The sequence below is a fragment of the Manis pentadactyla genome, chromosome 7 (genome assembly GCF_030020395.1).
Source record: "Manis pentadactyla isolate mManPen7 chromosome 7, mManPen7.hap1, whole genome shotgun sequence".
In the NCBI taxonomy this organism is placed as follows: Eukaryota; Metazoa; Chordata; class Mammalia; order Pholidota; family Manidae; genus Manis; species Manis pentadactyla.
The window spans coordinates 127,910,988-127,983,076 of record NC_080025.1 but is presented as its reverse complement, the minus strand read 5'-3'; the positions used below and the strand labels follow the sequence as shown (position 1 = coordinate 127,983,076).

The 72,089-nt window shown below is 38.9% G+C and overlaps 1 protein-coding gene across 5 annotated transcripts; it reads left to right on the top strand.

Moving 5' to 3' along the window:
• The first annotated feature begins 23,384 nt into the window (after positions 1–23,384).
• Positions 23,385–67,477, top strand: CEP41 (centrosomal protein 41). 5 transcript variants are annotated; one of them, XM_057504764.1, is made up of 13 exons: positions 23,385–23,526; positions 24,432–24,580; positions 34,877–34,940; positions 48,937–48,984; positions 51,038–51,235; positions 53,183–53,244; positions 54,394–54,463; positions 59,929–60,073; positions 61,825–61,976; positions 62,379–62,446; positions 63,493–63,607; positions 64,080–64,295; positions 64,976–67,477. In XM_057504764.1, the coding sequence occupies exons 5-13, from the start codon at positions 51,190–51,192 to the stop codon at positions 65,122–65,124; spliced, it is 1,023 nt and encodes a 340-aa protein (XP_057360747.1). In that variant the 5' UTR covers positions 23,385–23,526; positions 24,432–24,580; positions 34,877–34,940; positions 48,937–48,984; positions 51,038–51,189; the 3' UTR covers positions 65,125–67,477. The 5 variants fall into 5 exon arrangements, with proteins under 5 accessions (XP_057360747.1, XP_036764915.1, XP_036764914.1 ...); XM_036909020.2 differs by lacking the exon at positions 51,038–51,235; XM_036909019.2 differs by lacking the exons at positions 24,432–24,580; positions 51,038–51,235 and having other exon boundaries at positions 23,389–23,526.
• Positions 67,478–72,089: the final 4,612 nt, after the last annotated feature.

Genomic DNA, 72,089 nt, shown 5'->3' with positions numbered 1-72,089 from the left:
TTCTTCAGCATTGTACTTGAACTCCTAGCTAATGCAATAATGCAAGAAAAGGAAATAAAAGGTATATAGAATAGAAAGGAAAAAATAAAACTGTCTTCAGTCACAGGCAACCTGGTTGTGATTGTAGAAAAGCCCCCATAAAAATATCTCCTAGAACCAATACATGAGTTTAGCAATGTTACAAGATACAAAGTTAACGTATAGAAGTCAACTGCATTCCTACAGATAAGCAATGAACAACCAAAATTAAAACAAAACAAACCAATACCATTGACAATAGCACCACCCCCAAAAAAGACATCTAACAAAGTATGTACAAGGTCTATATGTAGAAAACTAAAACAACTGATGAAAGAAGATCTAAATAAATAGAGAGTTATACCTTGCTCATGGACTGGAACACTCAATACTGTTAAGATGTTCATTCTACCAGATATGGCCTATAGATTCAATGCAGTCCTAGTCAAAATCCAGCCAACTTTTAGATAGATTTTCATAAGCTTTTTCTAAAATTCACATGGAAAGGCAAAGAAATTAGAATAGCCAAACAATTTTGAAAAAGAACACAAAACCTGATTTTAAGTTTTACTGTTAACATGAAAATACAGTAATAACAACAGTAAATTAACCAGCATGTTGGAGGAATACCAGGATGGAATGTAAACTGTGACAAATAAATCTAACTGTATTACAAACATATGACATAACCACACTTGAGAGTGTGGAGAGAAAAGGAGCTGATCTAAGTAACTTTGGAAACTGCATTTTGACTGGAAGTTTAAAGGCTAAAGACAAAAGAAAGTATACATTAAAACTGCATTCTAATGGTAAATTTGTTTCTCATTGGAGTACAGGTTAACAATTCTGAAATTGCTTTACATGTATATAGGGGATGAACAATTAAATATCAATATGAACTTATGTATGTATTATATATATGAACTCATATCTGTGTCATATATAAAACACAGACATGAGTCCATATATATGAATATATATATATGTGTGTGTATGACATACACACACAGGTGTAGAAACAATTATAGATGTATTTATAAATTAGTATACAAATATGTATTACCTAGCTTTGCTGAGAAGGCCTAAAAGCAATGACATTCCAGTAGTAATGAACAACCCAGTGGCCAGATTTTCATTTCTATATACCATTTTCAAATTAAAATAAAACAGGCATCTTGAAGAAATGTCTGATTCTAGGACTGGGAGGAAAACACAAAATAACTTCTTGTAATACCAGACGTAAGAAAATGCTCAAGAAACGAAAGGTCAGAGACATGTCAAAGGAACATAGGAACCAACCTGAAAGAGGTCCCAACTATCAAAATCTGGAACAACATAAGCAATAAAATAAATAACAGTATTGAATTATAACCCAAAAAACGAAGTAAATATGCATGAGTCCATAGTGATATAAATGACTGATGGACTGAATAAATGAATAAATAAATAAAAAGTGAAGGGACAAGTCTTTTCTAGATAAGAATTCTTTTTTTTTTTTCCCAGAAGATAGAATTTAATTCCTTCCTCCCTTGACTTAGTGACTCATTTTAAAGAATAAAGTATGGAAAGGGAGAAATACTAACTATACCCTGGAGAAACCTGACAAATACCACCTTCACCAAATGATCGAGGCTACCATCGCCAGTGGTATCATGCGGACTCCGTGTATCTCCTAATAGGAGGTGATGAGAAGTGCATTTCACCACTGTGGTCTTCCTTCCAAAAACCCTTTAACTCCAATCTAGCTATGAGAAAAACATATGAAAAGCCTAAATCAAAGAACACGTATAAAGTACCTGAACAGTACTCTTCAAAACTGTTTCCAAAATTATGGAAACAAGGAAAGACCAAGAAACTATCACAAATCAGAGGAGACTAAGGATGTATGATCACCAAGTACAATGTGGTACCCTGGATAGGAGCTTGGAACAGAAACAGGACATTAATGGAAAAAGTTCTGCAGTTCAGTTATTAGAAATGTGCCATTGTTGGTTTCTTAGTTTTGACAAATGTACCATGGTAAAGTAAGATGTTAACAGTTGAAGATATGGTGAGGGGCTTATGAGAATTCTGTGTTATCTTTGCAACTCTTCTGTAAATCTTAATTTATTCCCAAAAAAAAAAGCGTTTTTTTAATGAAGGTGAAGTAGACAAACACAAAACTGAAATTATCTCCAACACTACTATACTACAAGATATAGTAATGAAAGTTTTCAATCTGAAGGAAAATGGTTCCTTTTTGAAGGAAAGAACCTCAGATCTACACAAACACACACCCACACCAGCATCAGAAATAGCAAGTAGGTGAGTTAAAAAAAATTAATTTTCTCATTTTTATATTTTAACATATACTTGGCTGTTTAAACTAAAATATTAACAATGTACTGTGGGATTTATATATGTAGACATAAAATGTATGATAACAGCACAAATGATAGGGGAGGGTATATTGAAGTTTACAGTTGCATACTTAATGTTAAATATAATATTATTTGGAGGTATAGTATAATAAGTTAAAGATGGATGTTATAAGACAGAACCACCACAGAAAAATAAAACAAAGAGCCATAACTAGAGGAAATAGAATGAAACAAAAAAATACACAATTAAAGCAGAAGGCAGAAAATTTGAAAAAAAGAACAAAAATCATCTGGAACAAGTAGGAAACTAATAGCAAGATGGTAGACAAAAGTCAGACAATATATGTAATTAAATTAAATGTAAATAAATAAAAACACTCAATTATAAGGCAGAGACTGTCAGAATGAATAACACAACACGCCCCAGCTCTATGATGACTACAAGAAAGACACTTGGTATAAAAAGAAACAGACTACAGCAACAATAGAAAAATAATAATAATAGTATAACATTTTTAAAAAAGAAACTGACTAAAATTAAGAGATGTAACATGAAAACACTAATCATAAGAGATCTGGAGTGCCTATAAAAATATCAGAGAAAGGAGACTTTAAAATAAGGAATATTGCTTGAGATAATGAAGGATGGTATTGGTTTCTTGTTGCTGTGTAACAAATTACCACAAACCTGGCAGCTTAAAACAACATCCATGTATTCACATTCTGCACATTAGAAGTCCATCATGGCATGACTGTGTTCTCCAGTCAGGGTATCATAGGGCTGAAATTAAGGTATCAGCCAGGTTAAATTTTCATCTAGAAACTCTGAGAAAAAAAATTTGCTTTCGCGTTCACTCCTGTTAGAAGAATTCAGTTCCTTGTGGTTGCATAAATGAACTCCCTGTTCCTTCGCTTGCTGTTGGCCAGAGGTCACTCTTGGTTCCTATAGGTCACCCTCATTCCTTGACACATGGTACCCTCCACCTTCAAGCCAGCAACAGGGCATTGAATGCTCCTTATGCTTCAAATTTCTGACTCCTCTTCTGTAACCAGCTGGAGAGAACTCTGCTTTCATGTGATTAGGTTGGGCCTACCCACATAATCCCCCCAGCTTAATGTCAATAGTACCAATATAACATTACCTAACTGTGGGAGTAAAAGCCATCACATTAACAGCCCTGGAAGTTATTCAGGTCATTTATACCGGAGGAGAAAGAAATTTTGTGGGTAATCTTAGAATTCTTCCTAACCCCAGGACATTTCATAATGATAAAATAATTCATCAAGACATAGCAAAATGAAATCTTTTTGCATCTAAAAACAGAACTTCAAGATATATGAGGCAAAAACTATGGAACTAAAAGAAGAATTGTACAAATTTACAATTACAGTTGAAGATTTCAGCCTTCCTTTCTGGGTAATTGATAGGACAAATGGACAAAATTAGTTAAGGTACAAAATATTTGAACTACACTATTAACCAAATTGACCTATATGACATTTGTAGAGCACTAGTCTCAGTGATTTTTGAATGGCCATTCTTTTCAAGTGCACATAGTACAGTCACTACTAGATAACAAAAGCAAACAAACAAGCAAGATGATATAGATTATAAACTAGTACAGAAAAAGTTTCAACAAATATGAAAGGATGGAAATCATACAGAGTGTATTCTCTGACTACACAGGCATTAATTTAGAACTTTATGAAACCCTGTTATAGTAGCTCCACTATGAGATGGAGACACTCCAACTTTATGCTTGAAGGTCAAATGACAGTAATTCTTGGTATGACCAAGAAGTATTAATTACTCAGATAGAGTGAAAGGAGATCACCAGGTGAGTAGAGAAGAGGATTTCTCTCTCAGGGAGAAAGTCCAAAATAGAGTGAATAGTGAGTGTGCAACATTTTATTAAGAGGAAGTCCTACCAATATAAGATTTGAAAGAGCTTCCAACCAGCATGAAACCTCAAAGCAGCAGCAGGAGGGCACATATGCCTGTGGGGCCCGAGGGTGGGTGGACGAGGTTTATCAAGATGCTATAGGAGGTCACAAACCTTGGGCAAGCAATAAGGCTTAGAAGTGTCTGGCACTAAGTCAAATGTCAATGGGAGTTCAAGTTTCTTTCATACAGACATCATAACCCCAAATAAAAGGAAATTAAACAACAAATTTATAAATAATCTGGGTTAAAGATGAAATTACAAGGGAAATTAGTAAATATTTTGAACTATATGACAATGAAAATCGATATATTAAAATTTCTGGGATGCAGCTAATTCAGGTATAAGGAAAATTTACACCTTATCAAAAAGAGAAAGATCTAAATGACCTAACCTCTATGAAACTGGGATAAGAGCAAAGTAAGGACATAATCCATAAAAGGAAAGAATAAAAGTAGAAATTAACAAAGAAAAAGATAAATAACAGAAAATTTAACAAAGTAAAAAAGTGTTTCTTTGAAAGGATCAACAAGACTGACAAACTTTTTGCTGGACTGATCCAGAAATAAAGAACACAAACCGCCAGTATCAGGAATGAAAAGGTGTCTATAGATATTAAAAGGACAATAAAATAATTATCTGAAAAATTTTATACCAATAAATTTGAGAACCTCAATGAAATGGAGAAAATCCTTGAAAAATACAACTTAATACTAAGTTACCTCAAAAAAAAAAACAAGTATTCACAACATACAAGAAACTTGTATCCAGAATATAGAGTTCTTATAACTCATTAATAAAAAACAAACCACCCAATTTAAAAATGGGCAAAGGATTTGAAGAGATCTTCACAAAAGAAGATATATAATTAGTCAATCAGCACAAGAAAAGATATACAATATAATTAGTCATAAGGAAAATGCACACTGAAACTACAGTAATTTACCATAGCACCCATTAGAATGATTACAATTTTAAGAAGTGACAATTCTACAATTCTAAGTGTTGGAGAATATGTGGAAAATTTGGAACTTTCATGTACGCTTGGTGGGTATATAAAATGGTACAATTTTCGAAAACAGTTTGGTAATTCCTTACAAAGTTAAACATACCCTTACCATACAATTCAGCAGTTCCCAAGAGAAATAAAAACATATGTCCATGCAAAGGTTTGTACACGAATATTCATAGCAGCTTTATTCATAATAGCTAAGATATGAAAACAACCCAAATGTCAATAAACAGGTGAAGGGGTATACAAATTGCGATATACCCATACTCAGCAGTAAAAGAGAACTAAACACTGATATCTACAGCAACACGGATAAATCTAAAAAAAAAGAAAAACAGTATAATGAACACTGAGAACACCATGCCATGTGATTCTACTTAAATGAAATTCTAGAAAATGGAAATTCAATGGATAGTGTCTGAAAGCAAATCAGTGGTAGCCTGGGACCAAGGGAAGGTGTATTACCTGGACTGGGGCATAGGAGAACTTTTAAGGGTGATAGAATTAATTGCAAGTATGGTTACATGGATATGCATTTGTCAAAATTCACTGAACTGTATGCTTAAAATTGGTGCATTTTATTGCATGTAAATTATAACTCAATAAATCTGAGTGTAAAAAATCTTCCCACAAGAATTCTAGGCCCAGATGGTTTCACTGGTTTTTATTGAACATTTAAGGAAGAAATCATACCGATCTTACACAAATGCTTTCCGAAAATAGAGAAGGGAGCACTTTTCAACTCATTTTATGAAACTAGCAATATCCTGATATGGAAACCAAACACATTACAGGAAAATAGAACTCCAGGCTAATATCTCTCTTAAACATAGATACATAAACATCCGTAAAATATTAATAAATTGAATGTAGCAATATATAAAAGTGATAATACATCATGACCAAGGGGAGTTTATCCCAAAGAAGACTGGCTTATTTGAAAATCAGTTGATGTAATTCAATATATTAACTGAATAAAAGAGCAAAAAACATAAATGAGGCAATTTTGTAGATACTCTAAGAATACCTTCCAAACAACTCTCCCTGCAGCTGAATCCTGTCCAGTATGGGTTAATATTACGTGAGTGGTTTGATCCCACCTGCCAATTTGCCCAGTTCTTTTCTGAAAGAGCTTTGCATCATCAACAGCCCCAGGCCCATGCTTGCACAATTATTGTGAGGGTCAGAACAGGCATTCAGACAATGACATCACCCTTGCTTCCTGATTAGTTTGTTGAAATATTTATTTTGTAGAAAGGGTTTACATTGCTCCGGCAATTGCACTGGAGTCTGGGATTTGTTATAGTTTACTTTTCCAGTAAACAACATCCAGATATGTGCCCTGTCCAAGGGAGGGCAAGGAGGCCAATGAGAATTCCTGTCCAGTGCTCTTCTCCAAAAACCTACAAAGCTAGTAAAAGGCACTGCCGGCCCTCAAACCAGAGATATTCAAAGGACGCTCTTCGCCAAAGCCAGATTTTGCATTTAACAGCCACTCTGAATGCTAGGAACCTTCTCTCACTAATCTCTAGGCAGCAGGACTCAGCTACTGTGCTTCCAAACTCAATCACTTACCTAGGTCCTTGCAGCCTCTGGGAGTCTCTTTCCCTGAACTTCCAAAGAAGCTTTAGTCAAGCCACTGACATCAGGAAGACCATTGTAGTGGATTTCCTTTACGAGATAATTCAGCACCACAAATCCCAAGCCACATCCTGGCTCAAGGAGCTCAGACAGGGACTAACTACCATGTGGCTGTTCTCACCAGCAATAAATGGGAAATGTCTGCAAGAGCCTGGAGGTGGGCCTGAAATTCCCCTGCTAGCGAAAGCAGGTGGGAGAAGGCTCTTGATTACTTTGTAGTAGTAACTCAAGAGGAATCTGTTTGAACTAAGAAAGGGGTTCAAGAGATACCTGAGAAACTGTGGAGGAAACCTCTCTGCCTTTGTTGGGGAGCCATGCTCAGGCCTTTAACTGTTCATCCCCAGGTCCGTTCTTGGTGCCATACTGGCCCCCCATGTTTTAGCAGTCCCTGAGTCATCTTCCAGCTTCCTCACCTCCTGCTGCTGTCAAAAATTAGGGAAGCTATAAAATTTATCATCCAAACTGGGATACCTCTGAGAGTCTAAAGTGGGTGCTCTTATTACACTGTGACAACTGGGATTGTCCTAGGAAAACCAGGACATACGATCACTCTAGCAATGAACGCTCCACCCCAGAGTTCTGTTACTCAAAACTCACTGGAGAGTCATGGTTACCATTACATTCTCTTTGCTGCCCCCCACCTAAATGCAGGTAGACTTTTCATTTTAAAGGCTTTATTTCTATTTATTAGAGGTAAATTGATGATAACTGAAACAACCAATAAAGGAAAGTTAAAAGAATATAAAGTTCCTAACTTACATTCCCTGGTCTGAATAACCAAATTCATTGAGATGGCAACTGAAATTTCAGGGACTTTAGATTTAGATTTTATTTCTTTGTAAATGGCCAGTTATTATTACAGACATTTCACATGTGTATTGTGGAAAATTAGAAAACGTATACGAACCAAAACTACATAATGACACTACATGTCCATTACCAAGACCTTACTGCTGCTGAGTGATGTTAGCAAAACTAGTGGACTAAGAAGTTCAAAATCCTTTCCTCCATAAAAGCAATGGCAAAAATTATCAGAATCAAGTTTTTCAGAACTCTGGAAATTAAACAAAGGCTTATGGCCATCCAAAGAGCATTTATTAAAAAAATAAAACAGCTGAATATCAGTAAGAACTATGAATTTCACGATAATTTAACTTGTTCTATTCCTGTGTACCTCTCTCCAGCTCCCTGGTAGCCTTGATGATCAATAGTCCACAATCACAGGGAAAACCAGAAGCCTGGCAGTCATCAGGAGGGCAGAATGGAGTTGGAGCTCCTTCAGATCCTCATTCATAAAGAATTGTCACTATTCAACCTATCTGGTGGTTCCCTGGGAGTCTCATTTGCATGGCTGGCTTTGTTTGACTAACTCAGGGTTCATCCAGTATAAAAAACCTTTTCCCCAGGACATTTGTCAAAAACCACCAGAGATAATTGTTTAACTTCACAGCTGCCTAAGTCATTGGATAATCGCTGGGGTAAATAATAGACTAATGAAAAAGCTTAAAGAGGAAAATCTGGGCATAAGTGTCCATGGGGGCTGCAAAAAGATCACCATATTCCTGAGAATCTAGAAGACCACAAGCATATGTGGGGCTATGCTTATGCCTAGGTCCATGCACATGATCAGCAAAGACTAAGAGCTCACTTTGATTGACCCTGATGCTCTGCACAAGTAGGAAGTGAAGGCAAAGGAAGACTTTTTAACTGCCTGGCTGAGTGTTGAAAGTGTGCCCCAACATACACACTGAGGTCCTCTGCAAAGACGAGGAGACCTATAGGTTCCAAGGAAATCTCACTCCTATTGTTAGCTGACCACTAAGCTAACAGAGCAGAGATTTCAGTGGTCATATACAACATGGAATACAGACTTGACAGAATTTGTTCAGAAAATTCACTGGCCAAGCAATAACAAACAACAAGAGCAATGATGAACTCTGAGGAGAGGAGAGAATCTGGTTTACAGATTATATTGCAGATTGCCAATCTGAATTCCAGATATTATATTATGTTATTTTAAATGTTCAGTTTTCAGTAAAAATATATGAGACATGAAAATAAATAAGAACATATGATCAATACACAGGGGGGAAATGCAGTCAATAGAAACTCCCAGAGGAAGCCTAGATATTGGACTGGAAAGTCAAAGACTTTAACCAACTATTGTAAATATTTTCAAAGAATGAAGGGAGAACATGTCTAAAAAAATTAGGGAAGTATAAGAACAGTGTCTCATCAAACAAAATATCAAATGTTAATATAAATAGGTAGACATATTTTTTAAAAATGAGCCAAATAAAAATTTTGTATTTGAAAAGTACCATAATGGAAACACAAAATTTCACTAGACAGGCTCTGAAATAGATTTAAGCGGGCAACAGGAAGAAATTGCAAATCTGAAAATAATTCAGTTGAGCTTCTCCAGTCTGAGGAATAAAAAGATAAAAGAACCAAGAAAATTGAAAAGAATCTCAGACACCTGTGGGACACCATCAACAATTCAACAAAAGTTGGAAACTTCAATAATGGGTAAAACAACTATACAGATAAGCAAGGGAATAGCAGGCTTACCACCATTAACCAACTAAATCTGACATCTATAGAACACTCCATCCAACAATATCAGAATACACATCCTTCTCGAATGCATGTGTAACATTCTCCAGGATAGACCATATGTTAGACTGTAAAACAAATCTTAATAAATTTGGAAGAATTGAAATGATACAAGGTATGTTCCCTGACCAAAATGCACTGACATTAGAAATCACCAACAGAAGGAAATTTGAGGAATTCACCAATATTTGGAAATTAAATAACACATTCCTAAATAACCACCGGGTCAAATAAAATGTCACAAGGGAAATTAGAAAATACTTTGAGATGTATGAAAATGAAACACAACATACCAAACCTTATGGGATGCAGTGGAAACAGTGTATAGCTGTAAACAACTATATTTAAAAAGAAGAAAGTTCTGACATCAATAATCTAACCTCCCACGTTAAGAAAGTAGCAAAGAAGAGCAACCAAAGCAAACAAAGACAGAAATAATAAAAATTAGAGCAGAAATAAATGAAATCAAGGATAGAAAAGCAATAGAAAAAAATCGAAACCAAAAGTTTCTTTGAACAGATTTAACCAAATTGACAAAGACTGAAGACTCAAAGTACTAAAATCAAGAATAAAAGAGAGGACAATACTAGCGACCTTATAGAGATGAAAAGGATTATAAGGAAATTCTATGAACAGTTCCATGCCAACAAATCAGATAGCTCAACAAACTATAAATAGAAGGGGTCCTCCTTAACCTGATAAAGGGCATCTACAAAAAACCCACAGCTGACATCTTCCTTAATGGTGGAAGCCCAAAAGCTTTTCTTTCTGAGATCAGGAAGGAGACAAGGGTGTCTTGATACTTCTACTCAACACTGTGCTGGAGGTTCTAGCCTGGGCAGTTAAGCAAGAAAAGAAATAAAGACATCCAAATTGTAAAGGAAAAAGTAAAAAAATCTCTCTTCGTAGATGGCATGATTTCGCTTATAGCCAGTCCTAAAGAACACATACATGTACACACAAATCAGCGCTAATAAATGAAATGAGTTCAGCAGAATTACAGGATATAAGATTAAAAGATCAGTTGTATTTCTATACAGTAACATGAATATTCAGAAACAAAATTAAGGAAACAGTCCCATTTACAATAGCATCAAAAAATACTTAGGAATGAATTTAACAGGGAGATCTAAATAAATGAAAAGGCATCATGTCTTCACGGGCTGGAAGGTTTGTTATTATTGTTAAAATGTTAATACTCCCCAGATTGGTCTACAGATTCGGTACAATCGCTTTGAAAATCCTAAGTGCCTTTTTTGTACAAATTGACAAGATGATTCCAAAATTCAAATGGAAATGGGACCCAAAAGATCCAAATACCCTTGGGAGAGAAGAACAAAGTTGGAAGACTCACATTTCCCAATTTCAAAACTTAGTACAGTTACAGTATTCAAGGCTGTGTGTGGTTCTGCCATTAATGGCAGACATAATAATGAGTAAAATTGAATTGAAAGTTCAAAAAATAAACCCATGAAAATTATGATCAGTTGAATTTTGACAAGGGTGCAAAGAGAATTCAGTGGGGGAAGAATAGTTCTTTCAACAAATGTTTCCAGAGAAACTGGATACCCATAAGCAAAAGAATGAAGTTGGACTACCTCATACAATATACAGAAATTCATTCAAAATGGATAAAAAATCTAAATGTAAGAGCTAAAACTATAAAAATCATAGGAGAAAAATGTACAGGTAAATCTTCATGAATTTAGATTAAGATTTTTAAGATATGGCACCAGAGGCATAAGCAACAAAAGAAAAAATAGATAAGTTGGACTTCACAGAAATTAAAAAAATTTCGTGCTTCAAAGCACACCATTAAGAAAGTGAAAAAACACCCACAGAAAGGGAGAAAATATTTGCAAATCTTATGTATGATAAGGGTCTAGTGTCCAGAATATATAAAAGAACTCCTACAGCTCAACAACAGAGACAAAAAGCCTGATTTTTAAATTGGCAAAAAGCTTGATGACACATTTCTACCAAGAAGATATACAAAACAGCCAATAAGCACATGAAAAGATGCCAGTATCATTATCCGTCAGGAAAAATGCAAATCAAAATCACAATGAGATACCATTTCACACACAGTAGGATGGCTCTAATAAAAAATATGGACAATAGCTAGTGGTGGCAAGGATGTGAGGAAATTGGAACCCTGATACATTGTGTATGGGGATGTAAAATGGAACATCCCCTTTGGAAAGCAATTTGGCATTTCCTCAAAAAGTTAAACATAGTTACCATATGACCAACAATCCTACTCCTAAATATAGAGTCAAAAGAATTGGAACCATGTTTACACAAAAACTTGTACACAAATGTTCAGAGCAGCATTATGCCCAATAGTCAAAAGTTTAAAATCCCAGTGTCCATCAACTGATGAATGGGTAAACAAAAGGTGGTATACCCATACAATGGAATATTATTTAGCCATAAAAAGCAATGAAGGGCTGATACATGCTACAATATGGATGAACTTTGAAAACTTTATGCTAAGTGTTGCAGACAGACAGAAAAGGCCACACATATTGCATGATTCCTTGTATATGTAGTATTCATAATAGGCAAATCCATAGAGACAGAAAATAGATTATTGCTTGCTAGAGGTACAATATGGGGATGATTGCCAGTGGGTATGGGGTTCTTTTTCGGTTGATGAAAATGTTTTAGAACTATATAGTTATGATAGTGGCACAACCTTATGAATACAGTAAAATCCTCTGAACTGTACACTCTAAAAGGATGAATTTTATGGCATATGAATTACATCTCAATGAAAGAGATATGCTACTGCTAATACCCACATCAGTATCTTTTTGGATCTTTGTCTATGATTATATGTAATAATATTACATGATATTTTGACCAAAATGACGTTACTAAGTGTACTTTGAAACATTCTTTTTCAATCACCTTGCCATTTCTGTACGTTTCATTTCTTCTAATACTCAATCCATTTTCAAATTTTCCCATTTGTTTAAAAAATGTTCTTTACAACTGGTTTGTCCAAATTAGTATCCAATCCAGAACCAGACATTACATCTTGTTGTGACATCCCTTGATTCTCTTTGAATATAGGACAGTCCCTTTTCCATGACACTGGCTACTGAAGAGGCCAGGTCAGCTGTCTTGCAGAATAGCCTTCCCTCTGGATTTCACTGGTTGCCTCCTCACAGTTTTCTTCATCTTGTTCCTCCATCTCTTGTTTTTCATATAAAAGTTATTTCTAAACTATATATGCAATCAAGTTAAGTATATTTGGCAAGAACATATCATAGGTTACATCGTATGCTCTGTGTTTAGTCACATCAGACATCACTATCTGGATGTCTTTCTGGTAACACTAGGATTGATCCCAGGATCTAGAGGAAATGACAGCCTGGCTCCTTCATAGGTTTTGTCCCCGGGGCTGCTGGAAAGCTTTCTTTGATGTGCTGCTTGGGCATTAAACAATTAAGCAGCATTAAACAATTATCAGCTACCCAACAACCCCTCACCAAATAGTTTCTTAACACCAACTGAAATGCCTTGCATGAATCAATATGTTCATGAGAGTTTCCAAAATATTGTTTTCCTTGTTGTATAATTCATTCTACATTTACTTGCTGGTTTATTCTTCTGGCAGAGCCTTTCCTCATCAGCGAGGTCTACTTTTTTACCCTGAAATACAGTTCCTACCAGAAAGGAAGGCGAAATGCTTGATTCCTTTCATGTAATTACAAATTTTCAAGATTTCTTTTTTTTCTTAAAATAGGATTTGCCAACCCCATGTTCCTTCCCCTACTTTTTGTGGATCTCCCTTTCAGCCTGAAAATGTATTCCAGGTTTCACTCCAGCCCAGCATTCACCCATTTGGCATTTCCTCTCATCAGTCTCATGAACTTGGCCTCTAATTTTTCCTAGAGCTCAGATCATCCCATGGAGACACAGCACCCCGCAGAATACACAAAGGACTACCACAGTCATTAGCTGAGGCCTTAGGGCCTGCAGAAATTGTTCAGGCACCCATTTTAACAAAACTAATTCCACGAGGTTGAGGCTGGTTTCCTTCTCCTAACGTTCTAATTGTCCCTGAGCCCTTGACAGGGTAAGCCCTTGCCAGACTCATTTAAACTCTAACCATATCCTCTGAAAGTATTTTTTCTAATCCCTGGCCTTTGGAAATGATTACTAAGGTAAATAAACACATTGGCAAGGAATCATGGTATGGGAAGATGAGCACTGTATCATCAGCCGAGGCCAGATTTCTGAAGAGGAGAGAAGGGCTGAGGAAAGAGGCTGCACAACAGCTACAACTGTGGGTCCAAAGCCTTTACCAAGAAGACATAAATCCAAAGCAAGATGGTCTCGAACCTGACGGAGCTGTGGCAGACTGTCCTACCTTGTCCTCAGCCCATGCTGAGTGAGGGTGCAAACAAAGGAGAACAGGCCCTCGCTGGGAGAGTGAGCCCTCTGCAGCCCCTGCGGTACATGAGCTGACTGATGGAGAAACCAGAACACCAACGTGTTCGGATACAAAGAGGATGCTCCTTGCCAAACGGACCAGATGTTCACATTGACTGGTCAGCGCATTCTCTCCTGTTGGAAAATCTACACGCAAAGCCAAATTATAATCCAGAGGTTGTCTGTGAGCATGAAATCAGAACAAAGGGAGGGGATGAGATGAGCTCTGTGGCATCCATAGGGATAGAGGGTGGACTGCATGTCTGTATCTAATGGTCAAAAAACAACTCCCCCTAGACAGGGCCAGAGACGTCATGACAAATGTTTGTTCCTTGGCTCCAGTTTCTCAGCGCTCCCTACAGACCACCGCTCTCCTGCTCACAAACTCTTTCTTCAGCTGTGAAGACCATTGATTAGGTTACAGCTTTCCTCCACACTCCGTCAGGCCTTGATTCAATTCCCAGGCACCGCTACATCCTGTTTCTTAGGATGACATTTGCAGACATTTATACACCACTAGTCTAATGATCACAGGATAATATTACTTATCAGCTTGGGGATATTTCACGACTGTGCCCTATGTACTGATACACTAGACAGCAGGAGAGAAGGTTGAAAAGGACCGATGTGATAAAGGAAAGAGACTTCCTATGTTTTTGTCTCCCATGGGCCCTCATGAGCACTGTCACAGAGTTTGATTCATTTTACAAATATTTATTGTGTGCCTACAATATGCCAGGCACCATACCAGGCACTAGAAAGGTAAAGACTGGGATATGGCATCCCTGCCTTCCAGTAGCCAATAGGGCAGTGAAGTACGCATGCAAGCAAATCGTCCATCACAGTGTGGTGTGGTAGACACAGGGTGCCATGGGGGCATTTGGAAAACACCTCTCCAAGTCTGGGATGAGGGTAAGGGTTAGTTAGAGAAGGCTGCCAGGAAAGGGTGATTTCCATCTTTATCTCAAAGGAAGAGTGAGGAAAGGGAAGACACTTTTCCAAACAGAAAGAATAGCAGGCACAAAAACACAGAGGCAAGAGACAACATGGCATATCTGAAGCCACTCTGTTCTTCAGAATGGCTACAGCCCTTGCTATGGTAAGAGATTGGGCTGAAATGGGTAGGCAGAGGAAAGAACCACAAAGGTCTTATGTGTCATCTAAAGAAAATAGACGGAAGAGTTCCAAAGCCTACTTTGTCTAAAATTAATATAGCCAGTCCAGCTATTGTTTTGTTTCATTTTGTTTTTATTGTGATAAAATACTTATAACAGGAACATTACCGTCTTGAACATTTCAAAGTATGCATGTACCACATTTTGTTTATCCCTTCATCATCTGACAGCCACTTGGGTTGTTTCCACCTTTTGGCCACTGTAAATAATGGTGGTATGAACATTGGTGTACACGTATCTGTTTGAGTCCCTGTTGTCAGTTCTTTTGGGTCTATGTCTAGGAGTGGAATTGCTGAATCATGATAATTATGTTTACATTTTTGAGGAACCACCAAATTGTTTTCCACAGCAGCTGCACCATTTCACATTCCCACATTCCCAGCAATGCAGTTTCCAATTTCTCCACAATCTCACCAATACCTCTTTTCTTTTCTTTTAAATAATAGCCATTCTACTGGGTATGAAGCAGTACCTCATTGTAGTTCTGATTTGCATTTCTCTAATGGCTAATGATTTTGAGAATCTTTTCATGAGCTTATTGGTAATTTGTATTTCTTTGGAGAAATGTCTATTCACATCTTTGCCTCCTTTTTAATTGGGTTGTTTTGTTGTTCAATTGTATTAGTTTTTTAATATATTCTGGATATTACTCCCTTATCAGATACATGACTGGCAAATATTTTTTCACATTCTGTTGGACATCTTTTCAGTCTCTTGATAGTGTCCTTTGTAGCACAAGCATTCTTAATTGTGATGAAATTCAATTTATTATGTTTTCTTTTGTTGCCTGGGCTTTTTGTATTATATTTAAGAAATCATTGCCCTGTTCTCTATCTTCTCCTTGATATTATCCCATAGTTTTAAAATTATATCTTCTATATCCTGTTCCCCTATCCATTTCTTTTTGTTTCATTTTGGATAATTTCTAATATACTATCTTCAAGTTTATGGATAATTGCTTCAGCAGTACGAGTTGGCTGATGAGCCTGTTACAAGAATCCTTCGTCTTTGATATTGTACTTTTTTTTAATCTTTCACATTTCCTTTTGATAGTTTCCATCTTTGTGCCAGAATTCCCCATTATGTTCACATGTTTTCTACTTTTTCTACTATATCTTTTCAAATATTAGTCACAGTTATTTAGACGTTTCTGTCTGATCGACCCTTATTGCTGAGACTAGTTCTGTTGATTGCTTTCTTGAAGATAAGCCTTCCTCTCTCTCTCTTCCATGTTCTTCTTTTCTTTTTGTATTGTCATACTTTGTTACTGAATGCTGGACATTAGTGTGGAAGCCAGTAGAGACTGAGGTAAACAGTGTTTATGCCTGGAAATGGGCATTCCTCTTCTTCTGTTAGTCTGCTGTTGTGGAGAGCTGAGTTAATCTAATCAATAGTTGAGCTGGGTAGTTGCTATCATTACTCTCAGTGCACCAGCAGCGCCGTTACCTCGTACTTAGTGTGAGGGATGGGCTGCTGCAGGGCTGTTCTCCGTATTCCCGCTCTCCCAGTGGCTTTCAGCGGTAACTGCCCCCTTGCTTTGTTGCGTGGGGTTTATCTCCACAGTCTTGCCTCCCTGTCAGCAGTAGACTGTTTTTTGCTCAGCTGTGATGGAAGCAGGTGGTGATCCTTGATCCTCCTGGGGCGGCCTCAGCCTCCTGGGCGTCTAGGGACTGGGACCTTCCCAACGTTCCTCCCCTCTTCCTCTCCCCTCCCCTCTCCCAAAGCAACCGAACTCTGCCTTGTCTGTTTGGTGGGCCCTGGTCAGGAGAGAGGTACCTGTTTGTCTCTCAGTGACGGTCTACCTCTGCTTTGTATTTACGAAGGTTCTTAGATACAAGAGGTTTCCATGATCTCTTCCCCCCTCCCCCCTCCATCCTACCCCCACCTCAGAGCAAACAGCTTTTGCTTCTTCCCTTCCCGCTGAAGTAATAGACACCTGCTAGGTTCCTGAGAGGGAGAAGGATTCCTGCCCTTCCTCAGATGCAGACAGGTTCTGCTTCTACCCTCCCATTGACCCTGGGGCAGGGGTCTGCTGCCCCTCCCTAGTGGCTTAAGATTCCTTTGCTTTAAAAAAAGAAGGGTCAGATGACAAGGGTGATGACTTTTCCTGTCCCCAGCGGCAGCCAGTCACCTCCTGCAAACCTCTGCCACCAAAGAGGCCTCTGTCTGTTCTCCTGTCTAGCCCCCGGTGTTTCTTTTGAGCACCCAGCAGACACCCGTGGAGAAGACCTCGCGAGTGAATGTAAACCCCCTTTGTGTCTGGGACTTTGTGTGAGTCAGGGCTCTCCAGGGAAACAGAACCAACATAAATATATACAGAAATAGATGTGTATTTCCATCTATCCATATATCTCCCTCCCTCCCTCCCAATCATCTATCAAAGAGAGAGAGAAAAGGTTTATTTTATGTAATTGACTCATGCAGTTATGGAGACTGCCAATTCCAAAATCTGGATAGTAGGGAAGATTATAGCTGGAGTCTTAAGGCAGACTGCTGGCAGAATTCCCTCTTCTTTGGGGAACCTCAGCCTTTTTTTCTTTCTTAAAGTTTTCAACTGACTGGGTAAGGCCCACTCACATAATGGAGGGTAATCTGCTTTTTCAGTCTACTGATGTAGATGTCAATCTCAGCTGAAAAATGCCTTCACAGAAACATTTAGAATAGTGTTTGACCAATAGTGTTTGACCAGGGTACTGTGCCTAGCCAAGTTAAACATAAAGTTAGCCATCACAGGCTACTCATTATTCCAAACCAATCCACTAGCCCACTCAGCCTTATGAATAAGTGAAAATTTTAGCTGGTTTCTTCTGTGGCAGTCATCTTTTCTCCAGTGCTCAGCCAAATGTCAAAACAGTTAATGTGCCTCTTCTGTCCTGAGTAGGCTTGTCACCTTTGGGGATTTCATTATGTGGCTGCCTTGTGATTTCAGTTCTCATAGGATTCAAGAAAACTTATGATTTTGTAGGTTATTCATTTTTTCTTATAAGTAGGACAGGAGAGACATCCCTTGCAGGTTTCTACATCCTAAATGGAAGGAGAACACCTGCTGTTTGTTTGTTTGTTTTTATCATAGGTATGATCTTGATTATTTAAAAACCATGAAGCAATTCCATTTGCAGAGTCTAGCACAGGGGTTACAAGTTAGTGGCCTGTAGATTTCACATGAAAACCTAGGTTTTGAGATTATTTTGAGAAATGTGAACATCTGGCACACTCGATCCACATTTCACTTAGCATTTTCATGGGGCATGGGCTCTCCAGCTGTGCAGAAAGACCCAGGTACCTCCCAACACTGACTCGTCTTCCATCTCCTGGGCAGATGGTTCTGAGATCCTCTTGGAACGAAGTCTGTGGCAGAGCATTATGCAAATCCCAGCAGAAGCAGAACAAGGTACGTGATGACCGAATTCCCTGGCTTGGTTACAGCAGGTAAAGGAGGTCTTGGATCTCCCTGTACGGGACACCATACATCCTTTCTAGCACAGCTGGCCATCCCACGTGGCTCTCAGAAGTGGGTACAGAACTGCACATGTGGGAATGCCAACTCCAGCAGGTAAGAAACCAGGATGCCAATTTCTTTGTTTCAGCAGACAGCAGTGTAGCCCGTCATGTCCCAAAGAAATCCTGGGAAGTAGAGATTACTCCTTTGGGAGGTCTGCAGGAATGGTTGAGGCCTTTGTGCTCAGGGCCAGACACTTCAACTCTGGCCTAAGCAGGCAGCAGACAAGGGTCAGCCCTCCACTCAGGGACTGGTGATGCGCTCCTCCTTTGGTGCACTCCACTCCCAGAGGATGACACTCAGTTGTTAGGAGAACTGCAGTCTATAGTCACAGGGTGTGGCCTGTGGATCTGGGGGTCACTCCTCAGGTGCGATTCCATTCCTGGAGGCCAGGGAAAGTACCGCAGGACTGGACTGGGTCAGGCAGAAATGTTTCCTTAAGCATCTGGAAGGACATGTTTTTTAGGGAATGAAGGTATGTGAAGCCAAGGAAGGGGGCCAAGGCCCAGCTCTGAGAAGCATCAACAGACAAGTCTGATGAAGGGAGCTGGGCTCTGGTTAAGAAGCCAGGCTGAGAGCTGAGGGTGAGCAGGTAGAGAGCTAATTAAAGAGCATGACGCTGGACATGAAGATGGAGTCAGGATGAAGGAGGGTCTAGGGGTTTAGGCTCAGGAGAGGGCCAGAAGGCTTGACACCTGAATGCCCAGGCAGTTCCGGGGGAAGAGGCTGGGGGGCGGGGCCTCTTAACCAAGCCCAGGAGCACCTATCATATGAACTATCCATAAACCAGTCACACTTACCTCTGGGGCTCCCACCAACTCTGAAGGGACTAAAGCTTTCGGGAACACATACAGGGTTAAAAAGAAGACATCAACAAATGGAAGTACACAAGAGCACTTCCAACTTTGTGAAAATAAGATTAATCAGTAGAAGTAGGAACTTTTAAAGAAAAGAATCAGAACTTCTGTTACAAAAAAGCTTGAACCTCTCAGCAATCACGGCTCTGATTGCAAGGATCTTACTCAAGAGCCTGGAGGGTCTTTTACTGCCAAGAACGGGGAGAGCTGCAGCACTTCAGAGGGACGAATCACAGAATTCAGCAGGCCTGAATCAGCGCAGACAAAGGCAAGGGACAATTTTCAGGCTGCAGTCAGACTCAGGTTTTTTGTTTCTCAAGGGGAGAATGTTTTATTTAAAGAATAAAATTAATTCTTAGCCACCGAAGAAAATCTACAAAATACACAAAAGTATAAAGAATAAAACAATTATGAATATTCCAGAGACGGAACCCAGAGACGGTTTACATTAAAAAATTTTTTTCCATTTTTTTCTGTGGATGCATATATTTTTTCCACACAAATCAGGATTATGTTAAATAAAAAATTGTTTCCAGTGCATTCCATTTCCTATAGCAGGAATAGCTCTCCACTGCCTTAATTATTCCTTAAAACGTAGTTTTTAGTGGTTCCATAATATTACTTTTTATGGTTATGCCATCATTTATTTTAATCATTTTTTTAACCTGATGATCAGTTAAGTAGTTTAAATTTTTCATAATTTTGAATAAGATTCCAGTAGACATCTGTGGGCAAAGTAGTCTTTGAGCATCTCTCATTATTCCTTTGAAGAAATTCTCAGAATACTAAGATTTGAGGGTTTCTTGATACCAACTCTCAAAGTACTTTTCAAAATGGCTACAGTTCTTTACATTCACACTAACAATGCCTAAGTGAGACAGGAACAATGAGTTTAGACAGAGTAGGGTGAGGGCCTTCGGAAAAAACAAAGCAAGATAATCCATTGAGGCATTTGCTTTGGCCTGCTGGGGGGGCCCAGCTTGTTTTTCTGACTTTGCCCAGGTGCTGCTTTTCTTCTTCCAGCCCTAAAACAAATGATTTGCAACCTAGACAATGTAGCGAGCAAGCCCAAAACAATTAGTAAAAACAGAAAGGATTCCATCTTGAAAATAAGATTGTATTTTAAAGCCCAATTTGTTAAAAAGTAATTTAACATTCTCTTTAGCAAACAGACAATAACTCAGCCCACCTTGGGAGTAAAGCAGTCAGTCTTGATATGCTCCCTGACCAGGAAGCTGCTATCCTGGGAGGAAATCAGAGCAGTAAATTTCTTATAAATAAGCAGGAAGACTAATAAGAAACTTAATGTCTCTTCAAAGATAAACATTTTGGGACCACTTACCAGGTCTACAGCCCTAGCCCTTTGTGTCTCAACTGCCTATAAAACCCCTAGACAATGCACCACCCCGGGCTCTCTTGTCCCCTCCTGGTGTGAGCCGGAAGCTCTGTCCTCTCCGTTTATCTCTAAATAAAAGCCTCTCACTTGCTCTCATACCTTGAGTGTTTGTAAAGTTCATGCTTCCACTCTGTGAACAAGAACCCCAGGCATCATAGGCATGCTTGTTTTGTTTATCATTAGGCAACACTGAGCATTATCATTAAAAAGAGAAAGAAAACAAAAAAAACTTTGTCTATTAGTTGAAAAATGGGATCTAGCTGTTTGGTTTTGTATTTCTTTAATAATTAGTTGGACATTTCCCTGTTGTTTATCAAATAGCTTTCTTCTATAAATTATCTTTTTGTGACATCTACTATTTTTCATGTTAAGGATAAGCACCTTGCTTTAATTCTGACGTAGTTTTTGCTACAGCAGGATGAATCCTAAAGAGAAATTCATGATGTTAAAAGCCTTTTCATTTACAGCTTTAGGCTTCCCAGGGATTCCATTGAGGCAAATGTGAAGAAAATGGGAGGTTCTTCTAGAGCAATCTTTCAAAGTGTGGCCCTTGACCCTTGTGCATCAGAATCAAGGGGTGGGAGTCTAGGACCATGTACTGGAAATACAGATTCCTAAACTCCCATGCAAGGCACACAGAATCGGCATCTCTGACAGCTGAACCCAAGAACCCACATATCTATAAGGTCTCTGTATACTTTTTTGGGGGCCCAAATTTGACAACCCCAATGACTACAGAGGCAAATAACCTGATTCCCATGCCCTATAGAACAAAAGGGAAACAACCATACAGAGAAGTGAGCCTAAACAATGAAGAATGCAAGCTGAATTTCCAACTCGAAGGGACTATTGGGTCTTGTACTTTCTGTTCTTTTGATTTGTTGACCTCCATTGTTCTTTAACTTGATGAATGGGTTATCACTCACCTACTCAGTCCCCCAAGTTAAAAAGCAGATAGCCTTCGGAGTCTTTGCACCCCTTACCTCTTCTCGTATGTATAGTAATTGTTCATTTTACTTACAAATGTCTTTAAATTCCTTCTCTTTCTTACCACCTTTTAGTTTAATTCTGATTTAGAATAATTCACCTTATTATTCCTCTCCTTTCCTTTCTCCGATTTATTCTATTCATATTATCATCACCCCACCCTCACACTCCACTGGGTAAGCATACATTCTAAATTGTTATGTGTCTAGAAACTTCTGATAACAGGGATAAATACCCTCCCCACTGCCCTCACCCTTCCAATTTTTTGCAGCCCCTAAACTCTTACTTATTCTAGCGGAGGGGTGAGAGACTGGGAATTTTAGAGGAATTAAAGGACTAGAAAACACTAGGACAAACTCAGTAGGCAAGAGACAGCTGTGGCCAGTTTAAGATCCTAGAGGACAAGCAGCTGAGTGACAGTATAATTCAAGTTGAATGGTTCATCTGCACAGACCCTGAAGTCGCTCAGATGTATGCTATTATTTATAAGCAGAGAGCCAGTGAGTATGAACAGCTCGAAATAACCTTTCTCCATTTCTGGAAAAGCAACTTTGAGCAAAGGACAAAGGGTTACTGGGTTGTTATCCCCTGTAAAAGTAAACAATAATTTTGATGGATTTGGTGGGACGTTTTGGAGCCAAGTCAAACTGTGTGTGATTGTTTTTGCAAAGGTGCTAGGACTTAATTTTCAGATCTGGAATAAGAACAGGTGGTGGCTGATGGCAGGAGTCACAATGGTTTCCATGACAACGGCATTGAATCTTAGTAATCCTCCCATCCTCCACAAAAACGTACTGCAGCTTCTCTCATAAGGTGCTTATTAAATATTTGTTAAATGAACGATGAATCACAGAATGGTGTGTGCGCTTTACAATTAAGGCTGCCGTTTTCTAGCTAGATAAAAGCTTTTGAAGCAACAGTAATTACTGTATTTAGGCATATTTTGCATAAATTGCATATTAACTTAACCTGAAAATAATCAACTACAGATTCCCATTCCTGCTGAACAACCCTGTCCCATATGTATTCCCTGATGTGGAAGCAGTAGCCTAGATGTCTGATCTTAATGGGGGAGGGTCCCCTGTGCGTATCTGTGCTTGGACAACGGCTAGCAACACCTCTTTGGTTCTGCTCTCGAGCCCCTGCCCCGCAACACCCTAGTCCTCGCTGTCCCCCAACCGGCCCCCCACCTCCAGACTCCGTCTGTGCAGTGAACCGCGCGCAGGCGCCAGTCTGTCTCCTTCCCCCCCACCCCACCGCCTCTCTTCCCGCGCTCAGGCTGGAGCCTGCCCGGCAATGCAGAGAGCAAGAAAGGCCCCCGCAGCCGGCGTCCCCTGTTACCCTTGGCAACCATTGAGCGGAACCTCGCGCTCCCTCGACCCTGCAAAGAGACATTAACTGGGGCCTCCATTGGCTGGCCGGAGAAGGCAGGCCAATCAGAGGAGAGGTTGTAGGGAGGTGCCTGAACGCGCTTGTGGGGGTAGGAAGCTAGGCTTAGAGGCAACCGGTGAGGATAGAACCCAGAGCGAGGTCGGTTGGAGGAAATATGTCTATCCGGAGGCACATTGGGAATCCTGAGGTGAGGGCCAGGTCCGGATCGGAGAGCCGGAGGGGGCGGGCGCACCAGAAAAGTCTCCACGTGAGCAGGGACGAGCAGGCAGCGACTTCCACCGCCCGGAAGGAGGGAAGCTCCGGGCGTGAGGAGGGGTCAGCGGAGGGGCGGGAGGCGGGGCGGGCCTGGGGGCCGCGGAGTCGGGCCTTTCACCCTGTTCCGCAGGCCGCCCGCGCACGTGCTTACTGTCCACTGGCGTTTGTCGCCCAGAGGAGCGAACTACCTAAAGATAAAGACAGTCCCTTCCCTCAAAGGGCTTACAGTCTAGGGGTGGCAGTTATGTAACATTAACTACCATACGAGTGAAACCCCACACACTGAAGGAACAAAGTCCAAGTCAAGGAGCCATCGTTTCTAATTATGGGGATACCAGAAGAGCAGGAGTAAGCCGACCCAGCCACTTGGAAGAAAAATAAGACATTAATTCTACTGTCTCCCTCTTAGGACCTTTTGCTTTCCTGTTTCACTCCTCGTGCCCTGCTGCATTTGTGGTCATTTAATTTCAACAGATGTTTATGGAACTCCGGCCGTGCACTAGGTGCTAGAAATACGAAGAGTGAGACAGGCCTTTGTCCTTTAATAAAAGTTCGGTCTAGTGACGGAGACTTGTAAACAGAATTTGAGGACAGTGTGGTTGGGGAACAAGATGTTAGAGCACAGAGGAAAGACAGGACTCATCCGAGGGCGTGAGAAAAGGGACCTGGAGAGAGCCTGGAATTGCATTAGCCGGGTGAAGGAAAAGCAGTAGCTAAGTTACGGAGTGTGAAACGTGGGAGTGGACAGTTCTCTGAAGTGAAGTGTACAACGGCCTTCTGTGCCTTGCTAAACTTTTTGGCCTGTACACTGCATTTGTGGTAATTTAATTTCAACAGATGTTTATGGGACTCCTGCCGAGGAGGTTGGAGATGCGGATTGATTCATGGAGGATGCCTGTGTGCTCTGTTGAGAAAGTGGTGAGGCTGAGTGTGGGTTCTGCAGCAGAGTGTCACGCTCGGTTATCTGTACCGCGGAGGTAGGGGAGGTAAGTGTGGGGAGCGCAAATGAGTTGGTACATATTTATCTTACCTGCTGGTCCAAATCTGAGAAACTTTTGAGGAGTTTTAAGTGACAGTGATGTGGTCAGATCTGCATTTTAGGCAGATAGCTAGCTGTAGCCACATTGTGGAGAATGGATTTGAGGAGTCCAGGACTGGAGATAGGGGTATTGGTTAGGTGGTTATTTTGATACAGACCTAAAGTAAGGCTACTGAACTAGGGAAAGAATTGAGAAATAATTAGGGGTTAAAATCAAGGCTTCATGTTTAGTTTTGAGACATGAGAGTGTGATGGATGACGTAGTTTCCCTGCTTGGGGTACTCACTCTTGCAGATGTCAGTAATGAGATCAGGAATGTGGGAGGAAGGAGGAGTGGGGAGAGGAGCAGGGACGCTGTGCCCTAGATGAGGATGTCCAATTTAGTCTCTTGTTTTAGTGGGGCACAGTTTCAATATTTTCTTGAAAAAGAATGCATAAGAAGTATTTTTTATTTGTGTCTCAAAATATTCTACTTTCACATTTGTTTACCTGTGAGTTTGGTTGAGTATAGAATTCTTGGCTGGGAATCATCATCATTTGAAAACATTGCATTATGGTCTTCTAGCATCCAGTGTTGCTGTGGAGAAGTTCAGAGCCATTCTATTCTTTTGTATGTGACTGCGTTTTCATTTCTGGAAGCTTGTAGAATCTCTGTCCCCAGTATTAGGATGTTTCATAAAGATATTCCTTGCTATTGGTCTATTTTGATTCATTTTGATGGCACCAGAAATTCATGCCTTTCAGTAAAATTTTGGATTATCTTGTTGACTTTGTCCCTCCCATTTTCTCCATCGTCTCTCTCTTGATGCACTATTCTGATGTTGCCTCTATATGACTGGTTCTCTTAATTTTCTTAAATTTTACCTTCTGTTTTCTGTATCTTTACCTCTTTGGGAGATTTGTTAAACTTTATCTTCCAATCCTGTTGAGTTTTTAATTTCTGCCATTATGTTTTTAATTCTTAGGAGGTCTGTTTTGGACTCTTGAATTTTTTTTTAACTTTTTGTCTTGAAATGAATATAGAGTCACAGAAAATTGCAAAAATATTTCATAGTAGTCCCATGTATCCAGTTTCCCTCAATGACAATATATGACTATATTTTTCATAAGTATAGTACAGTATCAAAACCAGAAAGTTGATGTTTATACAATATGTGTATAGTTCTAGTTATTTTATCACATGTAGGTGTAGATTTAATAAAGATTTACATGTGTAGGTTTGCAATCAAACTATCACCACAAATATCCACCTTCTACCTCTCCATCTTACTCACATTCACTTTCCTCCCCTTATCATCCTAACCCCTGACAATGCGTTCTCCATTTCTGTAATTTTGTCTTTTGAGAATGTTGTATAAATGGAATCATACAGTATGTGACCTTTTATGACTGGATTTTTTTCACTCACAGTAATGTCCTTCAGATGCATCCACGTTGTTTCCTGTAGCAGTAGTTATTCTTTTTTACTGCTGATTAGTATTCTGCAATATGGATGTATAAAATTGTTTAACCACTCAACTATTGTAGGGTGTTATGGTTGTTTTCAGTTTGAGGCTGTTCTGAATAAAGATAATGAACTTTTGGGTACAGTTTTTGGACATTAATTTTTATTTCTCTGGGGTAGATGCCCAGGAGTGCAGTTGCTAGGTGGTATGGTAAGTTGCTAGGTAAACTTACATTTAGCTTTTTTTAGAAACTGCTGAACTGTTTTCCAGAGTGGCTGTAACATTTTACATTCCCAACATCAGTGTATGAGAGATCCAGTTTTTGCACACTCTTGGCAACATTTGGTATTGTCAATATTTTTTTATTTTAGTTGTTTGGATAGGTGTGTAGTGGTAGCGCACCATGATCTTAATTTGCATTTCCCTAATGGATACTGAGGTTGAATAACTTATCTTTTCATGTACTTATTTGCCAACCTATATCCTCTTCAATAAAAGATCTGTGTCTTCTGCCTAATTTTTAATAGGATTTTTTTTTACATCGAATATTTTGTTTGTTTTTTGTGACTGTGTAAATATTATTACCAAAGCAGTGATTATTAGGATTACATTTTCTTTCTTATTGCCTTTTGTTTTTCCTGGAATTTCTATCTGTCTTTATTCTGTGCTATTTATACATTTTTTCAAATAATGTAGGGCATTTTCTACATCACTATAATTTTATTCAGTTATCTTTTCTAAAACTTTTCCTATGCATTTACACGTGTGCACACATGTGTGTGTTAAGAGGGTTTGATTTTGTGTTTTTGTTTTACCCAAATGTTACAACATTATACGTATGGTTCTTTAACTTGCTTTTTTCACTTAAAAATATGTCTTAGGGAGCTACGTCAGAAAAACAAAGGTCAGCTTACTTTCTTTCAACTCTTACATACTTGGCGTGATTTTAGCGCAAAAGTTTTAAATATTTTTTTACTTATTAAAATTTAATATTTTTTTTACTAGTGATATTATTGAGAACAAATTCCTGTACCATAAATTCACCCACTTAAAGAGTACATTTCAGTGGTTTTAGTATATTCACTACAATTTTAGAACATTTTCGTCACCCTAGAATGAAATCTATAACCTTTAGCCATCTCTGTCCCCTTATTGTCGGCCCCCTCCAAACTTGGCATCCACTCATCTGCTTTCTGCCTCTCTAGATTTGCCTGTTCTCTACTGTCATATATGTGGAATCATGCAAAATGTGGTCTTTTGTGACTGGCTTCTTCCATTTAGCATAATGTTTTAAGGTTCATCAATGTAATATGTATCAGTATTCATTTCTTTTTATTAGTGAATAATAATCCTTTGCAAATCGATACGCCACATGTTTTTCAGTTATCTGTTCTTTTGTTGATGGACATTTGGGTTATTTCCACTTTGGGGCTAGTATGAATGGTGAACTCTGAATATTCACATGTTTTTGTGTGGATGTGTGTTTTCATTTCTCTAATAATAGTTATAAAAAATGTGTTTCCCCGGCATAGTCTCCGTTTCCTCCATATCGCTATTTTTGTTTTGTTGGGGATGTTTGCATTAGTCAGCTCAAGTTGCCACAGACTGGGTGGCTTAGCAGAAATTTATTTCTCATAGTTCTGAGGGCTGGGAAGTTTAAGATCAAGGGGCTGGCTGACTGGTTCCTGGTGAAAGGTTCCTCCTGCCTTGCAGATGGCTGCCTTCTCCTGGGTGCTCACACGGCTCATCTTTCTGTGCAAAGGGAGCTTGGTGGCTCTTTTTATAAAGACACTAATCCTATTGGATGTGTGCCCCTCCCTTCTGACTTCTTCTAACCTTAATTACCTCCTCAAGGCCCTATCTCCAAATACAGTTACAATGGGGACTAGGGGTTCAACATACGAATTTGGGGGAGGGAGGACACAAGGAAGTCCATAGCAAGATCCTCCAACTTCCTTAAATCCTAAATTGTTCATTTATGTTTTAAGTAGAAAACTTTAAAAGATGGTTGGGCTCTCTATGTGAGGGGGCCTGCTGCTGATGAGCTTAATTACAGGAGGTTCTCACTGGGCCGCGGTTTGGGACTCCCCCTCCCAATTCTACACCTTCAATGCTCTGCCCTCAGCCAGTACTTTGTCAAAAGCTTCTTGATTCGTGTGTCTGGCCATTGATGCAGTCTACTGGCTGGTAATTCCACTGGGGCTGTCAGCCTTACCACCTACAAATGGCCTTTCCCATGGGGCTTGCTTGGCCTTCCTCACAGCATGGTGGCTGAGTTCCAAGAACAAGTATCCCAAGAGAAGCAGGTGGAAGCCGTATTGCCTTTTATGAGCTAGCCTCAGAAGTCATGTGGCATCACTTCTGTCACAGTGATGGGCCCATCCAGGTTCAAGGGGAGGGAACGTGGGCCCCACCCCTCAGTGGGAAGACTGTCAACATCACAGTGTAAGTGGGTGGGAAATTCTGTTCCAGCCATCTTGAAAAATACAGTCAGCCACAGGTGGTACCTGCTGGCAAAGCAGGGGCTGCTGCAGGTGCCTACGTGAGTCAGGGTTGGTGTTTGAGATCAGTACAGTTGGAGCAGATTAAAACTTCCATCCAAAAAAAAGTTATTTAAAAGACTGTTTAACTGTGAGATTGCCTTAAATGAGGCTGTTTTTAGAATCAACACCCATTCCCTTCTTTTTGTGGACCATCTCTCTATACAAAGGAGATAAGTAGAGAAATTCTGAATAAAATGTAAAATGGTATTTTTAAAAAATCTTTTAAACGTAAATGTCCTTGCTTACGTTGCAGTTGAAATGCTAACAACCTTGTGAGTTCCATTCTGAGAGCGGTGGAAAGCCAGAAAAACTTTCATTTTTGAAGTTGTGATTCAGACGATCTCATTCATTTTTTAGTGATTTTCCTTCAGAAAAAACCACTGTTGACATCTCATTCATCTCGTTTCTTCTTGAACAGTCATGTATTTATAAAGCCCAGTCTACTCTGCATGTGTTAGTAATCTGCCAAAATAGTCTCTTGATTGTGTGGTTCACAGCTCAGCACTTCAGTACCTTCCATTGTCTTTAGGGCCTAGCCCATACCTTCAGTCTACATTCAGGGGTCTCCACTTGAGCTTACTTATCCATGTCCAACCTGACAGCACAGGATTCCGTTAACCTGTGGTTCTTAACCCTTTTTGGGTTAAAACCCCTTCGAAAACATGGTGAAAGCAAAGGACTCTTTCCCGTGAAAAATGCACATACACTCAAAATGTTGCATCCAATGGGACTCATGGACCTTCTAAAACCCATCAGTGGATCCCACATGCAGAGCCCCTACTAGAATGAGGCTCTGCAGTGGAGTGTTTTAAGAGTGCAAGCTCTAGACCGGACTGCCTATTTCAAATCCAGGTTCCACCACTCTCACAGGCGAGTAACCCCCACTTCTCTGTGCCTATTTCCTAATATGTAAGATGAGGCTAATACTAGTATCTACTTCACAGGTAGTTGTGAGGATTAAATGAGACAGTGTAGGTCAAATGCTCAGTTGAATGCCTGACAACACAGTAAAGTACCCAATAAATGTTAGCAGCCATTCCCTTTATTATTGGGGTTGTTGTACCTTCTCGAGCAAATAGAATAATTTGCTATTCTTTAAACATGCTTTTAAAGTGGTTTCCTGTTAAACTTTTCTCCACTTGGAATACTTTTTCTTTTCCCCCCCATCTTTTAATCCATAGATGTTCAACCCTTAAAACACAGCTCCAGTGCCATTTCTTTCATGAAGTGTCCCTTATCACCTGTAATGTGAGACTCTTGGTGTATGTGCTGCTCACGTGATGCTAGTGTGTGCATTGCATGTTGCCCAGTTCTTGGAACCATCTTCATTTGACAGTACTTAACTGCTTTCACACTAGTGCAAAGCCTTGTAGCAGGCACAGAGATCTACAAGACAGAGTCCTTATCCCAAGTGCAGGAATTGGGGATTGTGCATAGTACCAAGTACTGACAATCCAGGCAGGGAAGAGATGCCCATCTGACTGGGGCCTTCAGAGGCGTCTTCCTGGAAAATATGTTTGTGCTGGGTTTTGAAAGCCCAATAGAAGTTAAGTAGCTGGGATAGATGGGTAGACAGGAAGGGCGTTTTTAGCTCTCCCTAGAGATCTAAACCCTTAAAGGGTCTTAGATGTTTTTGGTTACTTTCAAAGAGCTTGTAATAATGCCAGAAACATGAACTTTCTCAGCTTCCTTCCTCCTCCTGACAAACTTCAACATGACCACCTATCTTAAAACCTTTATCTTGAATCCTATCCAAAGCTGAGCCTTCTCCCTGGGCCCTGGGCCTCATCCTCTCCCACTCCCTTGTTTCCATACCTTCCTGCCTCATTTTCAGCCTCCCTTATCTAGCCTGTTAGCCTATAAACACCCTCAAATCTCTCCTTTCTTCCAAAGCAAAACAATGAAAACTATTACTTATCAACTTTGAAGGGGAAAAAAGCCCACTTGGCTATGATCCTCTTCTTTCCTCCCTCCACTCTCCTACAGTCAACCTGCTGTTTGTGGTTCTGCGCCTGTCAGTTTACTCTTAGTACATCACCAGGGTTGTCTTGGTGTCATGGTTGTTCAATCCAGATGTACTTTTCTGTTGTTCTTTTACTGGACTTGGATTCTTGTTTGGTTGTTTACACTTGACTTCTTGATCTCTGACTTGACAGCCTCAGTCACTGTTGACCACTCTCTTCTCCTGAAACTCTTTAATTTTCCTGACCCACTCCCTCTTGCAAGTCTCATCCACAGTGCTTTTCTCTACCTGACTGTCAATGTTGGGGATTTCCTTCCCGGTCTCCACACTCTGCAGTGGTCCTTTCGTCCATCTGCATGGCTTCCCCTGTCGCCTAGATGCTGACAACCCCCAAATCCTGATGTTTTGCTGCTCAGATCCGTCTCCTGGTCTCCAGGCCCAAAAAGCCAGCTCACCAATTCCCTCCTGGATAACTCAGAGTTCATGCTCAACATGCCCCAAATGCAACACATCATGTTTCTCTCAACATACGCTTCCTCCATAAGTCCTCTTTTTGGGGAATGGTATCATTGTCCTCACCCTGTTAAACCAGTCAGTTTTCAATCATACTGACTTTACATCTTACAGACTTCTTGAAAATCTTCCCTGTCTCTTCTGCTTTCCTCTGTGGCCACTTCCTTAGGACCACAGAGCCTCGTAGCACAGCCACCTCTGAGCTGGTCTGTGACTCCATTCTTGACTGTACTCCTATCAGTTCTGCAGAGGGCTGCTGGAACAATCTTTCTAAAATAGAAATGTAATACCATCCCTTAAACTTCCACCAGTGACTCCCCGTTGTCTGCACCAGGGTTTCTTGGCCTCAACAGTGCTGACTTTTGGGACTTTCTTGGCTGGGGGTGACACTCACCTGCCATGCAGGATGATCAGCAGCACCCCCAGCCTCTACTTGTTAGATGCCAGTAGCACCCAGTTCTGACACCTAAAATGTTTCTAGACATTGACAATTGTCTCTGGAGGTTGGGGGAGAAAATCAGTGCCTTTTGAGAACCAGTGATCTGCAGGATACAATCCAGGCTTCTTAGCGTGGATTCAGGACCCGTTGTGATCTGCCCATGCCTGCCTCTCCAGCCTCCTTTGGCCCCATGCTGCCCCCTGGGTTCCAGGCCTTCCTCTTACAGGAACCCTGTAGCTCCCACACTACTCCTTTAGATTGACTAACTTTCTTGGCCCTCAGACTTCTGGAAATGGTTCTGGACTCTTACTCTGGATTAGGTGCCAGTTTCCCATGCTCCTCCTTGTTCATGCAACATGGCATCTGTTCACTTGTTTTTCTTCCCAACATCAGTGAGGCCTGAATGGCAAGGACTGTTTTTTACCTCTGTGTCCTCAGCACAGTGAGGACTGAGCGAATGGTTGGTGCTCAGTAAGGCTTTGTTGAATGAATGAATAGTCCTCCTTGAAACAGTTTCTTTCCTCAGCTCTTTCACTTTCCACCATTCCTTCCTGTTTATGTTGTTGAAAAAAAAAAGCCAGTTGGTCAGTAGGTCAAGAAATAGTCACCCCCAAAGCAAGAATCATATTTTAAGGACAAAATATGGCAGTTCCATAAAATCTGTGGTGCTCTGCTTGGAGTGGAACATAGTTTCACACTGTGGTTGGCACTAGAAACTCAAGAATGAGAAGTTGGACCAAATGGGAAAATTGAACAGAAACACTACATTTTCTACTGCAGCATATGGATTTTTCATTAGTGTCTGTAAGGGAAAACCGGGGGCGGGAGCGGCCGGGCCACTGCAGCTGTCCACACTCTCCCTCCATGTTCTGCTGCCACACACCTGGTCCCCAGAGACACCCTCACTTCTCAGCTATGTTGACTTAGGTATGGACAAATCCCCTTGGTTCAGCAGAGACTAGTCTGGAATTTTTCAAAAGAAGCTTTGCCAGGAAACTAGTGGGAAAAACAAAAGTAAAAACAGGAAATGGCATATAGAAATAAAAATACAGAGTGAAAAAAAAAAAGAAAAACCCTTAGTCTAAGATAGCTGAATTCTAGGAATAGCTTTTTTTGACTTAATTTACCAGGAACCTGTTTTCCCATTTGGGCTTTTTTTTTTTTTTCAGTTTGCTTTTCTGTTTTGTTTTGTTTTGCCATGATACTGTCTTCCTCTGGGGAATTGTCCTGCAGTCCCGCCTTTCAGTCTTTGAATGTTTTTCTTCTCTAACTTAGGAATCTTCTCAGTCTTCATCTAGGAAGGAGTTGGAATTGGCATTAGAGTCACTTTCTCTTACAGACAGCGTATTATTGGTCCGAGGGAGAAAAGAGCTTTCCAACTTCTCTCAGAGGATAAAATAGCTCAGGGGATCCACCCGGTATCGGAGGACCAATGCTAAGGTATTCGTGACAAGGACTTTACTTGCCCAGAACGAAATGAAAAACACAGACAATGTCATTAGTTGTTTTAATGATAGTAAAAGACCACCCTTTTTATTCGGGGACTTTTTTTTCTTTTTAACTTTTTAGGTATTGAAATAGCAGGTGTTAGTTATGAGATTTTGCTTTGTTGCTATTGGTTAATGCTCTTATTTGGGATAATTCACAGTTGATAACTCTCAATAGGTGCTCCCAGTTTTAAAAAATTCTTCCCAGTCTCTGAAATCCAACACTCTGACCAACAGATACATTGAAGTACCCTATATTGTTTTTATGCTCGTGGATCACTTGAAAGGTATTTTTATATGTAAATTATTTTTCAGTCCTCCCAACAGGGTGTGCTATAGTTAACTGTGTTTTCACTGGCAAGTGATACGGGTTTTAAAGCTTGCCGTTCTAAACAACCAGGTAGTTGCAGTAATGCAGCATACATTCTAGATATTCATTTATTGACCAAATACCAGTAAGTGTACCTACCATGTACAAGTCCTAGATGAATACAGATTTGAGTAACTTTTTGTCCCTGCCTTCAAGAAAATCCTAGACTAGAGAAGCCGGTTGAGGTGTAAACAATGGTACAGGGTGTTGAAACTCTGAGAGCCAGGGAGCAGACCATGCCCAGTTCTGCCTTGGATAGCTTTATAGAGGAAATCAAGTTTTGCCCAAGGACAAGTGGAGGAAGGGCATTCTAGGCAGATACTCTCTGAGACTGGAGACCTGAGCAAGTGTGGCACATCCGGGGAACATTTGAGCAACTTCGTTATGGGAGTGTGTGGGAGAGTGGCAGGAGATGAAGCTGGAAAGGTATTGCCCAGTTTTAACTTCATACTGTGCAGCTGCCTGTTACTGGACATATGATTTTCATACCTGTGGGTCAGAAAAGAGCCATAGCAAGAAAGCTATAGCGTGTAATGTCATTAACCTTCCCTCGTTTGGTGGCTTTCACAAATGCCACTGAAACTTAATGTGGATGAATATCTGGTGCTTGGATTCAGAGTTTCAAATGTTTCCCTAATGTGCCACCCTCAACTCAGGTCTCCAGTCTCAGCAAATATCTGCCAAGAATTCCTTTCCTCAGCTTGTCCTTAGGCAAAACTTGACTTCCTCTATAAAGCTGTCCAAGGTGGAATTGGGTGTGTTCTGCTCCCTGACTCTCAGAGAATCGACAAGACAGGACAAGGGAGACTGGACATAGACATCTTGCTGACCACAAATTTATCCTGAGCCCGTGATGAACCTCAGCTGCTCCAAGAGCAGAGCCCATCATAGTGACATCTGTGGAGCTTCACACTCCAGGCAAGTGGTGGGAAAGGGCTGCCAAACTGGGTCCTAGTCTGGCAACATCTGGGCACTGTGCCCAGGTCTGGATCTGAGTGCTACATTTTAGGGAGGTGTGGATAAAATCTAGAGGGTGTCTAGAGGAATTGGCCTAAAAACATACAAAGAGTAAAACTAAACAGAAGGACAGGGAGTTGCTTTTAGCTACCTTAACAGATTTCTGTGTGGCTTATTCTGGGTTGCAACAGTGGGCTGGATGGAACTGAGAGGGAGACCAGTTTTTTCTCAATGTGAGAAATAATTGTTAAGCAGGTTTTTTCTAATTATGTAGTGCTATGAGATTATTTTGACAAAATATAGAAATGTTTTGACAGAGACAAGGTAACCATCTTGAGCTGTGGAGATGCTGTAGCAAAGAGTAGTATATTGAAGGGACTGCTGGACCTCTAGAGCTCCTTCTTTCTTGAAATTTGATGACATTTTAGCATTTGTCCTATTTTTTTAGTATCTGACTCTTTCCCCACTTTGCCTGGCTTATATCCTTATGTTAACTCAATTAATTGTGAATTTTCTTATTTTTTAGTATCTGACCAAAAAGATACCACAAAACCCAAGGTATCAGCATGTCAAGTCAAGACTAGACACTGGTGAGTAAAGATTCAAAAATTAAAACTTAAAAAATTTGATGCTAATTACTGACATGAAGCAGCCTTTTTGTGCCTGGTATCAGTCACAGCTTAAAGTTTCTCACTGTCTTACCTCATGTCTTTCTGGGCTCAGATTTACCTTTGAAAGCTGTTTTTCAGGTTATCAGAAAAAATTTCCATGCACATAATTTAACTCATTATAAATTGAGAAATTGATGAAAACATTATTGAGTCAGTTGCAGGACTAGGGCTAAATAAGTATCAGGAGGTCAGTGTCTAACTTGGAACACCTTTAGTATATCCCTTTAAATGGAGAGTAATTATACTGGGACACATTTGTTCAATTCAGTATTCGTAGAGTGGCAATTACATGCAAAGTTATGGACTAGAGGATCTATAAAGGTGAATGTCACTTGTGATTTTTGCAGTCAAAGAGCTTAGATTCAAGTAGAGGCAGACAAACATAAATGAGTAACTAAAATACCAGGCAAAATTAAATTAATGCTGCAATTCAGGTAAAATGAAACTTAAAAGTGCATTACTGAGAATATATTCATAAATGACATATCTGATAAGGGGTTGACATCCAAAATATATAAAGGGCTCACATGCCTCAGTAAACAAAAAGCAAATAATCCAATTAAAAAATGGGCATAGGATCTGAACAGACACTTCTCCAGAGAAGAAATTCAGATGACTAACAGGCACATAAAAAGATGCTCCACATCGCTAATCATACATTGCTAATCATCAGAGAAATGCAAATTAAAACCACAACAAGATATCACCTCACACCAGTTAGGATGGCCAACATCCAAAAGACAAACAACAACAAATGTTGGTGAGGATGTAGAGAAAGGGGAACCCTCCTACACTTCTGGTTGGGAATGTAAACTAGTTCAACCATTGTGGAAAGCAGTATAGAGGTTCCTCAAAAAACTCAAAATAGAAATACCATTTGACCCAGGAATTCCACTCCTAGTAATTTACCCTAAGAATGCAGGAGCCCAATTTCAAAAAGACATATTCACCTCTATGTTTATTGCAGCACTATTTACAATAGCCAAGAAATGGAAGCAACCTAAGTGTCCATCAGTAGATGAATGGATAAAGAAGATGTGGTACATATACACAATGGAATATTATTCAGCCATAAGAAGAAAACAAATCCTACCATTTGCAACAACATGGATGGAGCTAGAGGGTATTATGCTCAATGAAATAAGCCAGGTGGAGAAAGACAAGTATCAAATGATTTCACTCATCTGTGGAGTATAAGAACAAAGCAAAAACTGAAGGAACAAAACAGCAGCAGACTCACAGAACCCAAGAATGGACTAACAGTTACCAAAGGGAAAGGGAGAGTGGGTGGGAAGGGAGGGAGAAAGGGAATAAGGGGCATTACGATTAGCAGACATAATGTAGGGGGAGAGCACGGGAAGGCAGTATAGCACAGAGAAGACAAGTAGTGACTCTATAGCATCTTACTATGCTGATGGACAGTGACTATAATGGGGTATGTGGTGGGGACTTGATAATGGGGGGAGTCTAGTAACCACGTTGCCCATGTAGTTGTGTATTAATGATATCAAAAAAATAAAATGCATTACTGCTTAGTTCCATGCTCATAAATTTTTCAGTGTCGTGACAAAGACCACTCATCAGGCCCCTTGTGGATTTAAGTCTTATGAGATACTAGTTATCTGTTTAGTTTTTTTCCCTTTTTAAAATACGCCACAGAAAATGTTTCCTACTAAGATGGCTTTATTACTGGACTGAGGTACTGCAGGCCTTTAGCAATGCTGGATTTTTCACCAGTAATCTCAAGTCAATGGAGAAAATAAACTGAGATGTTGACTTTAAGTCTTCTTTGTTTTGTCTTTCTCTTTCTCCAATCTCCTTCAGACTCATTATCTTCATTATGCATATTTCCTCCTATTAAATAGCCTTAAATTAAATGTTTAAGTGAACCACATTTGCAGATATTATTTTGGGGGACCTTTCTTTTGAACATTTCCATGCTGTACAGGTATTTGTATTTGTCCTTGCAGATCTCCTGCTTGATGGGAGGTGAAATTGTTCTCTTTTTGAGGAGGAAATTATGGTACAGAGATTATGTGATTTACTTGTTCAATAAAAGAAGTAGAACTCTAGGATTTATCTGCAAGGTGAGGAGGTTGGTTTTGGAGACCTGGTGTGAAAGCTGTCCCAGTATTTCCCCAGCCTCATTTCTTCTACCACATATCCCTTGAATTCCTCCATCTCTTGTCTCTCCTCTCACTGTAACTGTGACCCACCCTTCCGGAATAAGCTATTCTGTGAGCTAAGCACTTTGATTGTAAATGCCATATTTTTTCTGAGGAATCCAGGTAATGTTCTGAAGACTACTATAAAGGAATGCATCTTTTTTGAAACTTCTTAAAATCAACAATCTTAAGAGCCGAGAGTTATTTCAGATATATAGATTTATCTATGTCTTCATATTCACCTCCATACCCACCCCCCAAAATTGAATTGGGATTTGTGAATGAAAACCTGTTTCTTTCTCTTCAGTTTGTCAATTCATAACCAAAATTTGCCTTGATAATGGTGCCTGAAGTTAATTTCAATCTTTCTGAAATTGAGATAATTATATCTATTTTTATAGTAATTACCACTATCCTTTTATATCCTGAGATTTTAAACTAGTGTTTTTGCTAATTAAACTTTTTATTTTGAGGTAATTATAGATTCACATGGAACTGTAAGAAATAATACAGAGAGATTCTGTGCACCCTTTACCCAGTTTCCATGGTAACATCTTAACCATGATATTGACATTGATACATACAGTCTAGGTACAGAACATTTCCATCACAGGGGTCCCTCACATTGTACCTTAAAGCCACATCCACTCCACCGTCTCCCCCTCCTTAGCCCTTAACAACCACTAATCTGTTCTCCATTTGTGTAATTTTGTCATTTCTCAAATGCTCTATAAATAAAACCATACAGCATGTAACTGTTTGGGTGGACTTTTTCACTCAGCATAATTCTTTGGAGATTCATTCAGATTGTTGCATGTATCAGGAGTTTATTCCCTTGTATTACTGAGTAGTATTCCATGGTATGCATGTACCACAGTTTAACCATGTAACTGTTGAAGGGCATCTGAATTGTTTCCACTTTCTGCCAGTTACAATGAAGGTGCTATAAACTTTGTACTGATTTCTGTGTGAATATAAGTTCATTTATCTGGGATAAGTGAACAGAGTGCAGTTTCTGGCTTGTATGGTCATTGCATTTGAATTTTTTCAAGAAACTGCCAAACTTTTCCAGAGTGGCTAGACTATTTTCCATTCCCACCAGCAATGTATGAGTAATCCAGTTTCTCCTCATCCTCACCAGCATTTGGTGGTGTCACCATTTTTTATTTTAGCCATTCTGATAGATGTGTAGTGGTATATCACTGCTATTTTAATTTGCTTTTCCCTAATGGCTAGTGACATTGAACGTTTCTTTGTGTGCTTATTTGCCATCTCTGTATCTTATTCAAGTGAAGTGTCTGTTCATGTGTTTTGTCTGTGTTCTAATTAGATTGTTTGCTTTTTAACTGTTGAGTTCTGAGTATTTCTTACATATTCTAGCTACTAGTCCTTTGTTGGGTATGCGGTCCACAAATAGTTTTTCCTAGTCTGTAGCTTGTCTTTTCATCCTCCTAACAGAATCTTTCAAAGAGCAAAAGTCTTTAATTTTGGTGAGGTTCAGTTTATTAGTCTTTTCTTTTATGAATCATGCTTTTGCTGTCTGTCAAGTCTAAGAACTCTTTGCCTAGCCTAGATCCCAGAGATTTTCTGTCATGTTTTTTTTCTAAAAATTTTACAGTTATAGGTTTTACATCTAAGTTCATGATAAATTTTGTGTTAATTTCTGTGTAAGATGTTCAATTTAGGTAAAGATTAACATTTTGCTTATGGATGTCCAATTCCTCTGGTACCATTTGTTAAAAAGGTTACCTTTCCACCATTGAATTGCATGTTCACTTTTGTTAAAAATCAGTTGAGCATGTTTATGTGGATCTATTTCTGGGTTCCCTATTCTGTTCCATGGTTCTATATACCTGTCCTTCTGCCAGTACCTCAAAATCTTGATTACTGAAGCTATATAGTAAATTAGATACTTAATATTGGTTAGAATGATGACTCTCATTTTATTTTTCTTTACAAAATTACTTTAGCTGTTTAGTTCCTTTTCCTTTCCATGTAAATTTTAGAATAATCTTATTTGCATTTACAAAAAATTATTGCTGTGATTTAAATAGGAGTTGCATTAAACCTGTATGCCAAGTGAGGGAGAACTGGCATCTTTACTAAGTTGAGTCTTGAGTCTCCCAATCCATTAATATAGTACAGTGGTGGCTTCTTATCCACGGTTTTGCTTTCTGCCATTTAAGTTACCCGCAGTCAACTGTTGTCCAGAAGCAGATGATCCTCCTTCTGACACATCATCAGAAGGGCAGTTGAAAGGTAGGAGCGACACACAGCAGCAATTCATCGGAGAATTCCGCTTTATTAGGGAAAGGTGCTGGGTTATATAGGAAGGGGCATGAGCTGATTGAGGTGTCACTTCTACGGGGCTGGTGGCTATTGGCTAGGTGCTGGGATTGGGGGTTGGTGAGGGGTGATTGGGCCTCGGGTGGCGCCGGCGGGAACCAAGGACCCGGAAGAGAAGCAGGAAGTTTGCCATCTTATGGGTGGGGGCCCTTCAGCAGTAGTAACCTAACACTGTCACAGTGCCTGCATCATTCAGCTCACTTTGTCTCATCGCATAGGTGCTTTATCATGTCACATCACAAGAAGGGTGAGTACAGTACAATAAGATATTTGAGAGGGGGACACCACATTCACATAACTTTTATTATAGTATATTGTTATATTATTAGTTATTGCTGCTAATCTCTTACTGTGCCTAACTTATAAATTAAACTCCATAATAGGGATGTATGTATGGGAAAAAACATAGTAAATACAGGGTTCAGTGCTCCATGGTTGCAGGCATCCACTGGGGGTCTTGGAACATATTCCCTGAAGATAGTGTAGGACTACTGTATGCCTTTCCATCTATTTAGATCATCTTCGGTTTCTTTCATCAGCAGCATATATTTTTCAGCATGTATGTCCTGTATGTGTTATGTTAGATTTATATCTAAATATTTCATTTTTTAAATAAATTGTAAATGGCATTGTGTTCTTAATTTTGGTGTCCATGTGTTCATTGCTAGTATGTAGAAATACAGCTTATTTTTATATGTTTTTTTTTTGTATCTGGGGACTTTGCTAAATTCACTTATTTGGTACAAAAGGAGTTTTATTTTTGTTTTTGGTATATTCCTTGGGGCTCTTCTATATAGACAGTTATATCATTTACAAAAGAGAATAGTTTTATCTTCCTTTCCTGTCTGTATGTCTGTATGCCTTTTATTGCTTTATTGCCATAAAAAATATAGAAATAAGAATGGTGAGAGTGAACATCCTTGTCTTTTTACTGATCTTGGGGGGAAAAGCAGTCTTTCATCAAGTATAATGTTAGTTGTGTAGGTTGAGGAAGTTTCCTCCTTTTCCTGTTTTTCTGAGAATTTCAATCATGAATGACTTGAATTTTATTAAATGCTTTTACTGCATCAGTTGATGTAATCATATGATTTTTTTTCTTTACTCATTAATGTTGATTACATTGATTTTCAAATACTGTGCTATTGCATTCATGAAATGAATCTTAGTCATGGTATATACTTCTTGTTATATATTGCTGAATTCTGTTTATTATTTTAAAGATTTTTGTGTCTATATTCATGAGGTGCATTGGTTTGTAGTTTTATTTTGGGGATCATCTTTGTCAAGTTTGCATAGCAGAGTAATACTTGCCTCATAAAACGAGTTGGCAAGTGTTTCCTCCTATTACGTTTTCTGGAAAAGATTGTATGTTATGAGTTGTACACTTTAAAAGGGTAAATTTTATTATATCTCAATTTAATAAAATAACACACCAGTTAGAAAAAAGATTGAACAAATAACAAAACAAAAACCCTGGTGTCAATTGGTGTTAATTGATTAGTTGGTGCTAGTTCTTTCTTAAACATTTGGTAGAATTCTCTGGTAAAATATCTGCGATGGGACATTTCTTTTTAAGAGTTTTTAAATTTTGAATTCAATTTTTTTATAGTTATGGGGATATTCAAATTATGTGTTTCATATTGGGTGAGTTGTGGTAGTTTGTGTTTTTTTAAAGAATTAATGCACTTCATCCAAGTTTTCAAATTTATGTGTGTAGAATTGTTTGCAGTGTTCCCTTACTGTCTTTCTGATGTCTGAAATAATGGCCTTTGTTTCATTCCTGGTATTGGAAGTTACCAGTTTGTGTCTTTTCTCTTTTTTTCTTTGCTATAAGCTTATCCATTTTATTGATCCTTTCAAAGAATGAGCTCTTGGTTAGGTTTTTATGTTTTAAATTCCATTGATTTTTTTTGCTCCTTATTATTTCCTTCCTTCTGCTTTGGTTTATTTTGTTCTTCTGTTTTCAGATTGTTGAGGTGGGAACTTAGATTATTGACTTAAGACTTTTCCTCTTTGTTAATGCATGCGTGTAGTTAGTGCTATAAATTTTAGCATGGCTTTAGCTGTGTCCCACAACTTTTGATATGTTGTAATTTCATTTCCATCCAGTTCAGTGTATCTTTTTTTTATTTCCCTTGAGACTTCTTTGACCCAGGGATTATCTAGAAGTGTGTTGTTTAATTTATAAGTGTTTGGAGATTTGCCTGTTATCTTTCTGCTATTGATCTCCAGTTTGATTCCATTGTGGTTGGAGTAGCATTCTGTATATTTCCAGTTTTTTTAATGTATTGATGTTAATTTCTTGCTCAGGATATGATCTGTCTTGGTATATGTTCCATGGACACTTGAAAAAAATGTATATACCCGTACTTTTGTTTTCTTTATATTTTCTTTTTTCCTGGTGTTCCAAGGCTCCTTCTTTTACCTTCTCCTTTCTGATTAGAGAACTTGCTTTAGCCATTCTTTAGAGTAAGTTTGCTGGTGACAAAGTCTCTTAGGTTTCCTTCATCTAACAAATGTCTTGATTTTCTTCGTTCCTGAAGGGTATTTTCTCTGAATATAGGATTAGGGGTTGGCATTTCTTTTCTTTTAGCACATGAAAAATATTGTGCCACTTCTTTCTGGCCACCATGATTTCTGATGAGAAATCTGCTGTTGCTTGAACTGATTTTTCCATATAGGTGAAGAGTCATTTTTCCCTTGATGTTTTTGAGAATTTTTTTCTTCAGTTTTCCAAAATTCAATTGTGGTGTGTTGGTGTGAATTTCTTTGGTCTGTCCCAATTTAGAATTCACTCGGTTTCTATATATGTATATATCTGTAGGTTTATGTGTCTTGTCAAATTTGGAGAGTTTTCAGTCATTGTATCATTGAGTATTTTTCAAGCCCCATGTTCTTTCTTCTCTTTTTGGCATTTTGATGCCACCTCATCACAGCCCAGCAAGGATGAAAATTGAGACTCCCCACTTGAGCTTTCCTGGCAGGTGAGGTAGTGTTTGGTGCAAGTAAAGCAGTTATTTTCTGACAGTTCCAGAGAAGTCTCCCTAGGCTGCTCTTTTCCTGGTCCTTTGGGTGGAGACAGCAGGCTTTTGCTGGGATTTTTTTTTCTATCACTGGCATTTCTAGGTTGCTGGCTTCTTTAATTCCAAATCTAGGATGTATGAGGCAAAAAACAGACAAAAACCCAGATGACTCAATTATCAGGTCAATTCTGAGGTCCCTAGCCTGTCTGCCTTCTTCTCACCATCCTATCAGAGTCTTCTTATGCATATTTCATACATGATGTCCAGGCTTTTTGTTTTTTCATTCAATCTTTTTGCTAATTGGTGTGTTATTTTATTAAATTGAGATATAATTTACTTACCATAAAATACACTCTCTAAAAGTGTGTGATTCAGAGGTTTTTAGTACATTCACAAGGCTGTGAAACCATCACCACTATCTAATGACAGAACACTTTTGTCACCCCATAAAGAAATCCCAATAGCAATCACTTCCCATTCCTTCCTTTCTCTAGTCCCAGGTAATCATGAATCTTTCTGTATCTATGAGTTTTCCTATTCTGAACGTTTCATATAAATACAGTCATATAGTATGTGGCCTTTTATGTCTGGCATCCTTCGCTTAGTGTAATGTTTTCAAGGTTCATCTGTATCATAGCATGTATCAGTATTCATTCATTTTCATTGCCAAATAACATTCAATTGTATAGATATTCCACATTTTGTTTATCACTCATCAGTTGATGGACATTTGGGTTGTTTTACACTTTTTGGCTATAATGCTGCTATAAACATGAGTGCCTAAATTTTTGTGTGAACACATGTTTTCATTTCTCTTGGTTATATACCTAGGAGTCACATATGACCATATGTGGGAACTCTGTTTAATTTTTTGAGAAACTGTCAAACTGTTTTTCAAAGCAGCTGTAGTACTTTACATTCCCACCAGCAATGTAGGAGGGCTCTGTTTTCTCCACATCCTCAATGATGCTTGTTATTGTCCATCATTCTGATTACAGTCATCTTTGAGAGTGTGAAGTAGCATCTCATTGTGGTTCTGATTTGCATTTTCCTAATGACTAATGATGTTGAGCACCTTTTTATGTGCTTGTTGGCATTTGTGTATCTCCTATAGAGAAATGTCTATTCAAATGACTGCTTGGGCTTTAATTGGGTGTTTTTAAAATTATTATTGAGTTATAAAAGTTCTCTTACGTATTCTACATACAAGACCCTATAATTTGCAAGTATTTTCTCCCAGTCTGTGGTTTGTTCAGGGATTTTGCTGTACTTAACTGAAAAAGTAGAAAAAAGTACATCTACCTCATCTTTTGGGAAGCACAAGGCTCCCAAACTAGTCGTATAATAGCTTTTGGAAAGGCCAAAGTATACTTCGTTGCTTATAACTCAAAGAATTTTAAAGTCAGTATGGGAGAGAAATCCTATTCTAGTGTTCAATTTCTTTGTTGTTTCATACTTAGAAGTTATTTACAGTTAATTTCAGGGAATGATTTTATTTCAGTGTTTTTTTCTATGCATTTTTGTGACTTGCCTCCTTGTGTATTCAGAGAAAATTTGCCACCTGGAATGCGGGGGCCTATGGGTTATGTGTCAAGATACCAGTCCCTTTAGCCCTTTGGGTAGCCGTCAGGGCCTGGGGCAGCCTAAACACGAGCATTTTGTCCAAATACTATGACTTGTGTATATGCCATGAAGTGGAAAGGGTACCCAAGCAAGAGTAGGGAGCTTCCCTCTGGGGTATGTTTTTAAGCCCTGCAGTCAGAGCGGTGGAATAGGCACAGGTATGAGTGAGCATTTCTCATTTCTAGGCTAAATAGATGGGTCTTTAATCTTACCAAACAGTGGGCAATTCAAAGTTAATCACAAGAAATTAAGAATTTCCTGGTATCTCCTGTCTTCACCCAAATCACCTTCTACTGAGTTCTTCAAAGACCGGTGTCTTCTTCGCGGGTGAAGATGTTTTTTTTTCCTATACATCTGGCTCTGTAAACTTAAATACCGATGTATAGCCGTGGCTAGAAATTTCAGAATTATTTTGAACTTCAAATATTTCTTTTGTCCCATAGGTGCCTGGGTGTATCTTACCCGCTCCCCATCATTGCCAGACTGTGCCATGAATGGATTATGCTTCCGATGAAATTCCTGACGGCGCTTTGTTCAGTCTCCACGGCGGGGTTCTTGCGTTTTCTCAAGCACCCTGTCTAGGTTTCTGTTCTGCAGCTCCGCAGGCTGATTAAGGGACACTTGCCAAACCACAGGGCTCTTCCTTTGTTAGTCTGCTGCACTCTTTCATTGTTTGCAGTATCCTCTCATTTCAATCTATGTTCAATCTGTCTCACATTTCTTTAGCTTTCTAAAATTCCGTAGACTTTCTCCACTCAATCTTTTCTAGCCTTATTTTTATTTTTTAAATTCGCCTTTTATCACCACACAAACTAGTCATTTCCTTTTCTCTTCTGTAGTCTTCAATTTTCCTGAATATCTGTGAATAGCCTTGATCTTAAGCAGTCAAACTTATTACAACTAGGTACTCTTCATTTTTATTTGGTATTTAATTCTGTTTCTTATGACAAAGGAAGAAATGTTCGTGACAGCCTTTTACAAACCAGAAAGCACTATACAATCGTATAACTTATCGAGATTAACAAAGGACCACTGTGCCTCTTTTCACACTTTCTGCTCCTTCTGAGCCAGAAGAACTTCTCCATAGAGGAAGGAAATACTGAAGAAAAATAAAGCAATGGGGTTGTCTCTTAGCAACTGAGTTCATGCCTTATAAATCTTACCTACTTTAGATTATTGCTGCTCAAAATCACTTGCTTTTCTTACTGGCTCAGTACAAATAAATGTTATTAAATTATAGGAAAACAAAGGAGAAAAATCTAACAAATGAGTTATTCAGTTCATTGATTGTGCATAGCACAATATAGTTGGGTTGTCTCTCTGTTGATTCTATTTGTAAAACCTTTTGAATATATCTTTTGTTGCAACTCAGAATTTAAGTAGAAACTAAATACCACCTTATACATTTCTAGGTTACCTGAGTCGTGAAACAACATGGGTCATAGAAGTAGTACATAATATATGCTGTATATAAATCAATATATATTTATTTACATAATATATACTGTAAATACATATGAATCAAGTTGTGTATAGCTGAAAATAAGAAAACCAAATTGGGGGATGAGGTTATTTGTATTATAAAGTAATTCATTATAAGGATTTTTCAGATAGTAAATCTTAAGAGTATATTTCATTTAGCAAATATTTTTGAGTGCCTCCTACATTGAACAGTGGAAAGGATAAAGGTATTCTGTGGTGTGTGTGTGAGTAATCTTGGGCTTTTAATATAATAAGATAGATAAGACTGGCACACAACTAAAGCAGTGTAATGACAAATGCCTTGTGGGTGGTAAGCCGAGTGCTGTAGAAGTTCAGAGGAGGGAACGGTCACTTCCACCTGGGTGAGCTATTACGATTACATGGACAAGGTGGCATGTTAGAGAACCAAAGACTAACAGAGTTTGTCAAGTTTAGTAATTAGGGCAAGATTGAAGAAGGAGGTAAGATGGTGGCGCCTTCAGCGCTAGAGCAAGGAGTTTAAACTTTCGTCGGTAAGCAGGGGGAGCCACCAGGTTTTTGGGTTTTTTTTTAGTCTAAGTCTTATCGAGGAACATTTATCTGGCAGTAATGTGTAATTTGTTTTTGTTTTTTTAATTGGTTCACTGATAGTCTTTTTTTTTGGTGGATGGTTTATGTATTTATTTATTTATTTATTTATTTTTGAGATTTCTAGTTGAACTTCTGGTATTGCTAGTATTTTTTTTTCATTAAGGCGTTATTGATACACAATCTTATGAAGGTTTCACATGAGTAGCATGGTAGTTTCAACATTCACCCATATTACACTGATAGTTTTTTAGACTCCCTTTATATAAAAAAAGATGATTTATAAGTAAGTTAATTATAGAATTGATTCATTTCTAGTCTTGTTAAAAGGTAGTCAAAAAACTATTTTCAGATGAAATTAGATCCAGTAAGATAAGCTGCTTAGTTAAGATATAAACAGTATATAAAATGGGGTAAAATACTACTTTTCATACTTTCTAAGTTTTTAGGGATTTTTGTGTTGATTAGTCAGCCATCCTAATGTCTCATTTCCCCAGTTGAAACAATGCAGAAAATCCTCCATTTTCTTTTCTCCCCGTATTTGGAGACAGTGAAAGTCTGTAATGAAGAGAGTGTCTTGTGTTAATAGCCCTCTTAGATTTCTTCTTAATTTTGCCAGATGTTTGTATACTTCCACAAAGGACTGTTTCCCTGCCTTCTCCTTTAGTGGGAAAAATCAAATAAATAGTAGGAGTGACAGCCTACCTCACAGGATTGTCGTGAGGCTCTGCTGATGGAAAGGTGAAGTTCTGTGAAAATACTCAGAAAATTTTAATGATTGAGAAATCAACGTTAGACACTTTGTTAGTAGAAATTGCTGTAGGTTAGAAATGCAATGTTTTAATAATAAAGACTATATAATAAGGTTGGCTATTGTTTTCTATATATAGTATGCCTCAGGGAATTTAGAGCATGAACTGTTCCCACCTGCTACTGTGAGGGAAGTGACACTTCCTACAGATTTACCTCACAGTGAAGTCAAGTTTTTAAAACAGCACACCTAGAGAAGCAATGTGTTCTTGTGAGCCATATTAGAGACCAGGTGGGTGAGAATACCAATCCTGACTAGCCACTAGCTGGCTGTGTCACTGGTCATGTCAGTAAACCTTTTTGTACATCAGTTTTCTGATGGGACTGCCTGAGGTTGCCCTAGCGAAAAAAAATTCACTGTCTTGTCAGCCATGTACAACTGTGGGGTCTCAGGAACATAAAACCAAAGGCTGTTACATAAAATCATTTAAGAATAATATTGTGGAACGCTCACCACCACACTGTTGGCCTGTCTTCTTCCCCCATTGTGTCAACCAGCATGTTCCTGCCCAGGTTCAGAGTTGTAGGGAAAAGGGATGTGTGTCCAAGAAGAATTTATCGTTTCCCCAGTGGAGATCTGGTCACATCTCAGGTCAATTCCAGCCTGAAGAACCTAGTCTTTGGTGCTGTTTAGACCTGAGACATTCTCAATGTCTGTCTGGAGAAGACTCAGGCCTTCTGAGGAGTCCTGACTGCCAGCACGCCTCTGAGCTTTTAGAAGGATGTAGTCTCACTGAGGCCTGCTTTCTGGCCCTGATCCAGAAAGTGTGTATCTTCAGGTGAAAGATATTATTTTAAAAACTTAGTGGAATTTTATGTCATGATGAATTCATAGTAAAGATTAAATAATAACAAATGACAAAAGTTGTTTTTTGAAAATGTATTCTGGGTTTTAGAGCAAGGATTTTCTTTCTCTGCTTCTGACCAAAACATGAAGAAAAATCCAGAAAAGTCCGGAAAAACCAGTTCATGCCATTAATTGGAAGTATACCTTTTCTCTGAAGTTGGAACTGAATCTGACTAGCTCCTCTGAAGGCTTAAAAGTTAGGAGCACAATTTTAGAAATGAGAAATTATTTTGAATGTTTTCCCTTTTTTGCTGTATCTTTTAGGTGCTAGATAGAACTTGCTGTGTTGAATTGAATTAAATTGAAACATGCCTATTAAAAAATAATCACCCCTGGCTTGAGAACTAAAGTTCATTTGGAAACCAGAATGATCCTGGCCTGGTTTTAATGTATGAAAACTCTCCAAACCACCTTGGCTAGAACCTAGTATTGTAAGACCAGGCTGTAAAACGTGACGGCTGGGGACTCTCCCCAGTGGTGGGAATCTGCTGGTATTTCTCAGCAAATCAAACCCATGGTGAGTACTAGCTACAGACTGTGTGGTCTGGTCCAGCCTGCAGCATCAGCATAGATAGTGTGAGACCAAGCTCAGGAAAGGGAAACCACAGAGGCTAAGCAGAGAGGAAGGGGTTGCTGGGGTGGCCACAACGGCACATTTTAGACATTCAAACATCATTGCTTCTTTCTCCTCCTCTGCATATCTCCCCCACAGAAAGATTATGGGGGGATAAAAGGAGGAGGAAAACCTTGACTGAAGAAGAAAAAAAAAGTTATACAAAGCGATCATCTGTACTGCCTCGGACTTCTTAATGTTTATTGGGTGGGCACCCCAGTTTAAACACATTTGACCAAAATACTTCCCTTTGGTGCTTCATCTTGTAATGATGTATAACCCAAAAGATTATTTACTATGTCTGGCCCATTTGCCCATTGTAATTCCCTAAGAACAGGACAGGAAGGCATAGGGGATCCTTGTATGTCCTTTTGTTTTCACGGGATTACTCATTTTCTTCCATTAAAAGCACATCTAAAAATCCTTATTCTCTTTTTAGGTAACAGTATGACTAAATACATAGAGAAGCTAGAAGAGATTAAAAAAAGTGAGTACCACTGTTGATGGCTTCGGATAACGGAACCCCGTAGTTGTTCTATAAGCTGGCTGTTACGCTCTCCCTGTACTCTACAGCTGACACGCATGGAGAGCTGTGGAGACAGCTGGGCCTGGCAAGTGCGTGGAAGGCAGCTGCTACAATTGTGGCCTGTGGGTGCAGATTTCTGCCCGACTTACATCCCATAGGAGATGTTAGTGTTGGAGTGTCAAATGAGCTCTAGGTGGACAGTGAGAACCCGAGCTTCTAGTTTCATTGTACTGCAGTCTTCATGACCTTTTCCAAGGAACTTAATCTTTCCTATCTTCTTATTTTCTCTATACTTGAGATAGGAGTAATAATACCTCTTTTATTTCATAACATTCTTTTGAGTATAAATTAGACAGCATTCATGAAAGACTTAGAAGTGTGAGAGAGAGCTCATTCTTAAAGTGGTGTTATGCATTATAAATTCACTGCAGTCTGCTTTCTTTTAATTAAAAATCTTATTTCACGCACAACCTTTTTAAAACCTTATCTTCTGCAAAGATGTACTACTAGTCATTGAGTGTACTGCCCCTGCACATAACCATAATTTTTCAGCTTCTGTCCAAAACTATGTAAGACATACACATCAAGGCCAGAATTAAAGTAGAAACATCTATTTTCTAAGATGGATTTGCTCATGTCATTAGTAAGAGAATCCAGTGCTAGAAGAGTATTTTACCTAATGGTAATAATGAGGTACTCTGACTGATAACAGGTCAGGACTTGGCTCTGGTAATACACATCTTTTGGAAAAAGAATATTGCAAATCCAGAATCTACCAGAACCTTTGTTTTTTCACAGCTGGGCTGTTAATTTAAATGGTGATGTTTCTGTTCCTTTTGAGTTGCTTCACTATTGAGAAACCCCAGACAATAGATGTGGACTCAGGGGCAGCCTTAAGCTGACTGTTATTTGCCATCATCAGCTATAAGGGCTAATGCCCTAGATACTTGTTTTTTAATGTGTCATGTCACTGAATCCTTTTTTCTCCTTCTTATATATTTTATATTCTATTTTATACATTCTATTATATTTAACATTATGTAAGTATATGTTTTAAGTGTACGTTAAATGTTTAAGCTGTGAAAAAAATCTCGTTTACTCACCTGTGCTTCATTGTTGCCGTCCTTAACGTACCCAGGACGGGCACAATCCAGCTGGCCAGATTCTGTTTTGGTTTGTAGTTTCTTTCGCCTCCTTTGCATCCGTAACTTAGTGTAAGCTCCCATGCCCACACCAAAATTTGTCCCATAAAAATGTCCCATTCTACTGAGATCGCTGAAACCCTGTTAAAACATTTCTTAAAAGCATAGTGTGGTTTCTTTAATATCTGAACTTTAAATGGAGCTTATCTCCCAAAAAGAAAGACCTCTGGAATAGAATCCTTGAAAATGCTTGCTTCCCTCTTTAGAACTTGTGGGCTTCCTTTTTAGTAAGACAGGAGGTTCCTCTCACCTTGTTTCACACACTTTGTATTGATTCCCTGACTAGAATTACTTTAGATTCTGGTCTGGAGCTACATTTTGGAATGTATTTCCTTCCCTTTTTCCATTTTCTGTTGTAAGTTGTTCTTTTGGGTTGAAGGGGAGGAGAATGTTGCCTTTCTTCATGACACCCTAGACCCATTACTTTTCTCAGATTACCTTAGGTGCCATGTCTTTCTGTGAAATCACAATCTTGTTCTGTTACTTTCTTTGATTTGTCTTCCACTGTGAGCCCAACTTCCCTTTGGTAATAAGGTGTTAACAGAGCCCTGAAAACTCAAAATTCCTTTGTAATCTGAATATTCTTTCAACTGTGCCTGCAGTAAATAGACACTCCGTGTCTATTGACCACTTACAAAGCCTATTCTTGGCTTCTGGTGGTCAGATGACACTAGTCGGACCCAGTGTGAAACACCCTAGACAGTCAGGTCTCTGTCCTTCCAGTAACTCGAGAGACAGACTTAGACTCCACTCACTGGAGAAGCAAAGCTTGATAACGTATCTGAAGCTAGGATTCTTTGTCTTCATCACAGAGTTTGGGAGAAGCCACGCTAGCAGAAGCTCCATTCTTAAAGCTCTGTTCGCCCTTGCAAGGACAGACTGACCGAGCTTTCCAAGTCATTCTTTTAAAAAAATTTAAACTTACTGTAAAACGTTTGGTTTGATCTTTTATCTCTGAGTAATAATGTCAGAAAGTCCTAGTGACGGCTGTTCTTCTAAACCAGAACCAGGTATGTAGTGTTCAGGCTCAAATGTGCAGTGGGACTTCTAGTGCTCATGAGAGAATGCTGGAAATGCCAGTCATTACAGTATAGCAGGGCCTGTTTTTTGTTTAAGGTATTTTCTACTTAGTCAAAGGGGATTTTAATGTGTACATTTTATACTTAGAATGTGAAGCATTGGAGAAGTATTTCAAACTATGTAACTGTACCAAAAGAGTATCAATGGATAAATGCCACAGTGCAAAGTATTTGAAAGCTGTTGACTCTTTTCATTGGTTGGTTTATTGTCATTTTGATTTACACAAATGACTTGATGGGAAAGTTGGTGTCAATTGAGAGGAATACTGTAGTTACTCAGTTGCACTTTTTAAAGCTTCTGCTCAGCTTATTTGGGTCTGCATTCTGGTGGGTTTTAGAAGCTCCTTTGCATCTAGGTTTGTTACCTTACTGTATCCAGAAGAAACTGTTCTAAGAATTTTCTAGAAGTAATGTTTATGCATTAGCCAAATTGCTCTTCTTAAGACCTTTTAGAACAGAGAGGCTTTAACTCCCTATAAGAAAGTCTCTTGATATATTTACAGAAGGCTAGTTTTTAAGGTAATATCATTTCCTGACTCTGAGTCCTAAGGGAAATGGAAACCAGGCTGACATGAACCTCTAAAGTAACTATCTGGTCTGTGTCGGTTTTTTTGAAAATTCATGGAAATGATTAGTAACACCAGGTAGATAATCTTAAATACATTTAATCCTTTCCTTTGTTGCTAGGAGCCTTGGTTTATGAGACATTTATGCTGTGAAAGCTATCGTAATTATCCAGCTAACCTTTAGTAGTTCTGAAATAATAAGGCAGTATTTAAGGAGGCACCAGCACCAGTTTAAGAGCCTAGAACATGAGTGAAACGTAAGGGCGGTGGGAGCTCAATGCAGAAAACCTCAGAATTGGCAGTCATCTTCAGAAAAGTGTAAGGAAGCTAATTTTTAACATGCCTCAATGGGACAGATACTTGATACAGTAAGATTGGCTAAATTTTAAAAACTGTTTAATATGATTTGAAGAACTATTAACATAAACAAGTGCAGCCATAGCCCCATTTGAATTGTCACTCAGAACTGTAAAGGTAGCACTGAATAAATACTGATGTTTTTGATTGATCTTTTTTAAATTGTAAAAAACGCATAACATAAAATATCCCAGCGTAACAGTTTTTAAGTGTACAGTTCAGTAGTGTCATGCATGTTCACATTGTTGTACAATGGCTCTCCAGAACTTTTTCATCTTGCAGAACCAAATGGGTTGATTTTTATTGAAGTGAAGTTGAAGAGAAACTAATACAAGAGATTAACAGGCCCAGTCATACCATGCGCCCAGCATTGTACCCCAGGAGAAAAAAGTGTTGTCCTTTGTCCCCAGGATATGTTATAACCTCAGGAATATAATTGTTCTCTTTTCAGGAATATAATTGTTCTCTTTTCAGGAATATAACACAATTTTTCAGAATAGTAGAGTGCAAATGTCTCACCAGCTGTTTGACCTGAGGCAACTCAGCTTCTCTGGTTTCTGTCCTCATTTGTAAAATGCAGATGTTTAATCCCTGCTTTGTTCTGAACACGGTTTAAAGCAGCTTGCAAAAATGCAAGCAATACCACGTGGGCAAAGTAGAGACAACAGAGTAGCAGGAAAATGGTGGACTGATAAAGTAAAGGCAAGGGGTAAGGTCACTAAGGACAGAGGGGCATATAAATTCACCTTCCTACCAGCTGAAAGCAAAGGAGGGAAATGAAGAGATGGTAATAACAGCTGCTACAGTTAATTTTGAGGATATCATGAGGATCAAATGAGATGGAAAAGCATATAACTTGAAAATCATACCATATAACTTGGTGATTAGAAAGAATTAATACCTCTAAGAAAACAAAATATACCTAGAAAATTATTTGTCCTATCCTGCTTTTCAGATTATAGGTACAAAAAAGATGAGCTTTTCAAGAGACTAAAAGTTACAACTTTTGCCCAGCTGGTAAGTTTAATGATCTTGCAATGGAGTAAATACTGTCTAATTTGTGCTGCTTTATGTGAGTATTTCTAAATTCAACTCTAGGTAATCGCAGAGGGGTTTCTTTTGATTCATTGTATTTATCCTATGGGAGAGTTCATTGGTATGTAATTCATGTGTTCATTTGAGGATGGGGTGAAATTTTTCTCTTTGATAAGAATTTCATAAACCAAACTGTACATTCTACTTTTAAATCATCAAATTTATGGGTTAGGTTTTACTTTTCCTTGTACATGTTAATATAATACTTAAAATCTAGAAATATATTTAGAATAATATATATATATTTATATTATAAAGTCTAGAATAATATTTAAAGTCTGCAATTCTGGGCTGTGGATTATTGGGATATTTTTCTCTGTGAAACCAGGTGATCTCTCTTCTATGACTGACTCTTCCACATCACCTGCCAAGGGCTAATTTTATTACTTTGAGAAAGTCACTTTCTGCTTTCTTTTGAAAATTATGGACAAGATGTCTCTCTGGCCACCAAACAAGTGCTCCACTGATGTAGCTTAAGGTGGATCTTGGGTCTTGCGAGCTAAGTTATGGAAAGTACTTTAAAAACTCTATGCAGATTTAATTAGTAGTTTAAAATCTATACATGCTTTTGTTACTCTACAAGAAGATATGTCAAAGAAATAATCAATCTTCCCATGTTTTCAAAATAAATAAATAAATAAAAATAAAAATAAAAACTCTATGCAGGTGTACAGTGTTATAATCAATATATTTATAATTATGTGTCTGCCTTCATTGCATGAAGCATTGCTGATACAGTTCTGTTACTGTATTGGATGTTATGTTGGGATGTAGTTTTGGATGTAAATAGTTTTCAACTCTTGCTCATATTTCTTGTCTTAAATAATCCTTTTTTGTTCTTTTAATTTTATTGTGTAATGTTTTAAATGAATCTTTTCTTCTGGGATGATCATCTGCAGTGTAATTACCCCTCCCAAAGTAAGGAGGCCTGGATTTAGTCTCCAGTTGAGGACACTGGCAGTACCTTAAAATAAGAGATCTTTGATGTTTCCTTGTCCTTTGTAAAGACGGGTTGCCTCTGTTTATAGACAAACATGCTCACATCTTTGCACTTTTTTTTTTTTCTCTGAGGTCATCCAAGTTGCCTCCCTATCTGATCAAACACTGGAAGTGACAGTTGAGGAGATTCAACGGCTAGAAGGTAATGAGAATTGAGGACGTGGGGAAAATGGCAGATTGACCGTTTGACTAAAGGACTCACCCTGTCCACCTTTGCTGTTGTGTTTCCGGGGAATGGGGACTTTGATGTACCTATTTGTAATTTGACTGGTACTCTCTGAGAAACAGCTATCTGATGCTTTAATTATTAACTCTTAATTTCTTTTAAAAAGCCATCTGGTTTTCTGGCTCTAACATTTGTAGTTTTAGATGTTTTAGATGCGTTTAATATATGATTCACTTTTTTTCAAAAAAATTTTTAGTGCCTGCTACATATGGATAGGTCACAGGATCAGGCAGTTTGGGACTGCAAAGATGAAAAAACACAGCCCTGCTTACGTGGAGTTTGCAGTCCCATGTGTGCTGGGTGAGGAGAATGAGAACAGAAAGACAAAATTACTATTATGTCAGAAATCATAATGGAGACCTGGAAGGAAGCCATCATTTGTTAAATATGTATTGCTAGGTACTTCACATGAGTTTTCTTATTTAAGCTTCTCTAAAAAACTCTAGAAGAAAGATACACTTTACAGATAAGAACCAGGCCTCAGAAGTTAAATTCCTTACTCAAAGTGATACAGCTAGTTAAGAATGGACACAGGATACAAATCTACATGTCTCTGGTACCAACTAGTGGCTCTACTGTGGGATTTCTGAGGAAGGACAGGTGCTTTCCAGTTAGATACCCCAAGGTAGGCTTTCCGAAAGCTTTTGAACTGGGCCTTAAAGGGGGTTAGAATCTCAACAGGTACAATTCAAGGGCGAGGCTCTTGCAGGCTGAGGAGCAGCCTGAGCAAAGGCTTGGAGAAGAAAAGCTCCAAGTGTCTGGGGAATTGCAGAATCCTGTCTGGCTATGGCCTGAGGCGAGAGTAGTAGGTGCTGGGTGAGAGAGAAAGCTGACCAAAAGGCAGACTCCAGATTTCCTTTCTTAAATACCAAATTGAAAATAAAACCTCTTAGTTGTACTCCCATGAAAAGAACACACAGAGTTGAGGTCTTTACTTTATCCTGAAGTACTCAACAGTCAATGTGTGGTTGTTATTGAAGGGGAATGTGTTTTGTTAAGGTTTATGTAGGCCAGGAATTTGACTTCTGATTTCAAGACAAGTTTCTCAGGAAGTCTGAATACTGGGTTTGTGCAACTCAACTGTCATTTCCCTGAGCTTGTTTTTGTTACTGGGGATAAAGAGAATCTGAAAAAGGCAGGAATTTATCTTTGACAGATGCCTTTCACACAGCAGAGAAATAAGGGCTCTTTGTAGCACAGATAATTGAGTCTCCTCATACAGGTACTCCCAATTTTAACCCAGTTATATTAAGTACCTGGATTTGGTCCTTTAATTCATTGTTGAGATTGCAGCACCAGAACATATGGGCACATGCAGTTTTCTCTTCTGAGATAAATTTGCACAGCAAAATAGGCTCTTGTAAAGTAGGGCACCACAATGTATGAGTAATATTAGTGTTTTTCTAGTGTTCTACACAGAAATAATAACTCACTTAGGAATGCCTGTAGAACAGATTATATAGAACAATATCTGTGTGCATATTGGCTATCGTTGAAGGAATAAAAAAATCTTTATTGTTTTTTCCTGACTTAAGATTTTATTTCTATTGCCTATGACATTAAAATAGTATTACTTGGTGTTAATTTGGTAGACACATAGGCAGGCTTGGGCCTGAAATGCCAAAAAGGTTTAGCCAGGTGATCCTATGATTATATTTAATTTAAAAAAATCATCATCCAAATAAAAACACAAAATAAAAAATAAAAAAGATTGCATTTCTAGGAAATCAGGAGACTGCACAAAATATGTACAGAAGAAAATTAAAATAACTAATAATCCCTGTTAACATTTTGGTCTGTTTTCCCCTTATTTAGCCCCACCCAAATCTATATTCTTTGTATATAGTTTTGTATTATCCTGTTTTCAATTAACTTTTATCATGCATAGTTTCCTATGTCATTAAGTAGACTTCAAAAGCTTAATTGTAAAGGTTGTGTTGTCATGTAACATCTGTCCTTTGGGTATACCATAATTTATTTAATTACTCTCCTGTTGTTGGACATTACAGCTTTTCAAATTTTTCACTTTTACAAAATACTGCTGCAGTGTAAATTTATAAGTATTTCTATTTCTGTGGTTCAGGTTATTTCCTGAAGGTAAATTGCAGCTGACGGTCAAAGGGTGGAACCATTTTAAGATGTTCAGTGCTGATTCCACATTATCTCCAGAATAGCTCTTCCTGTTTACATTCCCACTTAGTAAGTGAGACCCCTTTCTTCCCATCCTCAGCAATGCTGAATAATTACCATTTTTGTAAATATTTGCCCATTTGATAAATAATAGAAGGTATTTAACAGTTTTAATTTATCTGATAGTGAGATTGAGCTTTGTGTATGTGTGTATTTATCGGTCACACATATTTCTTCTTTTGAGAAATCTTGAGAACATTACATGTCTTTTCCCATTTTTTTCTAATGGAATGTTCCTCTTTCACTTACTGATTTGTAAAAGCCCTATATGATTATGGCACCTTTATGTATTGAAACCAATACAACCCTGAAAATGAATGAGAAAAATCTTTACTTGGTGATCTGTAACAATTTCCAATCTGTTATTATTAAGTAAAATAAAACAGTAACAAAACAAACAAAAAAACCAGTGTAGGGCAGTATGAATGGCATTTTCCTGAATATGTAAAAGGAGAGGAAATAAAATATATGCAAAAGTATGTAGTTGGTTTACTTCAGGAGGGAGACATAAATATGCAGAGGTAGTTCCCTTGGGAAAGGAGGCCTGAGGGCCTGCAGGTCTGGAGTGGGAAGACTTCCTTTCCAATTTTACTAACAATTTCATCTTATTTGCATTTTTACCTTGTGCACATGATCTTTTTTCAATTAAAGAACTAGTTAATTTTTAAACTCTATGAATGAAGTGTATTAACCTTTCTCATTCATGTATGTCACAGATATTTTTCCTCATTTGTTATTCACCTTTTAATTTTCTTTGTATTGGTGTTTGACGTACATGAGGTTTGCATTTTTCCGTGATTAAATCTGTTAGCTTTTCATGTTATGTTTTTTTTTATTGCTTTAGACTCATAAAATCCAAAATAAGATAAATTATTCACCTATATTTTCTTCTATTAACTTGCTTGGTTTTTATCCCCTACACGAATCCATCTGTTACATTTTGGTATACGATGTGAAGAGATTATCTAACTTTTATTTTTCTAGGTAGTTAACAAATTTTCCAGCCCTGTTTATTCAGTAGCTCTCCCTCCACCCACTTATGATGTTATCTTTAACTTCTATTAGCTCTATTCCTGTGTTGGTTTCTGGGTTCGTTTATTCTGTTCCATTGTTCTAGTTGTAGTTCTGCATGATTTTAGCCTTCTTACCCTTTCAGTATCTGTAACTATTTGATAAGGCAGGTCTGCAAATCACCCTCATATTTTTTCTCTTATCTTTAAAATCCTTTTAAGCTTTTCTTTAAAAAAAAAAATCCCATTGTGATTTGTATTAAGGCTAAAAATTACATTTGGAGAAGATTAACATCATTTCACTTTTAGTCACCCAGTCAGGAATACATGAGATATGTCACTGACTTCCTTCAGGTCTTTTCTAATGTCCCCAGATAAAACGTGTTAAGACCTATAAAGGGCATATAAGTTTTTATAGGTCCTTTACATTTCTTTGTAGGTTTATTCTCTAGGATAGTATATTTTATATCTGTAGTTATTACTGTAAATGAAATATTTTTCATGTTATTTTCTAATTAGTATATGGGAAAAATATTTTGTTAGCATTTTTTATACCTAAGCATATATTTATTTCCCTTATTCTCCTAGGAATCTCTTGAAGTTTCTAGGTATATTATATTATGCTTAAATTAAATTTTGATATCTTCTTTAATAACTAGGCCTCCACACTCTCAAAAATTATTCAAAAATTATTGAGAACCTCAAAAAACTTTGGTATATGCAAGTTATGTCTATTAATACTTGGGGTATTAGAAATTTTAACTGAGAGCTTAAACATTTATTATTTGCTGTTTCACTTAAAATACTACTACTAAACCCATTACAAACTTAAATCACATTTTTATGCAGATAGCTATATTTCCAAAACAAAAAAAAATTTTACTGAGAGTGGCATAATTTTTAATGTTTTTAATTACCTTTCACATTTTTTAATTACATTTTTTAGGAAATCTTGCTAATGTCTGATTATGGAAAACAGCTGATTCTACTATCTTCCTGTGCATTCAGTCTGTTGCAATATACTGTTTGGGTGAAAGTATATGAAGAAATCTAGTCTCACTACAGAAATGTAGTTGAAAAAGGGAGGACTATTTTAATAGCCTTTTCAGATAATTATGGGTATTTTTCTTTGATGCTATACCCAAACTTGACAACTGGTAGCTTCTTGAAGGGTCATTGTAACGTGGAATCTGAAATCATATCAATGAACTTTTCATACTGGTTTATTAAACTCATTGGTCTGTCTTAGAGTTTGAAATATTTTATCCATGACATCAGTCATTGATTATTTGGAAAAATTGATTTGCTGAGTTATGAAGGCCTTCCATATGTTAACAAATTTCACTACCTAATCCAAAAATCACATTTATTCATTTTACCACCAATCTTATCAGAAAAGTCATTAAGTATGAGGAAACGGGCAAGCTGCTGATGGCAAATCGTTTCCAAAATTCTGATTTTTGTTCAAAATTTAATCATTGCAGCAGCAGTCATTTTCCATGAAGTGACAAGTTCACTTAGATCATTTTTGAGAAAAATGTCTGCCAAAGGCACATAGTTTTTCTGTCTGATTTTCTTTCAAGTAAAAATAGTGCTCAGGGCAAAGAAGCAATAATCACACTAATACTTCTTGAGACAACAGTGGTACTTTGGTGTGTGGCCAACATGCTGTACATGGGCCCCCATATCATCACACAAAGTATTTAAAAGGTGTGTACTTAAGAATGAGATTTAATATATTTATCATTACTACTTCATCAGAGACTTTTTTTTAAAGTGTGAGTGCCATATTTATTAATGTGAGACCATGAATGTTGGTGGAAAACACAATGATCACTAATAACACTTGGCACCTCTGCCTGATTTCCGCTAAGGCACTAGCAGCTTTATCCACCATCTCTTCTGCGCCATCAGTGCAAAAAGCAACACAGTAAAAAAGACAAATAACATCTTAGTATTATTACAAAAAGAGTTTTCACCTGTAGATCCCCTGAAAGGGTCTTGGGGACTCTTGGGGTCCAGAGTACATTTTGAGAAACCTGTGCATTAGAACTTTTAGAACAATTTAATAATGGGGTGATAAGATTTCTTTTTCTTGACCTAATTGCAGTGGAACTGCCTAACAGTTATGAGGCAAATTATGAGTCTAAATTTACTTATTTATTCATTTGCAAATTTTAGACAATGATTCTTCAACTTCACACCCTGATGCTGAAATCACTGCCAGGACCAACGGGAAAGGGAGCCCTGGGGGGCAGTCGCCCAGCCCCCTGCAGTTCATGAATAGTGTGGGAGCAGGGGACTCCAGTCGCTCAACTCTTCAGAGGTACTCCAACTGGATTCATGTTTTCACTGCATTTTACCTTTATATATGATATTTCACCTATATATGAATATATATTTATTTTTTAAATCTATATATGAATCTAGATAACAACTTCAGTGATTTAATTACCCTGGAAACAGATTGGCAGTAGTGAAGTCCCCCACTTCCAGCCCAGCCCTTCTGTTTCTCTTTAAATAAATGCTGCCTCCTGTGTCTTTTCACAGAATTCCTAGTCAGTCAGTAACAATATATTGATAGGAGAGCATTAATTTTCATTTCTCACTCCATTCTTCTCAGCCTTCCTATATGCAAGTTTGCTGTTAGGATTTAGCTTTACAACTGCTGTCTCTTTGACTCAGAGAGTATGGTTTCCCCTCCCTTTTCTGTCTGCTGCAGCTTATAATTACCCTGTCTAGAATCAGAAGATAAATAGAGTGCTTGCTACCCAGGTGTTCTGATACTGAATAGGTGCAGAGGAGCGTGGAAGCAGCCCTTGGTGCCAGTTCTCACACCGCATGCGATCCGCCCTTCTTACCCCACTGATGATGGTGATGCACCAGTATCTCACAAATGCTAACTGCTGATTTTAAGACAGTGCTGATTTTCGGCACCTATCTATCCCTCTATTGGTAAACCGGTGCTAAAGAAACTAGTTCTACTGGAGAAGGAATTGCTATCATTAGTGCCACCATTATTTTCTAACTACTTTTGTGCACGGACTCTAAAACTGCATTCAGGATGAGACAAACCAAGACTTCATGGAGGATGCAGTTTTGTATGAAATAGACGTCTTCTCCTTTGGCTCAAAATATGCACTATATGGCATACAGATACAGTGTTTATTGGATTTAAATGCAGAATTTGCCTTGCTGTGATAGGGAAGGAAGTATTGCTGCATGCTGATCTGTGGTTTGGCATATATATCTTCATATTTTCTAGAAAGTAATCATCATCTTATCCCAATACAGAATTTCACTGCTTGCCATTTTGTTTATAACACCTACTCCTCTTACTCCTCTGATTCATGTTTTCACCACTTTTGCCTACAAAATTAATATGATGACCAATTTTAGTGATTTCATGATCTTAGAACTGTCAGTGGGAAACTCCCTCATTTTAATCCTAGTTTTTCCTCTGTCTCATTACATGCATGCCACCAAATCTAAAGCCCCTTAAGCCTCAAAACTGTAACCTATAAAATGGAAGGACAGATAACTATTGAAAACATCAAGGTTCAAAATCTGTATCAGACAGGTCAATGTATAAGTATATGAAATATATTAGTATATTGCTATTACTTTATATTACATGTAATATACATCGGAATGCCTTCATTTTTCCTGTCCTATCAACCTGATTCTTTCCCCTTTTGCTCTGCTTTCTTACACTCCTCAAAATTCCACTAAATTAGCTGTTCACCTCTTTCTTTCTCTGAACGCTGCCCCTGTTGCTGGAGGCAGCATCCGCTCTACAGTTTCTACCCCCCCAGCCATGCTAGTGGCCTAATATGCCTTCTCTGAAGGTAAGCACGGCCATATGGATCCCCTCCTTGGGGTCCAGTGTAATAGACTAGGAATCCATTGAATCTCGCATTCAGAGGCAGAACTGAGACACCATACCCATTTTCCTTTTTCTCTGAAGAGTCTTTTGAAAAGACATTGAGCACTCTCTGGATATTCTGAAGAAATGCATTTGACCTTTAAGCCACCAGCCCCTGAATAGTTTGTGCTGACCTACTTTTTCACTTGCAGCGTCATCAGCGGTGTTGGGGAACTGGATCTAGACAAAGGGCTAGTGAAGAAGGCTGAGCCGGACAGCAGAGACAAACCATATCCCGACTGCCCCTTCCTGCTGCTAGATGTGCGAGACAGAGACTCCTACCAGCAGTGCCACATTGTCGGAGGTAAGAGAGAAGGCTTTGCAGTGTCTCCCTCCCAAGAACAGAGCCCGCTCTTGAGTGCAGCCAGGCTTGAACCACATCCCATGGCCAGCAGTTAAGGAAAGAAACCATGTGTGTGTGGTAGTGGGAACCTGTAGGTTGGCTCAACCATTATGCTCTGAGAGAGGCTGGTGATGTTCTCCGATGGCTCAGGGGGCCCAGTGCTAAGTGTCAGGCAGTGGGGAGAAGCTTCCTATTTTGTTCCTAGTATCCTGTTTCTTTTCTTTTACAAAAGTATTTAGGTTATGGCTCATTTATTTTGAAAATGTGTTTCTTTTCACTTTTTTAAACTTTAAACCAGCTGGGAATTGGGGCCAAGTTGTACTGGGAGCTACATACTTCCTAAGATTTTTCTTCTCTTCGCAGCTTACAGTTACCCAATTGCAACTCTGTCTAGAACAATGAACCCTTATTCAAATGATATTCTTGAATATGTATCCTTTGTTTCATTTTAAGCAGTTGGGTGGTATGAGGATTATAAGAACCAAACTTACCATGAATCATGCTCCTAGAAGAAAACTCCGTGAAGGACCTTATATTAATTAGTTTACTTGACGTATCTTAGAATTTGGATTCTTAGCTATTGCTGAGGATCCTGACAGCAGATGCTTCCAAGCCATCCTGCAGGTGGCCAAAAACATTAGGTTAAAGGTTATGGTCCATTCATAGTCCTAAGACTTTTCTCCACAGAAAGTTTTCCCAAGTATAACTTAAGAAGTAAATTCTTTCTATTTAAAATTTTTTTCTTCCAAAACTTTCAACTTTTTTTGTTCATAAAAATCATATAAGAAAATACTCTAAAATATAACAAGTAGAATTGAAATCTCTAGTAATCACACAATTGAACAACTCTTAACTATGTTTTTTTGTATCTTTTATTCCAGTCTGTCTTCTATGTGTTCTTTTTAAGAAAGTAGAAATAATACTGTGTATGTAATTTGGTATCTTGCTTTCCCCCACTTGATAACACTGGGTTCTTCCCCAAGCTGCCAGCAGCTCTTTATAAACTGCATTCAGATGCAGTACACTAACCACCTCACCTTCAGATGTGCTGTGATTTACTAAGCCATTCCCCCCTACTGGACCTCTGGTGGTTCCCGTTTTTTCACTATTATAAATAAGGCTGCAGTGGACACATTGGACACAAAAGTTTTTCTGTTTCCTCATCTGTAAAATAAAGACTGTAATACTTTCCAGGTTTGTAAAGATAGATAAAAGAGCTAAAGGGTATAAGGGTGTAAATGTGCTGTCTTGGACCATGGTAATACTAGTTTATAAAAGCAAAGAATACCAGCTCGTATGGCTTCCATGACAGCAGAAAATCCAGTAACTGCTAGTTTGACAGGTAAAGAGCCGGACTGCCCGATGGTCCCTCAACTCAGAAAGGCAAACCTTGACGATTCTTTGTTCCTTGGGGGTTTCTTTAGAGTCTAGTGCCATTATCTCAGTGTGGTCAAACCTTAACTCATCTGACTCTTAGAAAAATGCCCACGGCAAGATCATCATTCTGTACGACGACGATGAGAGACTGGCCAGCCAGGCGGCCACCACCATGTGCGAGCGCGGATTTGAAAACCTCTTCATGCTCTCCGGAGGTGAGCAGGACTGTATTCTGCTTAGGACTTAAAAGACAGATATTTGGAGTCACATTCCTTCAATCCCACCCCCATCACCTTTTTTCCTCTACGTGCTCAGAATTTAGATTTCTGGAAAGAGGGAAAACTGTGCTGGCTGAAAGGAAACAGGAGTTACGTGAAACTTCTGTTAGCTCCATCAGCGCATGTTTTTAACTCCTGAAATAATGATGTTGCTGTAGGGCCCTGCAAGAAAGCCTTAATGCTGAAGGTTTGAGCAAAAGGATCCTGGCAGAATTTTCAGAATCTCATGTAACAACTGATATTTTCTGGTGTAATTTACTTAATAGTGAAGCAGTTACGAAAGATTTTATGTCCTTGTGTTGTCCTCGACTTAGAGACCAAAGATTAGAAGACATGCTGGTTCCTTTCCAGGTCTTGCCTTAGCCTCCCTGTGTTAATGCTGCCTTTTCTCATGATCTTCCACACCCAGGTCTGAAAGTCTTATCTCAGAAATTCCCGGAAGGACTGATTACAGGTTCCCTGCCAGCATCTTGCCAGCAGGCCCTTCCTCCTGGTTCTGCCCGGAAAAGATCCAGCCCCAAAGTGCCACCCTCACCAGCTGAAAATAAATGGAGATTTACCCCAGAAGACTTAAAAAAGATAGAATATTACCTGGAAGAGGATCAGGGTCCTACAGACAATCCTAGTAAGATATTTTGATCTTGTGAGACACTACTTCCTGTAGAGCTGGAGATTTGCAGCTTTGAACATCACTGTCCTATGAAAAGCTAGATCTCTTATAATACATTCAGAATCTTAAGAAATATTTTCAGGGGATGGAGACTGCAGGTGCTGTGTGGGGAGGGTGGCGACAAGTGGGGGTGACCCCAGATTGTGGGAAGAAATGAGGTATTGCACTCAGACATAGAAAGAGATGAGAATTTATCAGTCAAATAAAGTGTATTATCTTAGGCAGAGCTGAGAGGCTAAGCTACGGCAATCAGATTCCCTTTTGGGAAGTTGTTTCCTTTTGCTGCTTCTGGGTGCATTTAAACCACTTCGGACCTTCCCTTTGGCCCACTTCTTTCTCTTTTCTCTCCTCTAAACGCTCCTGTACCTTTCTCTACCAAGAGAGAATGAAGGACAGGCTGGGTTGGTTGGGGATAATGGAAAGGAAGGCAAAAAAGCCATCTGGATGTCCTTTCATTCTTGGCCCCCTCCCCACCATCAAGTCCTTCTCAAGGATGAAGAGCAGGTTTTAGCCTGAAGTAGATGCTGAATAGGACGTCCTTAGCTTAAAAGTGGTTATACCAGAGCACTTCATCAGTCTAAAAGTATACTTGGCAGATTGACCCAGGAATCATTCTTGCACTCTGCTCCCTTCAGGCCGGCTGAGCCAGGCTAACGCCTGTGGAAGAGCCTCCAAGGTTCCAGGGGCGCACAGCGGACCACATCTGCCCGCCGGGAGCCCCAGCGGCCCCGCGAACGCCCGTGCACCGGGCAGTGGCCGCCTGCAAGGCAAGCCCTGGAAGTAACGACTTTGTCAGTCTAAGACAAATAAATGTGTTTCCGCCTTTCGGAACCTCTGAGCAGTTCCCACACTGGTCATTTTCAGGAACTGCTGCAGAGGCAAGCCCAAGACCTGCGTGATAGGCCCTCTTCCTGTCTCCAGCGCCTCTTGCACACCACTCGGCAAGGAGTTTTACTAAAACCAGAGGCATGACAGGCTCTAGCGCCCTCCCTATTGTTTACAGAATATTTAAGTCTCTGAAACTGAGTAGGCAAAAAAGAGTCTAATTTTTGTAGGCTGTTTTTTTTTAAACAAAGTTCAGCTTGTTTTGTTCTATATCCTGCGTTGTTGTGTAAATACTTCAGTCACATCTGGTGTGTTCTTCCCAACCAGCTCCTTTTCACTCGCTGTTCCTGGTTCACCAAGATTCTCCAGGTGGGCTCTGCAGCCTGAGAGGCTGCCCGGGGCTTCCGACGAGTCCTAGCCTTCAGCCGCCCCCAGCCCCCACCCCCCCACCAGGTGTGGGCCCCCTGGCCGAGGAGCTCTTCTCCCAGCACCCGCTGCAGGCTCTGTTGGGAGTTTGGAGACTGGTACCTTGAGCACAGCTCAATTTTGCTGCTTTGTAGAGCAGCTCTCACACTTCCCGGTTCTCACACTTGCCTCTCCTCACTAGATGTTTTCTGGAGGCAGCATCTGCCATGATGTGTGCTCAGCTGCCTTCACACAGGGCCAAGGGCCCCTCCCAGGAAAGCCCTGTCCATTGTAGAGCCCCGGGCTGAGAGCCACTGAAGCCCCTGGAGCTGTCCCTCACTTATAGTTGGTTTGTCAATTGTAAATTTCCATTACCCATCTCCTCCGTTTTTCCAAGATGGGTAGAAATTATGGCCACTTGAAAACATCGGCTTCAACTGGGCAGCTGCGTGCACACGGGGGAGGACAACTCCAGGGTCCTTTGTCAGAGCTGACAGCCCCTTAAGCTCTGGCTTAAAAATACAGTATTAGTCTAATTGAGTAATTAGGGCAATTTCCTGCTTACTTTTCATTCTCATGACTGAGCTGTGATTAGGAGGTTGTGATTATAGATTCTGGTTTGGGCCAGAATTTTGAATCAGCATTAATTGAATTGCTAGATGACTGACATTCATTCCATTTAATTGGGTGAAAAAAAGACCTCAGGTAAGGATGAGGAACTCTGAAATCATCAGGAAAAGGAAAAAAGCCTTGTTAATTTTTACGGTCAGTGATCTGTAGCTGTGATAAGGGCTAAGGAATAAATTGTGCTCTTTGTCATGGCAACCGGCTTCAGAAAAGCCAACTGAAAATTGCCTGTCCTTAGGTGGTCACCGCTGCCGCCGCAGGGTAAAAATTGCCATAAAAGAACTATTTTCTCGCCACCAAAAAAAAAAGTACCACAGTATTTCTAGCATGGGGACTGTGTTTGTAAGAGAAATAAAAGTAGTAAATGTCTCATAGAGACATATGGAAAAATAACTTTCAGATTCAGCCTAGCTCTGTTTCAGTGTGTTTATTCTCCTCTACTTGATTTCCAAAGTGCAACATATTCCAATGCTTTAGAAATCAAACAAACCAGGGACATTGTTCAGATGTCAAGCCGTGCCCAGTTCTCCGCAAGATTCAAGAATCTTGTATAAAATCCAGCCAATGTACACATAGCTTTAATGAGGAGCCTGTCATGTTTCCCCATAAATTTATTGCCTGAGAACTTAGTTCAGCTTTTTGCTGATGCCAAAATGCTCTGGCTTTTTATTTTCTTTACAGCATAGATTTTTTTCTGGGTGCAAATTTTTCCACACTCAACTTTCCCCTAGCATGGACAAGATTTCAGCCATTTTTGACACATACACATTTTTAAGAAAAAAAAATGTCTTTCTTAACAAAGTTCTGGTTATGCCATTTTAAAGTTGACTGGTCAGGAGTTCAGATTTCTCCTCTCCATACTATTTTTGAAAGTAAATGGTAGTCCCCCTTTATTCTATTCTACATTGTCATCATCAAACAACACCAGTGGTTAGAAACTACTGCATATATGTGGAAAGTCAGTTTAGTAGACATGTTAGAAGTGAAGTGAAGTGCTGTGCATTTATTTGGCTGAGAGATCTGACAGGTTGAATTTACATATGTTTCTCCATAGTGCTGTGCCCTGTTGGTAATAATTTTAAATAATTACTCTTCAAAGACCTGTTCTGATTCTGCACTTTGTGCATTAAATGTCCCGCTCAGTTTTTATATGCTCAAGGTATTGCTTTGAATGTTCTGCCTTACTAGTTTCTTCATTAGCCTAATTGACATGTATTATTTAAGTGACTGAGATACTCTGTGCAATTATGAGTGTTGAAAATTAAAATACATAGTTATTACTTTGTTGTTTGCTGTTAATATGCTGAGATATGCCAACTTCTCTCTTTGTTGAGATGATTTAGGGGAGCCACATAAGACTGGGGTAATTCTAAAGAGTACCTCTCTTTGCTGCATCTCCCAGGAAGGCGTATATTCTTTGCATAAATAAACCAGGAAAGCATTCCAATGAGGGCAAAGACCCTTAGCTCTCGAGACTAAGGTCCTGGGTTTCTCCTCGTGCTCAGGCAGGGACTGATTGTCTGTCACCTTTGCACATTTATAGCAGGACTTTCTTGCCAGTTTTTCAGGACAGACAAGCCGCCCTTGCCTGACCCCTAGACAGAAGGAACTTGTGACACCCTAGACAGAAGGTGCTCTATTGACGTGCAACTACAGCTCCATCTGAGCAATAGTAATGGCCAAAGGCTAACTAATGCTAGTTCATTGCTTTAAAGGGATATTATTTACAAAAGGAAAGAGAAGCAAGGGAACAAGAAATGGTGGGGAGGGAGCAGAGGGAGTAGCTACGTTACTCATTTGAAAACAAGAATATCTGGGCTGTTAGACTGTTCAGCTCTCATCTATTGCAAAGTATAGAGTGATTCGAATGGCCTAAAAGTAATTTTTTTTACCTGGAGTAGAATATCAGAATCAGCACAGTCATATTGGACTTGGTGTAAACCAGAGTTAAAAGAGAACAAATAGTGTTCATTAGTTGCTAAGGGATTTTTTTTCTGCAGTGCTATTAAGATTATACAAAAATTCAAGACTTCAGGCTACTCACTGAGAAAACAGAACAAAACAAAACCTTCTTTTCTCAATTCCCTTGTGGAATATAAGTGAAATCAGAGTCCTCAGCTAGGAAGAAATATGTAGGTAATTTTTCTTGTGTAGGTTTTTGTTTCTGTCTTGTTATATATCGGTTAGAGTCTGTCTTTATGGTATCTGACATTTTTAGGGGAGATAATTTCCTTCCACCTGGATTTAAATCCATGCCTCCCTTCTTGCTCTACTCTGAGGATAATTATTAAGAACCTTTTCTTCCCCAGTTCCAAAATCTTAATGTGCATTTATTTTCTTCACAATTCTTTCAAAGATACAACTCCCATGATTTTTTTTTTCAGGAAACCTCAGAAATGTGGATTATAATTCATCAGTTTAATTATGTGGTCATGATATGCTAATATGCAGCTCAATTAATTTTTTAATTAATCTATTTTCCCCATAAAGACAGTAAATAAGACATACTATGCTTCCAGAGTGTTCTGAATACATTTGAGTAGTAATACTTCCCTAGAACTGTAGTAATTATTGAAATTGTTATTGCAGTGTTCTTAAATTGGTTACCCACATCAATTATAACAAAATATGTAACGGTGGAAATTTGTCAGCATTGAATTCTGACAGAACTGGATGCAGCGCATGTTTTAATGTGTGTTTACAAAACTATATTTGTCACGCCACGAACCCCTTATGGTTTTACTCTCAAACCTCTTCTGAATGCAGAAGCAAATTCTCTTCGCCCACGTAACGTCCTGAGGCACCTGGTAAAATGTGCGGCAAACAGAGGCCACTTATTAAATGCAGTTGACTGATGGACTACATTTTTTAAAGGATGTAATATGTCTTCTTTTTGAAATTACTTTGACTATAAGCTCACCAACTATATAACAGAGACCTTTGGTTAGTGTTTGTGAATCAATTAATTGAACTCATCAAGATGAAGTCTGGGATGTGATGCCCATTGTGGTGGCCACTCAGTGCTGGTCTGTCGTTCTGGAGACCCAGAAAGTTCATTATCTTTTGTCCGCTTGTACATCTTGCTTTTGTAAGCAAGGCATTCACAACCCTAAGATTTTCAGATTACAGGAGGTACCCAGAGAGCTGTTCAGGGTGGTGTTATTACCCTGGCTGTTTTGCAGTCCACCGGGAGTGTTTTCACCATCCCCTCAGGCTCACAGTATAGCCTTCATCAAACACAAGTTGCACTATCCCCATCTGAGAGTGGGTTATTTTTCCTTTTTGTTTCAAATCTTGAAGATTTCCAGATAATAATACTAGCAAACGTTTGTGGAGAGTGTGTTAGGTAGTGTACCTAGATCCTGTGTTAGGTGGTTTGACTTGCTTAGTTTTCACAACAGGCCTATGGGGCAGGTGCCCCCATTTTCAGGCAAGGAGACTGAGGGTTGAGTGGAAATGAAGCAACTCGTCCTGGGTCACTGAGCTAGAAGGTTTGAGAAACCAGGATCCAGCCCAAGAACTGTGGCTCCAAGCTGAGTTTGTCCAGCCACTCTGTACTTCCCATTCTGGGGACAGGCATGCTCTCCCTCAGGGATGCCTCCAGTAGACCCACAGAAATGTAACTTTCCCTTCACTGCTGGCTTGGCTTACCTTCCCTCCTCGTCCCCTGAGGTCACCTGAAAGCTTTCCTCTTCTGTGTGCACGAACAATGACGGAAATTAGACACTGAAACATCTGCTCCTGGGAAGACGTATTTCCACATTTGCGCTGTCTGTGTCTAGTGACCAATCTTGAAGACAGGTGCACCAGGTTTTCTGAGGTTTGTTCTGTTTCTTAATGAAATCCTAATGAGGGGTCACTTAAGAAATGACAGTTACTCTTAATTTAGACTGTAGGGAAAAAAGCAGGGTGTTTTCCTGAGAAGCTGAACTCTTCATTCAATAAACCATATTGATATGATTTGTGTCTGATCTTTTCTTTCCTGTGTGGTGATGTTTCTGACTTAGGCCAAGATATAAATTGCATGAACTGGCTCACGGCCACAGGCCTGGGTTTCACAGGAGAAAACCTTCGTGCCTCAATCGGTGTCAGCAGAGCTTTTACTCCACTGCACTCTTCTAGAAATAAGCCTGAACACCACTACTGTGGTAAAGCAGACTTTTAATTTTCTCCTTTTAGTTTGGTAATAAACATTTGGCAGTCACAGTCTCTGGGGCTGTTAGATGATGCTCACAGTTTGAGTTGCCAAATTAATGTGGATCCTGAAAGCTTGGGAGAGAATTCATTACCCTTTGACGGTTTTTCAGATTTGATGGTGCTCTGTGCTTTTTCTCAGGGTTCTTCCTTCATCTGGCCAATCCGAATGTTGCAGTTGGTCACGTCCATTTCCTGTAAGCCGCGTCTGGGTCTTAGTGTATTCCCAGAGTGATGTTTCTCTCCTCAGAGTCCTTATAAGAGGCCGTCTGCATCATCACATCCACCTAGTCCCACTTGCCCTTGCACTGCAATGACCGAGATGATATACAGCCCTGCACTGGAGGAGGGACCAATGAGGTCACATGACATATCAATTTTAACTTAAGACCAAAGCCAGAAAGCTAGACATATGTGTCTGAGTGTTAATTCAAGGGACCCCCCCAGAAGGACTCTCATGGACCACCAAAAGCCTGCAGGCCACACATTATATATGAGAACCATATGTAATTATCTAAGAAAAAACTAAAATGAGTTCATTTAAAAATAAAGATTTTTGGAAAGTCCCAGAGAAGAGGCATTAGCATAATCAACTCCCCAGATTGCTCCAGGAACTGAATGTGAGCAGAAAGCACTCTTGGGGATTTTCATCTGAGCTCCGTGCAGTGAATAGGAAATGGTGCCCAGCTGGGGGACACGAGTCACCCCTTCCCGTGGCAGAAACACTGCTGCTTCCAGCACTATCTGGAATGTGAGTTTTTCTGAAGACAAGACATTGCATTGTTCTGGGCAAGGTGGTGAAACATGATGCCAGAGCAGAAGAAATTAGACAAATTATAAAAAAGAATCTGAGCACAAATTAAGATAGCTATTTAGATGTTTGATGTTGACAAAAAGTTGATATTAGATGACTTTACCCACAGGTTATCTGGCATGTTTGAAATGGCTTTTTTTTTTTTACCTGATTATAAAAATTCATTGCAAGAAATACAGAAAAGGATAAGGGGGAAAATCACCACCATTACCCAGGGTAACCACAGTTATTACCAGGGAATATATCCTTCTAGGGAGAGTGTATGTGTATGTTTCAAACAAAAATGAGGTTCATACCCAACATACTATTTTATAACCAGCATTTTTTTAACAACTGTATGGAAGTATAAATCACATACCATACAATTCACCCATTTAAGAACACAATGCTTTTTGGTAAATTTACAAAGTTGTGCAGCCATCACCACAATTCTGACCGGGAACATTTCTTGAATGCACGTCATAGTTCTTTCAGGCATTTTTCCGTGTCAACCCAGACCTCAGTGGCTTCATGATACTCTGTTGTGTAAACATGTGCTATCTGTATCAATACTGGTATCTAGTTATCTCTTTTCATTTTTATTTAAATTTTTATTATTACAGCCTTGTATGTACATACATTTGAACTTGTCTGAATATCTTACACAAGTGGACTTCCTGGGTCAAAGCACCAATACATTGAAAATTTTTATTTATATTGCCAAATTGTCCCCTAGGAAGCTGGTGTAAATTTATCCTCCCACCAGCAGAACAGGACAGGCCTTAGTTCTTCGTACACTTCATAACACTGGCTTGTCAGTCTTATTCTTTGTCAGTCTGATGGGAGAAAAATGATATATTTGTTTTTCTTTGACATACAAAAAAATCACTTGGGGACCAGTATCA

Coding starts and splice junctions, on each gene's coding strand:
- CEP41 (XM_036909019.2), top strand. CDS start 23,494: ATGTCTATCCGGAGGCACATTGGGAATCCTGAG. Junction 54,464..59,928: donor GGAGATTCAACGGCTAGAAG/GTAATGAGAATT, acceptor TGCAAATTTTAG/ACAATGATTCTTCAACTTCA. Junction 64,296..64,975: donor GGGTCCTACAGACAATCCTA/GTAAGATATTTT, acceptor TGCTCCCTTCAG/GCCGGCTGAGCCAGGCTAAC.